The sequence below is a fragment of the Papio anubis genome, chromosome 5 (genome assembly GCF_008728515.1).
Source record: "Papio anubis isolate 15944 chromosome 5, Panubis1.0, whole genome shotgun sequence".
Lineage (NCBI taxonomy): Eukaryota > Metazoa > Chordata > Mammalia > Primates > Cercopithecidae > Papio > Papio anubis.
Window position 1 is genome coordinate 40,735,994 of NC_044980.1, and position 72,089 is coordinate 40,808,082.

Sequence of the window (72,089 nt, forward strand, 5' to 3'; positions counted from 1 at the left end):
GCCAGACGTCACCAAGCTGTCTTCCAGGAGGCAGGAGGAGAGAGCCGACTTTCCATTGGGTCAATCGAGGGGCACGGCTGGCTCCCTATTGGCTTACAGGAGGGGGCGAGAGAGAGGCGTGCCTCAACGTCACACCCGCCCCTAGTCTCCTTGCTGCTCAGGATTATGGGAGGGAAGGATAGTCCAGGAAAAATGACCCGGAACGACCTTTGCCGGCCTGGGCCAGCCCTCTTCCGGAGCTGATGTCTCCTCCCACCAACCAGGAGAGTTCCGCCCTACGCCCCGCCAGTGCTGGAGGATCAGGTGATTGCGGGCAACACGGTCACGTGGCTGGGGCGCGCCCGCCGATTGTGGCCATGGCGGCCGCATTCTGTAGTGTGGTGAGACGAGTGGAAGAACTCGGGGACCTGGCTCAGGCCCACATACAGCAACTTAGCGAAGCTGCCGGTGAAGATGGTGAGGGAGCGGAGGAGAGGGAGGCGGGCGGGGCAGACGGCGCTAAGGTACTGGCGCTCGATGGCTATGAGGGCTAGAGGCTGAGGCCTGTGTTCCTTTGGGTCCTAGGCCGCAAGTAGCCAACCGAGGTCTGTTGTTTCTGATCCTCGCTGCTCCATCGATTGCCCACTCCCCAGAACTCACATTGCCAAGACGTTGTCTTCGGAAACCGCATTTTTCAGAACTCATGGAAAATCTGTCCAGATCCGTGCTGGTGTAAACTGTCTCAGTAGCAATTGGGAAAAGGGCAGAATCTAAACAAAATACAGAAGTTTAAATAAATGGCTGAGGTGAATGATAACACTCAAATTGGTAATGGTCGTTTGCATCCTGTAAAGATAAAAAGGCAGGTATAACAGTTCCACTTTTTCATTGCTGCGTTGTAAATTTGCATCTTACGTTTTGGATTCTAAACAACATTCTGTAGAAGAGCTTTACATTGATGAGTAGACTATTCTGCCTATACATCATGCCAGTTCTCACAAGGGCTCTGCTAAGTATTGGCATAATTGTTTTGGAAAGGTGTAAGCTGTTAGGAAAAACTGGGCTAGGGTATTACCTCAACCTTCTGAATTTAAGTCCAATTCTCTTCATTAGGTCTCACCTGCCTTTAGGTTCTACATTATTCCTTTTCGAGTTTGAGCTATTACTACAGATAGTTTTTAAAATTCTTATGGACTCACTCATATCATTGGACTCATAGGAAAACAGTGGTGGAACATTTTCTTAAGCGATTGAATAGTTGGTGAATTTCTTATTAAATAGGGTCTATGATGAAATGCCTTAGTTTCAGTGAATATTTTTTGCCGGATTATCTTTTCTCAGGAGTGTTTTGTTTTGTTTTGGTTTTAGAGACAGAGTCTCATTCTGTCGCCCAGGCTGGAGCCCCTCTAGTAGTGGGACAACAGGTGCACACCATCACGCCTGGCTAACTTTGGTGTATTTTGTAGAAACCGGGTTCATCATGTTGCCCAGGTTGGTCCTGAACTCCTGGGCTCAAGCATTCCACCCGCCTTGGCTTCCCAAAGTGCTGGGATTACGGGTGTGAGCCACTGTGCCCGTCCAGGAGTGTGTTCTTTAAAGACCTACTACAGACCATCCTGAAGCGGACTTATATTTTGGTCTGTGGATTCACATGAATAATTCATGGGTAGTAGGAGCTATTAAGTTGAAAGTGTATCTAAGTTACCTGTAATTCCCAGATTCACTTGAACCAGTCCAAAGAGACCAAAGAGTGTTTTTTATTCACTTATCACTGAACCAAAAGCCATTCTCATTTCCCTTGGAAGAGTTCTTTAACCTGGAATGAATGAGAGCTGGAAATAAAAGTCATGTGCTATATATGGAATTCTTGTTTAGAGGCTTTATACTTCTGAAAATTTGCTAAAATAAAATGACAATGTTAGTGGTTCATATTATGAGCCATGGTCAGCATGGAAATCAGTTCAATCTTAAAAATATTACAAGATTTATGAACTGTAATTAAAACAAAATTTCATGTACTTGAATTGAATTTGACATTTTTCCATGCAACAAGAATAATATATATTCAAAATTTGTTCTTTAATGTAACGACTATGTATTTATATTAGGGTATAGGGGTTTGATAATTTCCATTGTCTTCTTCAAATTAGATGAGATACAGCCAGATACTATTTCATCTAATAATGCATTTTTTAATTTCTAGCCAATTTTTGTTAATTTATTTCTCATTGTACAAGCACAATCTGTTTACTCTATGGAAGTATGTCATGGGGGAGTTTTTCCAGAGATTATATAAGAATCAGTTTCATCTTTTGCTTTGCCAGTCATTACTTTGACTAAATAGTTCTAGTAAAACTACATTTTATGGGCTTTTCCAAAATGTGAGCTATGCCACCACCACACCCCTGCCACAGTAATTATGTCATCAGTTTATGTGACATACTCTTTCAGCAATGGTTTAATGAGTTCGATGCAAATCTTTACATTGAAAATAATGCTGCAAGTTAAAAAACATATCAACACTCTAAAGAAGCACCTAAGGAGTGTCATGTTCCATATAATTTCAGTTTATAGTAGGCTCTTTTTCTATGTTGTGTGGATGTCACTTCTGGGCTAATGAGAGGTGGGAAGACAGTGCTAAGAAGCAGATTTCAACTCAAGTGAAAGTGGATCTTACAGCAATCAAAATCCAATCTCAGGCTTTACCTGAGAAGACTTAAGGCAGCAGTCACATGATTGCCAACAGACATAACCTGATGGTGCTTTTGCTGCAACAATGAACAGCTTATCTATCTGTGTAACTCCTGAGGCTAGATCAGGTAGGCCTACACCATGTGCTACACTATCTGTTCATTGGCCTGTGAAGAAGAAAGGGATATATTTTAGAATATCAGAGTATGTTTCAGAAGGAAAGCACAGAGAGGCAAACTCAGGGAGTTTAGTGTCTTGATAGTGGGTGTATCTAAATGTGACTACATGAAGTGCTGCAGAAGGGTGGATAGTACCTTGGAGTGGACACATAAGAAAAAGTGAAATAATAGAAGCAACAAAGGGATTATGACATTAGAGAAAGGGAAAAAAAATGAGGAGATGGTGAAGGTGGAGGGAGGGTGAGTTGTGATTAGAAGACTTGTTAGAAGTGTTTAGTTCCTTCCAAGTTTTGAGAAAATGAGGTAATTTGTTTCTAAGTTTTTAAAGGAATTAAATACATAGATGTATTATATAATTTTAATCGTAGTAGATATAAACAATTATAAAATTATAATTGCTCATAATGCTGGCATTTTATAAGGAATGCGATTTTGTCAATCATGGTTTTTTGCATAACATTTGCAACTACATTTATGAAATTGTAAGTTTTCAGTGGAAGACCTTTCTGTAGATTTATGTATATTATTTGTATATTCCAGTAAGTTTTAAATTTAACTATTTTGAGTGCATTATCATCATAAAAGAAGCATAATGAGAATACAGACTGCATTTGAGAAATGGCAAGATTGACTCTAGAAAGTTTTCAGTATTTTGCTTTCTAGAATAAATTTTCATAATAAATTTACTTAATTAGGATTAGGCATTATGAGATATTTCATGTTTTAGATATTATGAGCCATGGTCAGCATAGATATTATTACTATAATGCTGTTTCTGCATATGCCATAATATTATTTCATCTTGTCATTTCATCATTTCATCTTCATACATAATTTGTTTTTTGTTTAAATAACCCTCTGAAACTATGTGATGTAATTCTCATGTTTTTATTTCTTATAGATCACTTTTTAATTCGGGCCTCTGCAGCATTAGAAAAATTGAAACTCCTATGTGGAGAAGAGAAAGAATGTTCAAATCCATCAAATCTTCTAGAACTTTACACACAGGTACTGAAAGCGATGTGGACTCTGGCATTTTATGAGGGCAGGTTGTTTATTTAGATGATTGACTCCAATTTTACGTAAAATGAAATCAGTTTATTCCATATTTCAAGTGTTTAATTTTGTTCAAAAAACTATGAATAAAACACAAAAACTTGAAACTTCGAGGCAGTATGAAAAGAAGTAAGATTGATTAGATGTGTTAATTAGAAAAGTCAGGAAAAAAATCTTACAGATAATAGAATTGTTTTCCTTTAGAGATAATTGAACAGGACACTAGTGTGTGCAATGTCCAATCTCTTGAAAGTTTCAGAGGGAGCAGGGGGGGATATAAGGGCCCTGACTTTTTTTTTTCCCCCTGAAATTTACCTTCCCTAGGTTTCTCAATATTATTCTCCCTGCTAGTGTCATGCATATCTATGCAATTTTTCTGTTCACCCACTTGTTTTTTAACTTTCCTTTCCAAATCAGGCTGCTATGTGGACAATGCCTTTTTTTCTTGGTTTTCTGAAATGCTGCTGAGGCATGCTAACATCAAGAAATGTAATTTTATTACAGTAACTAACATTTATATAGCACTTTGTAGTTGATAGAGTGTTTTCATATGCCCTTTTTGGATTGCTAAGGGATAATAAAACTGAAGTGGTTACAGAAAGTACAGTAAACTTAGGCTTCCCAAGTGCCCATTTATAGCATTTAAATGCCTCGTGCTGTTCTTCCTGTTAGGAAGTTTCTAAAGATAGCTTCTGCCTTCAAACACCATGGCTGAGTAAGCCTAACAGCTACTCACAAACCACAGAGAACTGTTTAAGTTTGGCAGGTATTTTGCTTGGCTTTCTTTCCTTTCAGAAAACTCTGTGCTTGTCTGCATATGTTGTATGTCATCTCATTTTTTTCAAATGAGAGTGTTCCAAACATTTAACTTAGTTACTAGAATAAGGCAAAAGACCTAGACATACAGATTTCAATTTTCCAAATCCTCTTAAAACCTATTTATGGTTCTGAATCAACAGATCACCTTTCACATGATGATGAAATCATATATGATGATCTCTCCTTACTGGCTTAGGCCTTTCACACAATAACACTTACTGCTCCTGTTCACAGAAAGTAAAAGCACTAACTGGGTGCTAGGTAACATTTCTAGTACTTTACATATGTTAATTAATTTTATACTCCAACAAGGAACTTTGAAAAGTATTTTAGTCCAATTTATCATTTAGTCAATTAAGAAGCTGAAGCTCAAAAAAGATAAAACTGACTTGTCTTTGGTTAGTTAAGTGATTAGTGGTAGAACTGACACTAGAACCCAGTTTCCGTAGTCTTAGTTCAATAGATTGAAAAAGGAAAAAGGATTGAGGAGTTTTATATGCTTTAACAGCATCTCTAATATTTAGGAATACTGGGGGCTTAGTGTTTGAGTTGCATATGTTGATGGTATGTTTACTCTATTGGGTAGCAGGATACATATGCCCCTAATACTGGCTCTGTATTTGGGAAAACAAATAAATCCTTTGAAGGTTCAAAACTGGAAGTAGTGACCTTAACTTGATACAGCAGGCATTTAGGAAAATTTCAGGGATTATATAAATAGCAGAATATAATAATTACGTTTTTCATAATTCTATATAATTAAATTCTGTAAATTAAAGTTCTATTTTTTTTGAGAGAAAGAAAGATTATCATTAATTCAGTACTTTAGTAAAATACCTATGAAGTTTTCTTTAAAATCTTTCTCAAATTATATTTACATCTAGACATTTTGCCTACTTCTCAAATTTACATATTGAGCTAGAAGATTTAAATGTGTAATAAAGCACCTATATGTGCAAGGTGAAACTGTAAGAATTGTTGTTTTTCAATTTTAAATCATTGATGAATGCCTTTTTTTTTTTTTTTTTTAAGGCTATTTTGGACATGACATATTTTGAGGAGAACAAGCTAGTAGATGAAGATTTTCCTGAAGACTCTTCTTCACAGAAAGTAAAAGAGCTGATCAGTTTTCTTTCAGAACCAGAAATTTTAGTCAAGGAAAATAATATGCATCCAAAAGTAAGTTTGACGTTCCTGTTAATTATGATGGAATATTGCTGGTACTGTCCTGCTCTTTGGAGTCTATATTTTTTTTCTTCTTCATTGTATCTTTGTTTCTTAAATTAAGATTGGAAGAGGGAGATAAAAGAGCTTAATGCTTCAGACCAATGTTGCAACAAAAGTATCATATTTTACTAAATGTATTTCAGAATATTTGCATAATAGAATTGTAATAGCAGTGCCTACTCATTTTTTTTAACATAGATATTCCCATATCCACCCCGTTTACTTTTGCAGATGCTGTTTTCTTGAAGGTCACTATTAATCTAATTACCACATCTGTTGTCCTTATAGTCCTTAGTCTCTCGAACATTTGCTCCCCTTCTTAACATTGATCACCCCCTCCCACTGAGACCCTACCTGCTCCTTTTCCACTTCTTCATGTCTGAAATGTCTTCTCTTGCTAGCAACTGTCTTGCTTTCCATTCTAGAAGCACAGGTACTAGCCAAGGATGTCTCCTTCATCACTGATAGTCTCTATTCTGTCTTTACTTGACAACCTGTTCACAGGCTTTGTACTGTCATCTCTATTTGAATAATCCTATTATTTTTTATCTCTAGTCCTGGATACTCTTTCAAGCAAATAATTTCTCATCTTTAACTGCCTGCTGACTATCTACCTAGATATTTTTTTTTCTCTGTTTATATATCAGGGGAGGCTGTGGAAACATTATCCCCAAATTTAAATGACAAACCGCTTTAAAAATTTTGATTTATTAGAATTATTTTTGGGTGTAAATTTTCATTATTTTATTCGAGTGATAGTAGAAATAGATATGATCTCACTTCAAGTAATGTATTTGTGAAAAGTTACCTTTTTAATGAAATGATGACTGCTTATGTTGCAAACCTGTTAGGATAATTTGCTAGTAAAAATGTTTTTTAAATTATTTTGTAAAACTACTTGTAAATTGACGTAGTTATTTTAATTTTCATGTATTAATAGGCTTGCATATTTATAATTGATTGAAACTAAGGCTTCCCTGTGTAAGTAGCTAAACAAAGGGCACATTTTGTGATGTGAGAATGTTTTCAATTGCTGAGTTTTTGAAATTTAACTTCAACTTTTACAGACATCCAGTTTCCCTTTTTAGCTATGTCTTTTTGTGTGTGTTTCAGCACTGCAATTTGCTTGGGGATGAGCTACTGGAATGTCTGTCTTGGAGACGAGGAGCCCTGCTGTATATGTATTGTCATTCTCTTACCAAAAGAAGAGAATGGCTCTTAAGAAAATCCAGTTTGCTTAAAAAGGTAAGAAGACATTCCCTACACATTTTTCATTGTTGACTTTTATAGGTTTCAAAAAGCTGTCTATGTTGTACTACTAAGAGTAGTGGATCAAAGGGTCTTTGGTTTGTATTCTATATCTTTTATTTACTAGCTGGGTAATCATAAATAAATTGGGCTTGTTGTGAAGACTAAATCAGATAACATGTGAAAGCAGTTTGTAATCTGTGAAGTTCTTTTTTTTAAGGATTTGTATTATTTTAAATATAAGATAAACTATATTAATTTCTAAACTTTTAAACATATTTTGTCTTGAAAGAAACACTTGTGAGCCTGTCAGCAGATCACTTCTAAGGAACTCACATGACCCTGCTTCTAGAAAATTGTGGCCCTCTGATTCACTTGACCATTATGACTGAATCATTAAATCCAAAATATGAGTCTTGGTATTGTATCACTAAGGATTCTAACTTGGGTTAAATGTACACATAATTTAGGTGGGCTTGGAAATGGGAGGCCACACTTGCAGATATAAAAGTTTGATCATAATATTTCTAAATTATAAGTACATACGTGCTTTTAATACATTGTTGTTGAGCACATCTTTATTGTCTTTATTCTTTTCTTCCTCTGATAACATCTTTAACATATATATTACTGAAATGTGTTTCTGGTTAATGCATTCTTTTTTTTTTTAAGTACTCTTTCTTACTACTAGAGCATTTCAAGGGGTATATTTATATTAGCAGAGTCTTGGGATAGTGGGTCTTTATACCATTGAAATAGAATAGCTGTAAGCTATGTCTATATATTAACCAATTTTCTCTCGAGTGAAGAATGGAAAATATTAATATTTGAAGTTTATATATTTCTGCAGATAATACTTTCAATTCTTTGGCTCTGACTTTTATTTAGTACCTTCTTGATGGAATCAGTTACTTGCTACAGATGCTAAATTATCGATGTCCTATCCAGTTAAATGAAGGAGTTTCTTTCCAAGACCTAGACACAGCTAAATTACTGAGTGCAGGTAATGTGATCTCTCATTAAATTTTCTAAGTGATTTAAAGCTTCTTAAGATTTTAGGAAGTTTATTAGATTTCACTTTGATTTAAATAAATGTCAAGGTAGATTATAGACAAAAAAGTAATAAGTCATAAAAAGGCTTATACAAAATTCAAAGATAAAATCTTTTGATGTGATACAGAAAAATATTTCTAATCCCTTGTGTTAAATAATTTTGGAAGTTATATATTGTGTTCCTTCTGCTCATTTTGCATCCTCACACAGCCGTGTAATTAGTTTGTTTTCACACTGTTATAAAGATACTACCTGAGACTGGGTAATTTATAAACAAAAGAGGTTTAATTGACTTTCAGTTCCACTTGGCTGGGAAGGTGTCAGGAAACTTACAATCATGGTGGAAGGAGAAGCAGGCACGTCTTAAATGGCGGCAGGTGAGACAGAGCATGTGTGAGTGCAAGAAAAACTATTATTTATAAAACCATCAGATCTCATGAGAATTCACTCACTATCATGAGAACAGCATGAGGGAAACCACGTGAATGATCCAGTCCCCTCCCACGAGCTTCCTCCCTCAACACCTGGGGATTATAATTCAAGATGAGATTTGGGTGGGGACACAAAGCTAAACCATGTCAAGCCTCAGTCAGCATTTTATCAGAACTAGATTTGGCTACTTGTAACTAACTGGAAGTAACTTTTAAACAAGGTAGATATTTAGTGATCTTTCACACAGGAAAGGTCCAGAGCTGGTACAGTGGCTCCATCTCATCATGTTCTTACCTTTTTCCTCCATTCATCTTTAAAACAAGACTCTCTCTTCATGGGGAGGCACTTTATTTAGAATATAATACTTTCCAGACTGTGCAGCATGCATCTCGGTTTAGGACATTGCTTTTATTCTCAGTATCCCAAGATGTTCCTGGAGCTCCTTCAGTCTCACCTGTGTTTCAGGCTACAGGCATAGCAAAAGGGAATTTCAGCCAAGTCTGTTCCGTTAGACCGTCCTTCTCAGAAGTTTCTTACAACCTCCATTTCACTGGCCAGAATTTAATCAGATGACTTTACTTAGCTGTAAGGAAACCTGCAAAGTATAGTCCTTAACCTGATACATTGCCATCCCAAATAAAATTAAGGTTGTTTACTAAGAAAGGGGTATTGGGGAGAATGAATACTGGTTGGCAACTATACATTTCTGCCACAAGCATCTGTGTACTTGAAAATTCAAGGAACTGAATATAGAGCATCATCTGGGTTTTAGACTTATGTGTGGGAAGAGAAGAACCATTTACTTTTACCATCTCCTTATAAATGGAAGAACTGAGGTCCAGGTAAACCCAGATGAATTGGTCAAGGTCAAATAGCTGCAAGTAACATTAGATCACATGTGTAAAATTTTTTACTTCATCTGAAGTTTTGATGGGAAAAAAATGAAATATGAAGAATAATTAGAATACCTCTTTGGAAATATTCTAGTATTTTAAGTATGTTTTAATTCTTTCTGTTTCTTTGTTAGCCTCTTCAGGATTGTTCTATTTGAAAGCATTTTATAGGAAAAAAAAAGGTGATTTAAGTGACATGATGTCCAAAAATTATTACTTTCTGCTCATTTAGACAAATATTTCATTCTAAAACAACTTATTGTGAATACAAAAAGCTCCCTCAGTGGGCATGACATTTTGACAAACATGGGGTATTTGATGTATTTATGGCAAGTATATACTAGTTATTAGTTATTTCAGATAACTAGGAACCAATTAGAGGCATTGAAAATGCCTTGTTAAAAATTTCTATTTTCACACATAGACTGATTAAATTGAATTCTTAATGTGGGACACTTTAAAAGAAAAAGGTGGGGGTAGGCACTAAAGCTCATTTAGAACTAAAGGGAGTGGCACAAATCACCTGCTTTCCTAATTCTCCCATTTCTAGTTATAAAGTAAGACACTCTCATAGCCTGGAATTTTTTCTTCAGGGAGCAGGTAATATTGGTGGCATCTCTTTGTCATACTTTGAATTTACTAGCTCCTAGTTTCAGTTGCTTCTTCAACAAGGGAATTAAAAGGGTCAGATAGGGTAGCATTTTCCAGACAAAAAGAAACAGTATAGGCACCACAGCAGTTTTGCTACATACTGTCCTAAGTCCTCTTATGGTGCTGGCTTTTTGTTCTCATCTAAACAAGTTTGCGCTTGAACCCGGGAGATGGAGGTTGCAGTGAACTGAGATCTCGCCACTGCATTCCAGCTTGGGGGATAGAGTGAGACTCCGTCTCAAAAAACAAAAACAAAAACAAAACAAAAAAATGTAAGTTTGCCTCCTTTAGGAGGCCAAGGCAGGATGATCACTAGAGAAAAGCCAGGAGTTCAAGACATAGTGAGACATCATCCATCATCTCTACAAAAACTAAAAAAAAAAAAAAATTATCCAGGCGTGGTGGCGCATGACTGTAGTTCCAGCTACATGGCAGGCTGAGGTGGGAGAATCAGTTGAGCCCAGGAGTTTGAGGCTGCAGTGAGCCCTGATCGCACAGCTGCACTCTAGCCTGGGTAACAGAGTGAGACCTGATCTGAGAAAAAAGAAAAAAAGGTTGCTTTGCCCAAATGTATCTATCTGAACATGATTAGATTAGAAGCCAGGAAACCTACCTTTCATAGGCTGAATTACTCCTAAGTCCCTTTTGGAGAGGCTCAAATTATTTTTTGTTAGTCGATATAAAATACAATTCTGAATAATTCTTAATATTTAGGGAGAAAAGTTCTATATGAGACATCAAATTTTCTGTGGCTAGATCTTGGTGATAATTTACCTAATTTTAGATAAAACTCAAAACTGTGTATGGTTTTTGTTACTTTTTCTAAGGTAAGATAATCATATTATTGTTTAGACATTATCTGTATATCATTAAATTTTATGCAGTAAGCCCTTGTGACTCACCTCTGAGCCTCATTGTTCTGTGAAGTGGGGCCAGAGAATTTTAATCTTTGGACATGGCCTTATCAGATGAAAGTGTTATAAAAATTCCCTTGTCAGAATAAACCTGGAATCACATGGGGGTAAATAAAAAAAACTGTCCAACTTTTATACCCTTTGTTTACACCCTTAATACAACTGAGGACCCTCCCTCCCCTACAAATCAGAGCTGGTATCACAAAAGGTTGTATGAGTGGGAGGGAGGTGATGAAGAGAGGTTGGGTTAATGGGTACAAACATACAGTTAGAAAGAAGGAATAAGTTCTGAAGGCAAAAGTTTGAGAACCACTATTTATTGTATAGCCATTTGTATTAGTCCAGTTTCACGTCGCTGATAAAGACATACCCAAGACTGGGAAGAAAAAAATAGGTTTAATGGACTCATAGTTCCACGTTGCTGGGAGGCCTCATAATCATGGGGGAAAGCAAAAGGCACTTCTTACATGGCGGTGACAAGAGAAAAGGAGAGAGAAATGAAAGCGGAAACCCCTTATAAAACTATTAGATCTCTTGAGACTTATTCACTACCACAAGAACAGTATGGGGGAAACCACCCCCGTGATTCAGTTATCTCCCACTGGGTCCCTCCCACAGCACATGGGAATTATGAGGGTACAATTCAAGATGAGATTTGGATGGGGACACAGAGCCAAACCATATCACCATTCATTCAGCTATTCTGCTGAGCCTGTTGTTTCTCTTGCTACTATTTATAAGCAGAAATTGAGGTGAAGTGAAGGTGAATACTGCAGGAACAAATTTTGATACTTTAAAAAACTTGCAATAGATTCAAAACAGAAACTACCACCGTTCTGAAAGTTGAATTTTTCATATCCAGTGCCATCATAGTCACTTTTGTTGTATCATATTAGGTGAACAACAGACATGATGCTCATTTATTTGAAGTAATCTTTTTTAATCACAGAAGCACATTAGAATACGTCATTTATTTTTTTCTTTAATGGCTTTTAAGAAGTTACATTTTTATTTCATATGTTCTTTAGGAAAATTCCATGAATTAAGTAGGGGATGCAAACTCCTTATTTTTCAGATTTAAAACCTGAGATTCAAAGAGCTTTGGTGACTTGCCCAAAGACACAAAGCCAGTAATTTATACCCAGATCTTTTTCATTCTAGGTTTATTTGTCTTTCTGCCAAATTAATACACTTTATGTACCATAAATGTTTAATTATATAATTGCCTACTGGAAAAACTACCCATAAGAAGAAAGAGTTCAACTTTTGATGAAAATTCTGCAGCATATTCTCTTTTTTTCTGGTAATACAAAGCATCTTGGAAATAACACCTTTAATAATTGTATGGACTCTCAGGCATGATTATGCATGATAATTTCTTAGACTTTTAGAGAAATATAGGATGTCTAGGATACCTGACTTTAGCTATATGAATCATCCTAGAGCATACCCCAAAATAAAGGGTGTGTCCATGGGTGGAATTCAGGGAGTTTATAAGTACTCTGAAATTGACTGCAGAATTTGGGGTGTATATTCTGGGAGAAGTTCTGTTCCTTAAATTAGATTCTTGGAGAAGTTCTAGAGTGGACCCCAAAAAGGTCAAAATCACTTACCTAAATGATTCTCTAAAAAAAATCCTCTGGTACTCTGTTTTTCTTTTTGTAATGGGCCTCCTTTATCAGTAAAATAGATATAAACATGCTTATTAAATGAAGATTGTATTAGTCATATTTTGCTTTTGTGTTACTGTTAAAGTGAGAATAGAAAATGCTTAATAACAAAAGGAACTTTAATTCAAGTTTAGTTAATAACTAGGGTTTCTTTTTAAGCTTTTAATTCTAATCTGTCAACCTAAATGACTTTCCCAGGAATATTTAGTGACATTCATCTGCTGGCTATGATGTACAGTGGAGAAATGTGTTACTGGGGATCGAAGTATTGTGCTGATCAGCAACCAGAAAATCATGAAGTAGATACTAGTGTTTCTGGAGCAGGCTGCACTACACACAAGGAACCCTTGGATTTCCGAGAAGTAGGAGAAAAGATCTTGAAAAAGTATGTATCTGTGTGTGAAGGACCCCTGAAAGAACAAGAATGGAATACAACGAATGCAAAACAAATTTTAAACTTCTTTCATCATCGCTGTAACTAGAAAGTTCATCTAGTCCTTTTCAAATAGAAAAACAACAAAACCCATGAAATGGAAAAGAGAGTTCCAAAAAAGAAGACATGTTGATACTGAATATGAGAACATTACACTGCATAAAGATATCCAACTTTGGTATCCTTTAAACACCATCACCATCTTTTTCATTATATATTCTTAAACCTATGAAGGGATGATTCTTTAATTTCTAAAGTGTTTTTCAAACTCACCTTAAAATACAGATGTTATGTCACTAATAATGAGTAGTAACCCAATTTAGCTTTACAAAGATTTTTTCTGTTACTTTAGATTTTTTTTATTGTGGTATATGTAACACAAGTTTACCATTTTTATCATCTTTAGATTATTTTGTATAATCTCCCTACCTTGAAATTTGCCATGAATCAGAAATTAAAGTCAAGTTATCTCACTACTTTGAATACATACTATGGATATAAATGTAGGCAAAATGAAAGATTATTACTAATATTCAGATTCCATTTTCAGTAAGGTAAATAATGAAAGATCTCACAAAGGAATCATTGTGTTTAATTATTTTGCCATGTATTACTAATTGTATTTAAAATTTCTACTTCCTTTAGGCATTTTATAAAAATTTAAAAATTATTTTTCTATTTTGTTTAAAAGAAAATGCATGGCTTTTCAAGTGAGTAATGAAGATAAAAATCAAGTTAGGTTAGTCTACCATTAGTTCATATGCTTTTATAGCACATCTTTTCATACCGTATTGAAATTTTAATGTTTTCTACCTTTAATAATAGGGGTGAGTGTTAAAGGCCAGAGAGCCTAACTTGATATCTTGCTCATGGTCTTTCTGTCTACCTCAACTCCTGTTGTCATCTTTGGATGATCTTTCTGATACCTTGCTGATATCTTGGACTTCTGCCCAGTGACTTTATCACATTCCAGCAGCTTACTCCCGTGCCACACTTTGAATGTCACCATCTTGAATTTCTCTTTCTGGTAAAATTTCAGTAACTGATAACTGCCCTCTTTTCAGTTTTTTCACTTCCTTATTTTATTGACTTTTCTCTCCTTTATGTTCGTTCCACATTCTTCAGTTCCTTCTTACCCCCATTTCTTGACTGTTCTCCTTCCTCCGAAACTATCAGCCCCTTTCAGGCTTTCTTCCCTATCTACCCTCAGCTTTATGGGACACTATATGAACTGATCTCACCAGTTATTCTTCTTCCTCTGGTCTTTTAGTCTAATCCTTCAGCAAGCCCCCAACCTCAGATTAATCCTATTTATTATCTACCTTTTCTGGGATGCTGAGTTCTTTGTGAAGGGTAGTCCTTCAAAGTAAAATCACTACAAGTATCTCGCTTCAGCCTTAGAAAAGCCCTCAATGTAAACCTTATGTTTGTTACTAGGGTGGCCTCTCTCCCATTTCCCGCTGTGGCTGAGCCAAACTTCATTACTTTCCTTAGGCCCTCTGCCCCTCCCCTAGCATATGACTCTTCCTCCTATTGAACAGAAAATTGGGACTATGAAGAGTTCAACTTGTATTTTCCAACTTCACTCATATTCCCCTGTTTTAGAGGAAAAGAGGTTGCCTGTTTCCTATCAAAGGCTACTCTGTGCTACAGCTTGGTTTCATCTCTGCTGGCTCCCTCATTTCCCCACAAAGTGTTGTCTCACTTTCTGCCTACCTTTTAGGTATTGATCTTCACTAGATTTTCTCTCTCTCTCTTTTTTTACTTTACATATTTTATACAATGTCATTCATAACTATGGCTTCTTTTACCACCTGTAATATCAGACTGAGTCTCAAACATGTAACTTGTATCCTGTCTTCTCTCTTGCTCTCTAAACCTTGTTTCAAATTACCCATCAAATGTCTTCATTAGACATCCCACAGTAATTTTAAACTCAGTGTGTCCAAACATTAAGTCCTCATCTTTTATGTAAAATCCTTTCTGCTTTCTAAGTTTTCTCTTTTTGGGATTTTCCACAGATCAGGGCAACACAGAATGGCTACCTTCCCAGCCATGTCTCTGTAGTCATCCTGTGTAATCATGTTCTAGTCCAGTGTTGCTCAAACAGTTAAAATCCAGGGTGCTTTTGGTAAACATACAAATTCTGATATAGAGCCTTTGTGGCAAAGGGAATCTCAATTCCTGCCCCCAGCCCCCTTGCTTATCCTTACACAGCTAAGATTTTTATTTAACTTAACATTTTAGCAAGTTTTATTATGAAAATACCTTTGTGCTTTCTAAGTATAAAGATTTAAATTATTTTTAATATGGTTTTTAGAACCACAGACTATCCCTCTTTTTAGAGCATCCTGATCAATTGCAAGTACTTCCAGTGCTTCCCCAAATGTGCTTTGTGTTTTCAACCTCAGTAGCCTTGCACACATCATTACTTCTACATCCTTCTTTGTGATCAAGTGAATACCTACCTACCTCTTAGGATTCAGCTTCAGTGATTCTGTTTTCATAGGCTTTTTAAAGCCCTTTTCAGTCAAATTAGATGCTCCTTTGTTCTTGTCCTTTACTCTTCCCCTCCAGTGTTATCACACTGATCACACTGCTTTGTAATTATTTTCTTTATTGTTGGTAAGCTCCATATTTTAAAAATTTACCTGTGTACATAGTGCTTAATGCATGGTAGGCCCTTAGTAATGTTTTTGAATTAATGAGGCATGATTCTAAATGCCAAAGTTGGCACAAAAGGGTTGTTGCTATTGGATTCCAAACTGCCATGCCCTCTATACCAGTGGCTGACAGGGCATATAGGGATATATGTCATCCTGAGAGGAGTAAAGTATTTAGATTCTGAACCTGAGGAAAGAGAACTTTCTCTTAAGAAGTTGGAAACTTCCGTTTTACCTTCATGTCCCTTGTAGACCATTTTGTCTAACTGGTTGGTACAATTATGAGGGTAGTACTGGGTGCTTTTTATACAACTTTCCATCCCCCACACAGTTGGAGAATAATTTGTAGACCATAGCAGTTAAAATGCTTTTTACTCTGGCATATTATAAAATAATGAACACATTTTCTATATATGTTAAAGCCTGCTAAATCATTCACTTAGAATGAAGTAACCGCAAGGTACCAAATACCCCACATAAGGAAAGTACTACACTAAATTCACTCAACTATTGTATGCCTACCATATGCCAGATTTTATCCTAGACACTGAGAATATAGCTTTTTAAAACCCCCTGCTGTTTCAGAGCTTGTATTCTAGTGGAGGAAGTTAGACAAAACATTTTAAGAAATAAATGTATAGAGAGTGTCAAGTGATGAGTACCATCAAGAAGAAAAATGAGGGTAAGGGGCTAGTGTGATAGGGAGAGGGGTGGGATGCTATCATATTTAGGGGTGGTTGGGAACTGTCTACCACTTCAGCATTCGTGTCTTCAAATTTCCCTCCTTTGGTTATATACCTTGCATATTCAGCACATTCATATAGAAGTTCTGATACTGAATTAAGGAATGGGTCACTACTTAAGACTTTATCATTTCAGCTACACATAAAAGGTTTCTCTCCACTGTGGATTTTGCTAATCGTTGAGTGAAATCTGAAGGCCTTGTTGCGTTTTTTTACACTTGGGGTTTCTCTTCAGTTTGAATTCTCTCGTGGTTACCAAAACTCTGTTAAAGGACTTTTCACAGTCCTTAAATTGGTATGGCTGTTTCCCAATATGAATTTTTTTTGTGTTAACTGGACTTTCAGACTTTAGTTAAAGACCTGTGTGTTCTGCTGCATTTATAGGGTTTTGGGCTGCTGAGAATAATTGATGCTCATTAAGGTGCAAATCATGACTAAAGACTTTCTTTCTTCTTTTTCATATAGTAGAGTGAGGCGAGGGTCATGGCTGAAACTCCACAATAACATTACATTCCTAGCTTTACAGTCTTGCTGTGAATTCTCTGGTATTCATTAAAGTGTGAGCTGTGTTAAAAGGCATTCTTAGATTCATTTTAACGGCATTTTAAAAAACTCACAGTTGGGTTAACATGCTGGTTTTAGATTGCTTGTCTCTTCTCTTTCTATCCTACAGGGTTCCTTTTCTAGCTTAAATAAGGGTACTCCATCTGCCATAGAATCCAGGAATCTGTAGTTTTTTAGTTTCACTTCCCTGTATTCTTTTTTTTTTTTAATTTTTTAACAATGAGATGATACCATGTTACAGCAGTATTACATTAAGATACATTTAATATAGCCACAATTAAAGTATGCATTGTGTATTTATGCTGGTGTTCTTTCATGTTTTTTATTTCTTCTAGTGAAAATTTCCAAGTAAACTGTTTTTGAGCATATACATTTAAAAAAAAATAAAACCATACACCCCTACTTGTTGCTTGTTTTCTTTTATATTTGGCTGTTGCATCAGAATTAAAACTTTCATCATCTCAGTTTACTATTTTAACTTCTGAATGTTATTTCTTCTGGTCCTAATAACTTTTAAAGATGGGGTAATATAGTGGTTAGGATTCTGAGCTCTGGAGCCAGAAAGCCTGAGTTTAATTTTAGCCCTGCCATTTATAATACTAGCTGTGTGACTCTCTCTCTAAGTTATTTAATCTTCCTGTGCCGCCTTATTTTTAACGCAGTAGTAGTACCTACCTCAAGGATATCGAAGATAAATAAGTTAATGTTCAGAGTGCTTTAGTTCAGTGCCTAGTACATAAGAGCACAAGAGAATTAGCTATTACTACACTGTTTCCCTTAATGTCTAGTTCTGTATATAGGCATACCTCATTTAGCATGCTGACTCATTAGCCAGACAATTGAATGACAAACTTGTTGGCCAGGAAAGCACTGCCTTTTCCTTGGTTCAAGTCATGCCGGCCTTTCTAGGTGGGAAGCAGATTTCAGAAAAGAAATCAGGACTTGGATAGGCATCTCAAATGTTTTTTGTGGATATGACTGGAAGAAAACATCCAATTAATTTTCAAAACATTTTCAGCCCTCCCTCAAAATATATATAAAATCCACTGTATTCAGATGTACTAGTCATCTAAATATGTTATACATACCCTATTTAAAACTGAATTTTTCAATCAGCCTGATTGCCTTGACTTCTGATACCTTTTGGTCTAATTCTTAACTCACAGGTCAGAGGCATTCAATGAAATATTGGTTATTTAAATTTAAATACCATACTTAAAAATAGATTATTCTAAATCCTAATATAGCCACATGATTGAGTAGTATGTAGCTGTAAAAATCCATGAGGTATATTTCTGTATAACTCTGCAGAGTGGTCTTATTAAGTAAAAAACAAAATGGAGAAGGTAAATATATAATCATATTTAAGAAAGGGGATATAAAACTGTGTGTGTGTGTGTGTGTGGTTTAAAAAAAGAAACAATGGAAAGATAACCAAAACTTTAAAAAGTGGTTACTTATGGTGCTTATGGTGGAGGCAGGAGGAGAGAAACCAGATGGAAAGAACCAGGATGGAAGCTAGATTTCTCTGAATATATCTTGAATTTTCAACATTTGACTTTGGTACATATGTTATTCTAAAAGGAGGTTTAAGTAAAGTTAAGGAAAGCCCTATAAGTCCAAAGCAAAATGAAACAGATGACCTGCATTGCATATCAAGTTGATGGCTTGAATACACAGGTATGTTTCAATTATCTTTAAAGCATAGTAATTTGTGTGTCCATTCTTAATGGGGTATATCCAAGGGCAAAAAGAAATCTGAAAAAATCTTAAACTCTTCAGTAATTAAATTGTTAGTCATAACTATGTTAATATAATTAGAAATGAGGATTTTTAGTGTATGAGAAAAGAGACACACATACAAAATCAAAGAGTAAAAAACATCTATAATCCTAAATTTGAATGGGAAATAACACGAAGTTATGTTTTTTCTATATAAAAGACAGTAGGCCTGGAAACCATGTTCAAATACCGTTCCCATCAAAATAAGCCAGGGTTTTCTGGAAATATAGCTAACTCTGGCTTGAGCAGGACAATCAAATGACTGATGAGGGAAAATTTTTCTTTAATTCAGCTAATAAAAGAAATTATAGAACTAGAATACTAACATTTTATAACTTGTAAGCAAATAATATTCATTGATAAATGCTGTATCTTTGAGGTGAAAAACTTGCAAGAAATTTGAATGGATCAGTCCAGTGAAACCATTGATCACTCCGAACATTAGAAAATGAGAATAACTTACAGCTTTCAGTCTCAGTATATAATACCATTTACGAATGTGTTAAAGACACTGTTGACATGCCATCAAGAGTGTCCAGGCCGGGTACAATAGATCACACCTGTAATCCTAGCACTCTGGAAGGCCACAGCAGGAGGATCACTTGAACCTCGGAGGTCAAGACCAGCCTGGAAAACATGGTGAAACTCCGTCTCTACCAAGGAAAAAAAAAAGAAGAAGAATATAGAAAAAAGAAAGTCCAGAGTGGTCCAGAAAGACCAACCTGGTTTCTTTAACAAATTTCAAGGGAAAATAAAGGAGGGGGAGTTGTACAATGAAACTTAAGCTTTAAGAGTATGTGTAATGTGTGGACCTTGTTGGGCTATGATTCAAACAAATCAAATGTGAAAAATTATTTTCAAAGCAGACGGGGAAGTTAAACACTGACTCGATATTTGGTGATTTTAATGAATTAAAATTGCTTAGGTACAGTGGTCTGTTTCTTAAAATGTGTTTTTTTAGGGACAGATACTGAGATATTTACAGGTGATAGGTCTGGGATTTGTTTCAAAAGAATCCAGAATTGGGGGTGTAGTATTAGGTGAATATAGCAATAGAGCAAGATTAACCAGGGGTTGGTCATTGAATCTTGGATAATGGGCACACAGGAGCATATTACTCACTCTTCTTTTATAAATGTTCAAAATTTTCCATAATAAAAATAAAGTTTTTCTTATTCATTTAACAGATATTTTAATACTTCATACTTGAACTGATTTTTTTTCTTGCTCTAGTTCTAGTTTTTTGCTCTCAAAGTAAATCATGTCCTAGAAAGTGATGAGAAATGCCATATGGTTAATTTGTGGTCCTTGTCCAGATTGCCTCCCAGAAATGAGGCTGCAATTTTATTGGTTATTGGCCCCTACCAACGGCATGCAAATAATATAATGAAACTTAAACTTGTATGTTACAGAGCCTTACAGAACCTTAGTTATCAGGCTTTTTTGGATTCTGTTTAGATCCTCAGAGATTTACTTTTTGAATGTATACATACCCAGTTCTATATAACAGACTGACTTGTAATATGTTCTCTTAAAGCACTTTTAAAGTAAGCCCAAAGTAAGTAGAATGGGCATCTGTTTTGAGAATTAAAAAACTCACTAGCGGGATTTCAACACCACCACATCTGGGTTCTCTTCTGGCCGTTTTTTGCCGCCCTTTTATGAGATACATAGGTTAAGCAAATTTTAAATGTGCTTATATTTTTGCATAGTGGGTCCAGACTTCTCATTTTGGCAAAAGGTTCTTAATAATTGGCCTGCTGACCGCCTCTCTAGTCTGTTTTTGCTGATACTCAAAAAAATAAATGGTAACTTGTTGACTGAGGAAACCACACACACACAAAACACCCCACACGTAGCATGGCAGTGCTGAAAAGGAAGCAAGTGGTTATTAAGTCCAAGATAGTGGCAGAGGGCTATAGAACACGCGGAGTCGCCTAGGACCAGACCTAGTGGAAATGATCCCGGAGACAACATCTTGAATGAAGTCAGGAAGTCAGCGGGTCGGAGGTTGTACAGGGGCTCTGCGGTTGGCGTGGCTGAGGTTGAGGCCACAAGTTACTGAGGAAGTAACTGTTGACAGGAGCTTCGTACTCGGCTCACAACCACGCACACTGGGCTTCCTCCCAATAACCTCCCTTGCCCCTGGGCCTAACCTTGCCCTGGAGGCGGACTCGCGGGAGAGGCGGGAGGCTGAACGCCCGAGGGCGACCGCGGCTGGCGCGGACTGCGCAGAAGGCTGACGCGCTGGCGTGGCTCTGCGACGCGTCACCCGCGCTGCGGGCAAGCCATGGCGGGAAGCGAGCCGCGCAGCGGAACTAGCTCGCCGCCGCCGCCGCCCTTCAGCGACTGGGGCCGCCTGGAGGCGGCCATACTCAGCGGCTGGAAGACCTTCTGGCAGTCAGTGAGCAAGGAGAGGGTGGCGCGTACGGCCTCGCGGGAGGAGGTGGATGAGGCGGCCAGCACCCTGACGCGGCTGCCGGTGAGCGTCGGCCGCAGGCCGCGGAGGACAGTGGGGCCGGCCCGGGCCAGAGGGACCTCCCCTGGAGCCCTGCGGGGCCTGAGGAACTCCGGCGCCCGGGCCTGGGTCTGGCTTCGTCCTTGCAGCCATTCCTGGCAGTGTAGTCACCGAGAAGCTACAGTTGACCAGAAGCGTCTTGGCATTGAACCCGGTGCTCCGCAGGGGGCCCGAACATCTCAGGGAAGCAACTTCACGGGGCCCCTGGCGACCCTCCCTATCGCCCTCAGGTTTTCCACCCCCCAAAACAGGCACATGTGACTAGGACACCCTGAATGTCCGGTTACGAAATGAGACCGTTCCCAACTTGCTGATTAGCTTGGGAAAAGCATTCCAGCCTCCGTGTTCCCAGCATCTTTAATTCCGGATCATAGTACCAAAACACCTGGAGGGCCAAGGTTTTTACCCTCTCAAGAGGACACTGTGCCTGTGGCTGTTATTGTGTATTTGAAGAAACAAAGCTGCCCCTCAGTTGAAAATAAATGACTTAAGTTACAAGTGCCTCAAGTTACATCAAGGCCACGAAAATGATACACATAATTTATTGTTAAACTTTAGGGTAGATAGGTAAATGAAGAGAACAAAAATTATTGAAAATTATTACAATTTTTTGTCTCATTTGGACTATTGACACCTCCCTCCGACGTGTATATCAGCATGAAAACTGCAGGTTTAGAATGCTTCCAAGTTTCTCCTCGCAGAGGTTTTTCATAACATTTTAATAGATTCTGTGCAGGAACCAAAATGACAAATTTACGGCCGGGCGCGGTGGCTCACGCCTGTAATCCCAGCACTTTGGGAGACCGAGGTGGGCGGATCACGAGGTCAGGAGCTCAAGACCATCCTGGCTAACACGGTGAAATCCCGTCTCTACTAAAAATATATAAAATTAGCCGGGCGTGGTGGCGGGCGCCTGTAGTCCCAGCTACTCGGGAGGCTGAGGCAGGAGAATGGCGTGAACCCGGGAGGCGGAGCTTGCAGTGAGCTGAGATCGCGCCACCGCACTCCAGCCTGGGCAACAGAACGAGACTCCGTCTCAAAAAAAAAAAAAACCAAAAAAAAACCCACTTTTTGATTTGGTCTGATGATAAAATCAGATAAAGGTTGATACAGGTTTTATTTTGAAAAACAAATTATTTCCTTAACTAATTTATGTAACGAACTGGTATATCCAAACATCTCTGAGGAAAAATTAAAGGAACTGGTGATTTTACTGGAAAGATAGCAAGACGGTTGGTTTTTCAGGAATGTTTCAATGTTTCAAAAATTAGTTTAACAAATACAAAACTAAAATGTTCAGTTATGATCCTTTGCTGATGGCAGGAAAATAATAGATTTAATTATTAATGGTAGATTTAGTTATTAAAAATACTCACTAGTCAGTTGACCTTTTATTTATTTGTTGATTGTGTGATTTATCACCCAAAAACTATTTTTTTCATTCCTTTTTCTTACCTGCTGCTTTCTTCTGTTTCAGATTGATGTACAGCTATATATTTTGTCCTTTCTTTCACCTCACGATCTGTGTCAGTTGGGAAGTACAAATCATTATTGGAATGAAACTGTAAGAGATCCAATTCTGTGGAGATACTTTTTGTTAAGGGATCTTCCTTCTTGGTCTTCTGTTGACTGGAAGTCTCTTCCAGATCTAGAAATCTTAAAAAAGCCTGTATCTGAAGTCACTGATGGTGCATTTTTTGACTACATGGCAGTGTAAGTATCTAGTTTTATGAATTAAAAAGAAGATATTAAATTTTACTGTATTACTAGTCAATATCCAATTTAGTCCTTACCCTGCTACTGATTTGTTGTGTGGATTTGCGGTCTAATTGTTCTCTTGTCAAAACTGGGAGTTAAATGACTTCCTTCATAGTACCCTTTCAGCTTTAATATTTTATTATTTCCCTGCGGTGCCTAACCAGTATTTGAATAATTATAAGTAGTATAGATGGCAAGTAGTAAAAGACTTCTTAAAATTTTCATGATCTTTAGAACAATTGTCATTTTGTTAAATAAGTAAATACTTTTCTATATCCAGAAAAAGGATGATCAGAGATCCCTGTTGTTTAGTAGGGAAGAAGAAAACCATTCTAAAGGCTGTGAGAAATAAGATTACATTAACACCCAAAAGCACTGACATTTTTCAATATCATGTAAGTGAGATAATTAATGTTACTGAGCAACTGCAGTGTACTGGATTCTACGAGGGATGCTTTATGTATATTTTACTCATTTAATCCTCATGCAACAAGAAGGTGTTATCTTTGTATCACAGATGTGGAATTGAGGTTCATGGAGGTTACGTGATTTGCCTAAAGTCATATAGTTTGTAAGGGACTATTCAGACTGGAACCCCATTATGCTACCTCATAATGTCATTGGATCTGGATATAGCCTGTTTTACTGAGAAACTCAAACTTAATGCATTATTTTAAAATTTTAAAAATATTTATTCTTTAAAAATTGTTTTGTTGTGCTTGACTCAGTAGCAAAATACAGGATTTTTTTTCAAATTTTAAGTTATTCAGAGCGTTTCCCTATTCTAATACAGATGCCATTATGTCAAGTGTTGTGAGACTATTTGATTCAAAGGTGTGTCATCTGTTATACATAATCTCAGCAAGTGCCACTGTATCTCACTTGCTAGGCAATACCTGTACAATGCCCCATAGCTAACCATTGCGTCAAGTGTATGTGAGGCTGTGGGAATTAGATTTTGCCCAGAGAATAGTAATAATAGTAACTACCATTTATGGTCATATAAATTACTTCTAATTTTTACAACCCTGAGTTATTTCTGTTGCTCAAATAATACAGATGAAGAAATTGAAATTCAGACTGTAAATGGCTCATATAACTAAAAGTGGTGAGGCTTGGTCAGGTCTATCCAGCTTCAAAACTGTTTTTTGTTTGTTTTTTCCCCTTCATGAGTTACAAGGTTTCTAATAAAATGATTTTGTTAGGTTATTGATTTTGTTAACCAGCTTGACTTATTTGAAGGATTTTAGGTTTTATTTTGATTTGGGTAACTTTTAATTTTTGATAAAATGCATAATTGGTACTTTAGAGATTTATAGCTATTTCAAGAAACGGAATTTTTTTACATGATTCTTAGTTTGCTAAGTTTGCTGCAAGGATCATTTGAGCCTCCCTCATTTAACTCTTACTAAACTGTTATATTTGAGGCTATTAAGAGAAGCACCCAAGACATTTGAAATTTGGTTATATTGGTAGTGTTAGCAGTTTTTTTGGTTTGTTTGTTTGTTTATTTTTTACCTCTAGGGATATTATGCTAGCTATCTGTGTGTAGGTTATCTTTAGTGCTGAGTTTCTCAATCTTGGCACTATTGACGTTTTGAGTCAAATAATTCTTTGTTCTGGGGCCTGCCCTATGCATTATAGGATTAATGTTTAGCAGCATCCTTGGCTTCTGCTCAGTCCTTCTCCCCTCCCCAGTTGTGACAATACACATGTTGTTCAGACATTGCCAAATGTTCCAGGGGACAGGGGCAAACCTCCTCGGGTTGAGAACCTTTATGTAGTAAAATTTCACCATTCAAATGTTCCATGAGAGAATCTAAATTAAAGATTAGAAAGTAAGTAACCACTTCATGGGGGAAGAGTTTCTTAGCTTCTGGGCCACTCCCACCCCCATGGCACCTTGTGCTTTTCCCTGTCAGAGTGCTCCACATATGTATTATAAAGGTGTCTGTCTACCATTGTCCTCCTGGAGGATTGGGACTGTATAATCATTGTACCCCTTGTGTCTAGCAAGTACTCAATACATTATATATTTTTGAATGAATAACTGGCTAAGTGTTTTCTATGTTAATGTTCTGTGACAATTTTATACAGCTATAGAATGTGCTGTCCATATACAAGAAGAGCTTCAAAATCCAGCCGTCCTATGTATGGAGCTGTCACTTCTTTTTTACACTCCCTGATCATTCAGAATGAACCACGATTTGCTATGTTTGGACCAGGTTTGGAAGAATTGAATACCTCTTTGGTGTTGAGCTTAATGTCTTCAGAGGAACTTTGCCCAACAGCTGGTTTGCCTCAGAGGCAGATTGATGGTAATTTTCATGTTAATCTACAGTTAATTCAAACACTTTGAGCTTGACATTCTTGTTAAAAAGAAAGAAATTGCTTTTAAATTAATTATTTGCTATAATGAAATACAGCACTTTGGTTGTTGGGAGCCCCACCAGGTTCCACTGGACCGACAGAATTAATTTACTTACTATAAGAAAGCTTCCTCTTAATTCCTCAAATTTGTACAATCCAGACTTTTAAGATTATGTGAAAATAAATTATTTGTTGTCAAGATGTTGCATTTGTACAGTGGGATATCATATTTATCATATTTGAAAAAGCAGAAAATATTGAGCATCTGTGTGGAGAGTATTTTGATATGTATTGGAATTCAAAAGAGTTAAATCATCACCTTCCCTTCTTTCTATTAAAAAAAACAACAACAATGTATAAGTATTTGGCAAGGCAGGATAAATATAAGTATAAGTGATAATAAAATTTAGCCTTTGCTTTACTTATTTATTGAGAACCAGCCCCTATTAGTGAGATGATAGGGATGCAGAGATTTAGAACAATGTCTCTGTCTGCCTTCAAGACATGTGTAGGTGTAGGTGAGGACATAGACAAGTGTACAGATAATTAGAATATGATGTAATTAGTTCCTGGGTAGAAAGGTAAGGGTGAAAGAAGGCTCCATATTGAAGATGAGGTTTCATATGAGTCACTAGGGTGAGTAGTTGTAGGCCATCACAAAAAGACAGTAAAGGTGTTCCAGGCAGTGAGAACTACATTTTTTTTTTTTTTTTTAAGACAGACTATCGCTCAGTCGCCCAGGCTGGAGTGCAGTGGCACGATATCGGCTCACTGCAAGCTCCGCCTCCCGGGTTTACGCCATTCTCCTGCCTCAGCTTCCCAAGTAGCTGGGACTACAGGCGCCCGCCACTACGCCCTGCTAATGTTTTTGTATTTTTAGTAGAGACGGGGTTTCACCGTGTTAGCCAGGATGGTCTCGATCACCTGACCTCGTGATCCACCCATCTCTGCCTCCCAAAGTGCTGGGATTACAGGCGTGAGCCACCACGCCCGGCGGAGAACTACATTTCTAAAAGCACAAAGCTCTGGATGTGGAGGACACATTTGAAGTATCACTGTGTATCTAGAAAGAGTGGAGCTATGTGAAAAAACGCGTATGTACCATGCTTAAGCATTTGGGAGCTGTTGGAGGATTTTAAGTAGAGGATTGAGATGATCAAGATTGCATTTTAGAAAGATTACTCAGGCTCTTGAGTGAAGAATTGATTAGAAGGGTCTAAAGATATGGAGACCCGTTAAGAAGCCACTGTCATATTGTGATTAAAATATGAAGAGGATCTGAACTCTAAGTCACTGTTAGTGAAGATGAGAGAAGAGAATGAATAGTAAGGATATAAATTTGACAGAATGAATGTATTAGCAGTAATAAGGATGGCTCCAGGTTTCTGACTTGAGTTTTGTGTTGGATGATAGAGGATTCACTAGGGTAAAAAGTCACTGGAGAAGTAAGAAAAATTTGGAAGGGAGCAGATAACAGTAAGATCTGTATAGGGAGAATGGCAGCTATTCTTTGGAATGTGTTGACTTTGATAACTATGGAAAAGCCAAGTAGAGATACCTACTATAAGCAAATCTGCTAGAATGGAAGCTCCATGAAGGTAAGAATCTTGTCCACTTTATTTTTAGCTGTATCTGTGGTGCCAGGCACATAGCAGGCACTCTCTGTATATTTGGTGAATGAGTGAATGACTTTATGGATTACTATATGCATCCAGCTCTGAAGAGCAAGTTCTGGGCTAGAAATCGAGATTTGGGAGTCATATGGAGTCCACATGGATGTGGAAGTTATTGAGGATGGAGAGGAAGATTGGAGACAGGTGCTGAAATGTTCAGTTTATGTTTGGGGGAAGTGATTATTAAATGGAGATTCATAAATAATAACAACAAAGAAGGAAAGAGTGCTACAGCTGAATGATGTGTTTCTCAAGTAGGATTTTTTTTTCAGAGGGTTGGTGAGTAACATGAATCCCACCTCTTTACCTTCAGTTGTGAGAAAATAAGCATCTTTGCTACTTGAGAGTTCACTGCAGGAGAAGCCTCACCTAGGAGTAGGCCAATTTCAAGTATGGCTATTAGGTTGAAGGAACACCTCAAGAAGAGGTTGAGGAAATGGGGAAGTTTGATGGTTATAAAATGGAGAAGTAATAAAATGGCACTTCCATTTTCTGTAGAGCAGCTGAAGTGATTGTTTTAAAATTTCAGCCTATGACTCACACTCAGCAAGATGAGAGAATATGGCGTTACATAATTGGCAAAGAAGGGCAGAACAGTATGGCGACTATATTGGACTGAAGTTAGACATGTTGAGAGGATAATCTCTGGGAGTGCAGCTGGTTGAAAACAAAGATCAGAAACATGGTAGATTTTGATTCTGTGGTCTCTGTGAAACATGCACCAGACCTGGTGGCTGGAGGACTAGGATCACGTGGGCTGGGATGGTTGCAGTCCTAGTACTTAAGAGCCCTGTACGTGTGTTGCCTAGAATGATGACATGAGATGGTATGGCATAGCTTATTTAAACAAATACATTAGTTATAATGCAGGAATTAAGAATATGAAAGGCTGGAGTTGTCTCTAATGAGGTTAGTAGGGGCCAGATATTAAGGTTTTATTTCTTCATCTGAAGAGCAGTGGCTTTGTAGAGAAGACAGTTAATTAGATACCATTATTAAAAAATTTTTCCAACTGATGTCAGAGGAAAGGATAATAGGAGGCCAGAAGATATAGGAGACGGGTTAGAAGTGATTGCAGAGGCCCGGGTGAGTGATGATGACAGTGTGAACTAAAATGTGGTCGTGGGGATGCAGATAACTGAACAGATCTAAAAGAACATTTATATAACAGGATGAAGTAGAGCCATGGAAGCCCAGAAGGGTCTTTCGAGGAGGCAAAAGGGGAACCAGCCACTTAGTGTTAACACAGCCCAAGGAGGGAAGAGGTTAAGAAAGGACAAATAACAGTGACTAATGACTCAGATATAAAGCAGTAAGAAACTAATATTTAGCACTTGTGATTTACTAGTTAACCTACTAGGAGTTTTACATATATGATCTATTTAATCTTCCCAGTAAACCTGAGAAGAATATATTAGTTCAACTTCTTTTTGGTGTCAAACTAAGGGATACAAATACATGGCTATAAGTGAGAAATTCAGAATTATAATCCAACTCTGTCGAATTCTAAATTTCAGTATCTTCAGTATTTTCTCAATTTACTAATATGCTGTTGGCAACTCCTCATTAATTTATATTATTTGAGACAAGGTCTCTGTTGCCCAGGCTGGAGTACAGTGGCATAATCATGGCTTACTGCAGCCTTGAACTCCCTGGCTCAAGTGATCCTCCTACCTCAGCCTCCCAAGTACCTGGGAAACAGGCATGGGCCACCATGCCTGGCTAATTGCTTTGTATTTTTTGTAGAGATGAGGTTCTCACCATGTTGTCTAAGTTGATCTTGAACTCCTAGCCTCAAGTGATTCTTACACCTCAGCCTCCCAAATTGTTGGGATTACAGATGTGAGCCACTGTGCCTGGCTCCCCATCAATTTAAAAACAGCTTTTCAGAGGGGGAGAAAGGCACTTAGTTGAATGTATACATGGATTATTAGACTAATGAGGAACATAAAAATATGAAAATGAGTCTTAGTCTTGAGGATAAATAGCAGTAGCTGCGATGATGCAGCTGCTACTGATAAGATGATAAAGTTGTTGATGATAGTGATGATGATATAAGGACTGTTATAAGCCTAGCAGTTTTTTTCTTTCTCTGTATTTTTATTGCCATGTGAATGAAAGTTACTTACAGTATCTTTTCTTCAATGTAGACATTTTATTTTATTTCAAATCTATGCATAAGTTGTTATATAATTTTTTTCTTTGCTCTTTTTGCTTTCACTGGGTAATTTTCAGTGTGATCTTTTGCTATTTTTGTTAACGACTTGTTTTGGTAACTGTGATTTTCTTTCTTAGGTATTGGATCAGGAGTCAATTTTCAGTTGAACAACCAACATAAATTCAACATTCTAATCTTATATTCAACTACCAGGTAAGGCTACATACTTGGTGGCTTAACTGAAACATCAGAACTGAAACATTTCAGGTGAGTGGAGCCTGTTTAGTGTCTTTTTATAGTCTGTCTTTACAATTTTTTTTTCTAGAAAGGAAAGAGATAGAGCAAGGGAAGAGCATACAAGTGCAGTTAACAAGATATTCAGTCGACAGAATGAAGGTGATGATCAACAAGGAAGCCGGTACAGTGTGATTCCACAAATTCAAAAAGTGTGTGAAGTTGTAGATGGGTTCATCTATGTTGCAAATGCTGAAGCTCATAAAAGTAAGCACTCACATATATATATTTTTAAGCACATTGTTCTTTTCAAAGCAAATAGAAATTACCTTTTTAGTCTTTACGGTGGCTTCTTAAGAATATGATGGCTTATTTTATCAGTGTGATTTTCCGACCCTTACTATTAATAGTGGTGTGTATTAGGATCACCTGAGGAGCTTGTTAAACATGTTAACAAGCTGATTCCTACCCTGGGGAATTTTATTCTAGATTTGGGTTGTGTGAATCAGATTTGGGCATCTGTTTTTTCCAAGCACCCAGGGAATTCTGATGCATTCCAAAGTTTGGTACTACAGCTATACAATATTTTTTTGTTGTATGCTTCTACAGTTTTTTGATACTGACATTTTGTCTGCTTCTGGCTTTATTCAAATAATCTATGCAAATAACGATGAAAAATTTTACCTTTGTTTTATCCAAATAGTAGAGAGATGTGATGGCAGGGTGTTAAGTAGATTAGTTGAGAACACTGTCCATATATTCTGAATAATTGTCATTCAGAATGCTATTTTTGTGTGAAATCAAAATATCATTGGGCCATGAGCTAGTATTATAATATCTTTCCCAAATCCTTTGTGAACAAGGTAGAATATAAATATATAATATACTGTATATATATTATAGTTCTTTAATACACTGGTTTGAATTTCTATTGAATTTATTTTCCCTGTCATCTATTAGGCATGAACGCAGTTGCAATTACTTTCTGTTATTACAGGGGTATCTGTAAAAAGAAAACTTGGAAGCAAAATAAAAGACAAGTTCATTTAACAAATAGTTTTTTAGTTCCTACAGGCATGTTGCAGTTACAACTGGAAACTAAAACAGATACAGCCCATATTTTATCTAGTTTTCCAATCTGCTCCTATAAAACAAGCAGACAAAAAAAAATTTAAAAAAATTACAAGACACAAAGAGACTATACTCACTTACCAACTTTTTCCCACTGGCCTCTACTAGGTGCTCATGTAAAAGGTTAGTGGTAGGGCAGAAGACCTATGAGTACCCTCCTTGGTGGTGCATGTGTTGACCACCCGGTGCTTGGAGACAGGTATATCCTCCTGCTTTCTATATCCTTTTCTCAATGAAGCCAAAGCTGTTTTCCACAGACAAAAGTTAACTGCTGCTATCTCAAGAGAGATAGAAACAAAAGCTGTCTTGGGGAGGAGCAGGATTTCCACTTGTACCAAGGATCTTGCACTGATACAAATTAAATGTTTGCTGACTCTGGAGGAGAGGCAGGAAATTTGCAGTGGAGACCTTTCTACCAATAAAGGGCAGAATTCAGCAGTTATGCTGGAACACTGAGAAAGCCCATACCACTGAGGCTCTGGGGCACAGGGCCTCTAAGGCCTTAGGCTAGGATGAGAAAACTGAGAAATCTCCATGTCCCTACCACTTAAGAAGCAATAGCAGACTACTGCAGGGATGGGGGAAGGGTGTGGAGAGGCTCTCCTTGCCTCTTCCCTATAACCCCCATGGCACAGTTACAAAGATAGGCTGAAAGCTGAGAACAAGTAGAAACTCTAAGAAACTCTGGCACTCCAGTGCTCTTACTGAGAACAAGATAGCAGCAGCATACTGCTGGAAGAATTTAAAGTCTGTGTGTTACAAAGTTAGCTATAGCAATAAAAGCCAAATCCAGCTCAACTAGACTAGTTTGATTCAGTCTACTGCATTAATACCCTAACCAAAGTATGATGCCTGTTTTTAGGAGTAAATCCTGTTTATCTTAGTCTCTACTGCTCTTCTACATAAAACATCTAACATTAAATCTAAAAATTATGAGGCACACACAAAATCAAAATGAAATGACACATTGTCATGAGATAAGGCAGTCAGTTGAACTGGACCAGAGATGGTCTAGATGTTGGTATTCTCAGAAAGAGACATTAAACTAACTGTGATTAAGAGATCTAGGTCAGGTGCAGTGGCTCTGGGAGGCCAAGGCGGACAGATCGCTTGAGCTCAGAAGTTCAAGACCAGCCTGGGCAACGTGGCGAAATTTCACCTCTACTGAAAATACAGAAAATTAGCCAGGCATGGTGGCATGTGCCTGTAGTCCCAACTACTTGGAAGGCTGAGGTGGGAGAATCGCTTGAGCCTGGGAGGCGGAGGTTGCGTGAGCTGAGATCACATCACTGCACTCCAGCCTAGGTGACAGAGCGAGACCCTGCCCCTTGCCCACAAAAAAATGAGAGATTGCGAGAGACCTAGAGACCTAGTGGAAAAGGTGGACAATATGTGTAAACAGATAGATTTTTCAGCAGAGAAAAGGAAGCTGCTTTGAAAAAGTTAAACAAGAATGCTAGATATGAAAATATGACAACAGATGAACAGTTCTTTCAGTGGGCATATTAGCAAAAGAAAGAATCATTGAAAGTGAAGATAAGTCACTCAGAATTATCCAAATTAAAACACAAAGAGAAAAAAAAAAGTAAGAGCAAGGAACAGAGTGAGAGTTGGGGGAATCTGTCCAGTGATCTAACTTAGGGGTCAGGAAACTTTCTTAAAGGGACAAATAGTAAATATTGTAGGCTTATGAGCCATACAGGTTTTTGTTTGTTTGTTTGTTTTTTAACCATCACTTAGCTCTGCTATTACGGTACAAAAGCAGCAAAGACAACACGTAAACGAAAGGACAGACTCTTTTGCAATAAAAATTTATTTAGAAAAATTGACCCACAGAATGTAGTAGGCTGACCCATGATCTAGCTTATCTGTAATTGGAGTCCCAAAACATGAAGGGAGAGAGAAAAGGGGAAAAGGAATTTTTGAACAGATAATGGCCAGAATTATCTCCAAATTATGGAAAGACAACAAACCACAGATTGAAGATGCTCAGAGAGCACCAAGCATAAATATAAAGAAAAATACATCTAAGCACATCATAGTCAAACTGATAAAAATAAAAGATAAAGAGAACATCTTTAAGGCAGCCAGAGGAAATGAAAACATACATAAAGAAGGCCAAGATGATAGTGACAACAAATTTCCTGACAGAATTGCTGCAGGATAGAAACTAATAAAGAGAAATCTTTATAGTACTACAAGGGGGAAAAAAACATCCTACATCTAGCAAAAATAGTTTTTGAAAATAATGGTAATGTTAAGATGTTTTCAGACAAACAGAAGTTCCATGTCTTAGTTCATTTGTGCCACTATAACAGTATATCCCAGACCTGTATATCAGTGCATTTCTGTTTTTAGATTATGGAGAAATCTGAATGGTACTGTGATTTTTTTTCCCTCTGGCGTCACCTAAATTCCTATTCTCCCAAGACTACTTAGTCTAATTTTATTACAGATCAATAAATGAATTTTTAAAGAACAGAAATTTATTTCTGACAGTTTTGGACACTAGGGAGTCCAAGATTAAGGCACCAGCATCTGGTGTCTGGTGAGTGCCTTTCTTGCTGATTTCTTATTTGGCAGAAGGTAGAAAGGGAAGCTGGAGGCAACATCGCATTTTCACGTGACAGAAGAGGGAAAGACAGGGCTGCAAGCTGATTTTAATGGCAATATTAATCTACTCATGAGAGTAAAGCCCTTATGACCTAAACAACTCCCAAAGACACCCCTTCCCCCAATACTGTTGCCTTGGGGTTTAAATGTCCAACACATGAATTTTGAGAAACACATTTGAACATAGCACTGAGAAAATTGATTGTTAACAGATCTTCACTATAAGAAATCTTAAAGGAGCTCTTTAGGCAGAAGAATATGATAACAGATGGAAATCTGCATCTACCGAAAAAGATGAAGACTCCTGGGATGGAAACAAAGAAGCTATATATACAAAAAAGTTTTTTTTTCTAATTTTAATTAAAAAAAACTAATAGTGTATTATACATGTATGACATTTTAAAGAAAAATATGTGATAATAGAACACATCATGGAAGAGAGAACATTGAAGTATATTATTTTGTAAGTTTCTTCTATATATGAAATCACATATTTAAAGGTAGATTTATAAATTAAAAATGTGTATTATAAATACTTGAACAACTACTAAAAAATGTATAATGAAGTTGTAACTAAGCCAGTAGTGGATATAAAATGGAACCATTAAAAAACTCAGTCCAAAAGAAGGAAGGCAAAGAGAGAAGAAGGAATAAAGAACAGATGATTTAAATGCATCTTGTTGTTAAGTACATTAAATGTTTATTAATTTTCAATTGCTATTAACAAATTACCTCAAATTTAATGGTTTAAAATAACTATATTTTTTAGCTCACAGTTCTCTAGGTCAGAAGTCTGGTCATGGTAGTACTGAGTTCTCTGGACAGGGCCTCTTGGGCTGAAATTTGTGTATCATATTGTTGAATCCTTTTCTGGAGGCTCTGGGAAAGAATTTGCTTCTGAGATCATTCAGGTTATTAGCTGAATTCAGTTCCTTATTGTTGTAGGACTGACCTTCCTGTTTTCTTGCTAGCTGTCAGCTGGGGGCTGCTATCAGCTTCTAGAGGTCACTTATATTCCTTCCTATGTGACTCCCTCCATCTTCTAATCCAGCAATGGAGAATCTCCCCTGTATTGAATCTTTCAACAAGAAGAGCCGCTTTTAAGGGCTCACCCGATTAGGTCAGGCTCAATGAGGATTACCTGTCTTTCTTAAAGTCAGCTGTGTCTTAAAGCCTAATCATGGGAGTGATGCCCCATCTTATTTGTAGGTTCTTCAGACACTAAAGGGGAAAGGGATTATGCAAGGGTTTGGAACATTGAGGTTATCTTAAAATTCTGCCTACCACAAAATGCAAGTGGTCCAAACACTCCAATAGAAGGTTGAGATTGTTGGTATTCATAAAAAAAGCTAAACTCAACTATATGCCTAAATTTTGAAAGTAAGCCCTTTGAATGAAAGGGTAGTGACATCTACAGAATTTGTGAAAGGAAATACCTGTATCAAGCATTTTTGCTTTTAGACTATGGAGATATCTGAAGAGTACTGTGGTTTTTTTCCCCTCAGTTGACGTTTGGATCCTGGTAAATTTTTGTTCCCTTGCTTTGTTAGTTTTTTATTTTATTGTTTTCAAAACTATTAAAAGTAATGCAAATTAAGGGTTTTGACTTACATTCCTTAGGACATGAATGGCAAGATGAATTTTCTCATATTATGGCAATGACAGATCCAGCCTTTGGGTCTTCGGGAAGACCATTGTTGGTTTTATCTTGTATTTCTCAAGGGGATGTAAAAAGAATGCCCTGTTTTTATTTGGCTCATGAGCTGCATCTGAATCTTCTAAATCACCCATGGCTGGTAAGATCATTTATACTCTAGTGACAAATTTTTATTTCGCACTCTATTTTCTATTTTTTTTTTTTAATTCAACTTCTTTGATGAAATAGCATTCTAACATCAATTTTAATAGGTTAATCTATGGAAGCTATTTGATTGATGATAATAAATGTTAGCTGATCAATTATTTCTTACTTGCCTCTTCTCTTACAGAAACAGTGAGATAACAATTGGGGATTTTTTTTCTTTTTTTTTTTGTTTGTTTTTTTGAGACAAGGTCTCACTTTGTTGCTCAAGCTGGAGTGCAGTGGCACGATCACAGCTCACTGCAGCCTCAACCTCTCGGGCTCAGGTGATCCCTCCACCTCAGCCTCCCAGGTACCTGGGACTACAGATGTGTGCCGGCAACCCAGATAATTTTTTGTATTTTTTGTAGAGATGGGGTTTCTCCATGTTGCCCAGGCTGATCTCAAACTCCTAGGCTCAAGCCATCTGCCTGCCTTGGCTTTCCAAAGTGCTGGGATTACAGGTGTGAGCCATCGTGCCGAGCCAGGTTGTTTTTTTTTTTAGATGCTACTATTATGTTTCTTACAACATCAATGTATTATGCTTTATGGATCATCAAAGGTATATGCTCCATCTTATAGTTTATTGCTTTCTAAAAAATATTTTATTTATTTTTTTGAGACAGGGTGTTGCTCTGACCCAGGCTGGAGTACAGTGGTGCAATTTTGGCTCACTCCAACCTCTGCTTCCTGGGTTCAAGTGATTCTCATGCCTCAGCCTCCCAAGTAGCTGGGATTACAGGCATGTGCCACCACACCCGGTTAATTTTTGTTTTTTAGTAGAGATGACATTTCACCATGTTGGCCAGGCTGGTCTTGGACTCCTGGCTTCAAGTGATCCGCTCGCCTCGGCTTCCCAAAGTGCTGGGACTACAGGCATGAGCCACTGTACCCAGCCCTAAAATGTATTTTAATTATGGCATTCTTTCTTCAAACGAATCCTGACATGATAACCCCTGAGTAAAACAGATAAAGAAAAATTAAAGTTGGAAACGCTTTTGCGGAAAAAGTAAGAGGATTTTCTTTGTTCCCCTTCCATCTCTTCCCTGGAGCTCCAAAGACTCTTTGGAATGAAGTTTGAAAACCACTAATAAAGTTTCCCCTTCTGAATGGTGGCAATTTTAGCTTTACCATTAGGAGGAGTGGCAGTCTTAAAGACATATTTTTGTAACATGATGTCACACATATGACGAGCTGGGTCACTAAAAGTGTTTTAGTTTTCAAAGTGGATCCTTTGGAGAATGTTTTTTCCCCTTATATATGGAAGCAAGTCATGGAAATGGTATTTCTTTCCATTTCCAAAGCTGAATTTCAAGGCAAATAAGCTTTATATTGGTAATAGTTAGAAGAGAAATGATCATATTTTTATCTAAGTGCTCTACAAAACAAAACTTGAGCAACTTATCCAAAGTTTATTGGGATTTTTAAAAGTTCTGTTCTCTTTTTAGTGTCTAGAAAAATGTTCCTCCTACTCATAAGATTTTGGACTTAGTTTCTTACTAACAACATTCTCTGTTATGTATTCATAGGTCCAGGACACAGAGGCTGAAACTCTAACTGGTTTTTTGAATGGCATTGAGTGGATTCTTGAAGAAGTAGAATCTAAGCGTGCAAGATGATTCTCCTTTCAGATCTTGGGAACTGAAACCGTTTGAAATTTATTACTAAGGTCATGATGTGAATATTTGCTCAGTTAACCCACCTTGTCCTGCCTTTTTGCAGATGGGCTTTAAATTGGACAGCTATAACTGCTGTGTTTTTGATATTATTTTTACTCTTTACCATAAATCAATTGCAAGAAAAGAGTTTCAATCCTAGTATTTAGCCCCAAAATGAACCTTTAAACATTTTTTTTGGTAATTTTTATATTTTCTGTCTTTTAAAAAATATTAAATTCTAGAAAAAACACATTTGTGCCTCTCATTCCCTGAGTTTCTATTCTTTTGAGTACAAAGATTGCCTTAGTGAGAAATAGCAAATTTGCTAAACTTTCCATTCAGTCTTTTCAAGGGTTTATAAGTGGTTATCAGAAAAGAAATTTTTATCTATTCTTAATAAATACACAGCTTAAAGACTTAAAAATATACTGGAATTGCATTTAATATTATGGCCATACAATCCCTGTTTTATTCTGAAGCAGTAAAAAGCAAGCTTATATGATATTTAATACTGGTTTCATTAAAAATAACTTTTCCTGACAGTTCTTACTATTTTCAGATAACTTCACAAGCCCATAAGATACTAAAGCCAAACTCTATTCCATACTCAGAGTGAAAACTTCCCGGAGACTTGTATGCATCATATTACTTCCTTCCACAAATGGCTTATACTCAGCAGAAGAAATACCCTAATATCTCACTGGAACTCAGGAATTTTAAGATTATAGTAAAAGCTGTAAATATCTATATACAGTTTATATAAGTTCCATATTTAAATGTATTTCTGTTTTGGACAGAAAGTTTGTAACATATATTATACATATAATTGTATTTATTCTCTTTTAGGTCAATGCTATTACTGTTTTGACCTTTTTGTTGAGGGGGCAGAATTTTGCCTAATGGACTATTGGGTTAGGAGACCTTTGAGAAAGACCTGTGTGAACATATGGTTTCACATTTGTCAGAATGTTTACTTAGATATTTGTAGTTTTACTATGATGAGGCATTATTAATATTTCTAATAATTAATAATACAAAGTTATGATAGAAGAGTGATTTGATTTACTCAGTACCACATGGAAGCAGAACAATGCTCTTACATCAGCTATCTTTTTTTTAAATGGCATTTCAGTTCCATAATTAAGATATTATATCTGATGAATGGAGAAAATGAAATAGTTTAGTATCAAATGCTAGGTCATTCACCAGATTTAAACTAGTACCTTATGCTCTTTTCTTCTTATAGCACACTCCAGCATTTATAATCTAGAATTTTGTTAAAGCAAGATACATTCATTTTTCTAGTTTTTAGTTTAATTTTCCACAGAGTCCCAATCAAATCTTTTTTTCCTCCTCTATACACTATGAAATTTGTCTCTCTTATATTAACTCATTTTATATGGTCTTTTCCTAGTCCTAATTATCTTTGGATAGGACTTGTCGCATGTCTTGGGGTTCTTCCCACTCTGACTCTTTGTAGCATGAGATATAATTTATTATATTTGATCCTTGATGACTTTGACAAGTACATGAGCCATTTGCATTTTAGGTGTTTTTCTCCATATAATTATGGGTAATAAAAGAGATTTTTAAAATTACTAATTATGAGGATACTGTAAAATTTACAAAATCTTCAAATATCGAAGCTAAGGCTAAATGCTAGCCTTTATGACGGCTATATCAGGCAATGTGTATAATACTTTGTATACATAAACTTTAAATCTTAGAAAAACCTTATAAGCCCACTAGTATTATCCTCATTTTTTAGGTAAAGAAATTGAGACCCAGAGAAAAGCATTCTATTATAATTCAAGTCCATATCATGGTATACGTAGCAAAGAAGACATTAGACATGAAGTCCGAAAATCCTCTCATCCAAGTTAAAAATACCTACAAGCTATTTTGATATTTAATTAAAAAATTGATTTCCTGGACTCTACTACGGTTCATCATCAGTGCTATATTAGCATTATCCAAGGATGAAGCAAAGCAAAATTGTTATACATACAACCTCTGGAGTTGAGAATGACCTAACACAAATTTCCACTCTGCCAATTTTTATTGACATGGCCACAAGTAAGTTCCTTAAATTCTGAATCTCAATTTTCTGATGTACAAAATGAGAATAACAATACCTACCTTGAACATAAGTTTTGCTTTATCAAAAACTGATGTAAGCATCTGGACAAGTACTTCTCTGTGGGAAGGCCTCAACTTTAGCACTAACATTCTAAGAGTTTTTATGAGTTTTTCAATGTCACTCTCTGAAATGATTATCCTGACATAAAACAACTATTTTATAGGTATGTTTAGATGGTCATATAAAAAGTAAGGGTCAGTGTTTAATCATCCAAACTCTATCACCGCTATTGAAAATTACTTGAAAACTGTGCCTCTATATAGTGTGTGAACTGCATGTGCATATTAGTAACTGTTGATGGATTGAATTTTGTTTCCCCAAATTCATATGTTGCAGTCCTAACTCCCAGTACACCTCAGAATGTGACTGTATTTGGAGATAAGGCCTTCAAAGAGAGAATTAAGGTTAAATGAGGTCAATAGGTGGCCCTAATCCCATAGAAGAGGAAGAGACACAAAGGATGTTTATAGACAGACAAAAGACCACATGAGGACATAGTGAGAAGGTGGCCATCTACAAACCAAGGAGAAAAGCCTCAGGAGAAATCAAACCTATTGACACTTTATTTATTTATTTATTTATTTATTTATTTATTTATTATTATAATACTTTAAGTTCTAGGGTACATGTGCATAACGTGCAGGTTTGTTACATATGTATACTTGTGGCATGTTGGTGTGCTGCACCCATCAACTCGTCAGCACCCATCAACTCGTCATTTACATCAGGCATAAACTTAAACTTCTGGAGTCCAGAATTGTAAGAAAATAAATTTCTGTTGTTTTTTGTTACGATCTCAGGCTGTCCTTCTGTAGAAATCAAATGGAAGTTCTTATTTAACATATTGAAGCATCCAGTTCTACAACTGCAATTAAAATAAGTGTATATTAAAAGAATATTTGTTTTACTTATACCTAGAGAAAGTACAATTCTCCATATTATTGTCAAAATAATTTTTCTAAATCATGACATACGTGTAGTTCCTCTGTTGAGAAACTTTCAGTGGTTCACTATTACGTCTAGGATAAGGCCTAATATTTCTAGCCTGATAGCACTATAGAAAAGAGAAACTTTCTCAGCCCATTTGTTATTTTTAGAGACACAGGAAAACCTAGTGTTTGTGAAATTATGATTGTTTACCATCATGATGAACTACAATGTCAAACATTACTCATAAATTATTCCTAAATAAATCAGATAAAAGAATGAGACTAGATAAATGTTAGAAGTTTTTTCCTTTTACCAAATATTCCATATTTAGCAGTCATAGGAAATGTGAAAATAGTAAAGTTCTATTTTTAGTGCATGCCCACTATATGCCAGGTCTTGTGCAGTTTCAGGATAACTGAAACAAATAACAGCAATTTGGAGCCATTAGCACAAATTGCTTCTTCAGCAATTTGCTCTTTTAGCTAAGGTTAAGATTGTACTCATGCAGTATTTTGCAATGGTACATAAGCTGGTAACTTAAAATGTAGTCCACAACCAAGTAGATACTTCACTTGACAGGAAACTAAAGAAGCAAGGGTCTTAACTTCAATTAGCAAAGTTTCTATTTGAAACATTTAAAATGATAGCAGAAGTGATGAGAGTCTGGGGGAGATCTAAGCTTTCTAGGAAGGACTTGACAAATTGTGTCAAGGGCCTTAGAGCTATTAAATGTTCTAGCCTAATAATTTTATTTCTAAGATCTCATCTTCAGGAAACTGTCATTAACATGCACAAAGCTACAACTAAAAATATAGTCAATGAAGCACAATTTCTAATTTACAGTAGCAACATTGTTTTAAAAAAGTGTGATAGACCAATATGATTAAGAAACTTTTACTACAACTATGTAAAGGAATACCATATGAGCTTTATGAAAGTGACTATTCTATTTTGTTCCTTGCTTAGTATATATCATTAAGAACAGTGGTTGGAACATAGTAGATGGTTGGTAAATATTTTTTAGAATGAATAATGAATAAATGGCTAAATGTGGACATTAGAAATAATGCTTTTAAATACTTAAATACATAAAATATTCACAATCTCTTAAAAAGCAGATTATAGAATTGTGTTTATAATGTGGCCACTGTCATGTCTATTCACCTGTTATTGTGTTCTCCAGATAAAAGGGCATAAATCACAGTTGAAAAAGGCATTTTCCTGTTGAGAATCAACATATTAAAACTTTTGTAGCTGTTTGAATAATATGCATCAGCAGAAATCCTTCAAATATGTCAACAGAAAAAGTAGGACACTCTGCTTTCTGAAAAGCACTTGCCTTGAGTAATTTTCCATTGCAGAAACGATCTATCTGATGACTTTTCAAGACCCCTAGTCAATTAGAAACAAGTAAGCAAGCTAAAACACTTTTACATGCCAGGTGATATCTAAAAATACTCCCCTTGGTTCAACTACCATTATGACAAACAACTTCACGTAGTTTTTGACTAGCTTTCTTTTACTAAAACACAAAAACAAGAAGACAAGCCTTCCCCCAAACATCCCCACCAAGGATTTCTATCCATAGCATTACAATTCAGGAATATTTGTTTTGATCAGAAGGTTCAATAGAAGACCCCACACTGTCTCCTCTGCTCTCTTCATTTACTCTCGAACATTGAAAGGCAAGGGTACAGCAGCATATGGCTTTCTTCAAGATTTCAAATATAGCCACAACAGACCCATAATTTCAATCCCTAAGTACTCAGAATCAGAAGTTTATAGGCAGCATTGCGCACAAGTTTCCAAATAAAGGACCATTTATACTCTGATTTCTTCAGGAGACTTTGGATTCACTGCCTAAGCTCATATTATTGTATTGAATAAATAGGTGATACATAATATATTCCAACAGAACATAAAGAGCCCTAAAAAATTGAAATCTTATTGTATAAGACAAGGGATATTTCCTCCTTAGAGGAGGAAATGATACTAGGGCAGATGAAAGTATCTGGAATATTTGAGGTACAAAGGAAATGAAAAAAGATCATGATGTATGTTCTTAACTACCTTCATCAATTAAGAGATAAAATCACCTACCTGTCAAAGATGAGGAGGCAGGATTGGGTTTAGGCTGAAGGAGGAAGGATTAAAATGAGGCATAGAACAGCTGTTGTGAGAAATACACCAGAATCCAAAGGAGATGAATAGATTGTTGAGTAGGAATGAAGAACCATTTGAATTTGAATAGTGGGAAGATGAGCAGGTTAGCATGGTTTAGAAATTTTTCAGCTAATGTTCAGGAGTCCAGAAGTGGAAGCCAAGAGTGTATTTTGTGGAAGTTAATCAGGCTTTAGCTTTCACAAGAGGAGCCCAGAGGATTGTCAAGGAGGGAAAGACTGGGGAGTAGTGGGAAAATATCATCAGCCTGGTATAGGCTAGAAGTACATTCAAGCATTAATGGGAGGAGGCAGGAAATTGGGAGAACATGGATAGTAACTAAGCTGCCACTTCCGTAAGATAAAATGAGAGAGGTAGTCGTATGTAGGTTGTGGTCAAAGTGAGAAAGCTTATAGTTTAAGTATGGGAGGATGAGAGTTCTGAGTGATGATAGTTTCTACAGTGTAACCATGGGAAGCTGACACTGATATGATCTGTACTTTCCTTGAGGCTCAAGAAGTAGGGATCAGATATCACAAGGGACCCTAACATAAGTGTTGACTCACCCAAGATGGTGATGGGGCAGAGAGAGGCGAGCTACTCAATTAAGTTGGTGCTATTCAATAAAACTCTCTACAACGATAAAAAATTCTATAGCTGCAATGTCCGATCTGATTAGTCTCTAGCTATTAAGATTTTAAAAGTACTTAGTGCAACCGAGGAACTAAATTTTAAATTTTATTTAATTTTAAATGACCTTATTATTAGCCACATGTGGCTAGTGGCTACCGCAAGCTCCACCTCCTGGGTTCACGCCGTTCTTCTGCCTCAGCCTCTGGATTAGCTGGGACTACAGGCACCCGGCACCACGTCTGGCTAATTTTTTGTATTTTTAGTAGAGACGGGGTTTCACCGTGTTAGCCAGGATGGTCTCGATCTCCTGACCTCGTGATCCACCCGCATCGACCTCCCAAAGTGCTGAGATTACAGGCGTGAGCCACCGTGCCCAGCTGCTAGTTGCTACTATCTTAGTGCGACATCCAGGAAATATAATGTATTTCCTTTGTTTATCACAGTCTATCTTATATTAATATTATACTACTTTACATATAATGAATGAACGTTACAGCAGTAGAATTTCCCCTCTCCTCCCTTTGGTGATACTGTTGTCATACAGTTTAATTCTTCATGTATTATAAACACTATGATATATTATTTTGCTTTTATCAGTCAATAATCTTTAAAAGAAATTAAGACAAACAGTCTTTCATATATACTCTTATTTTTGCCATTTTTAGCATTTTATATTTTCTAAGTAGATACAATATTTTTTCTGATGTAATTTCCCTTCAGTAAGAAGAATGCTTCATTTATATTCCTTTTAGTGCAGTTCTGCTGGTAACAAAATCTCTCTGTTTCTGTATGCCTCCAGAAAGCTTATCCACCACCATCAAGTTGGCTTCATCCCGGGGATGCAAGGCTGGTTCAACATAAGCAAATCAATAAATGTAATACATCATATAAACAGAAACAATGACAAAAACCACATGATTTTCTCAATAGAGGCAGAAAAAGCCTTTGACAAAATTCAACAGCTCTTCATGTTAAAAACTCTCAATAAACTAGGTATTGATGGAACATATCTCAAAATAATAAGAGCTATTTATGACAAACCCACAGCCAATATCATACTGAATGGGCAAAAACTGGAAGCATTCCCTTTGAAAACTGGCACAAGACAAGGATGCCCTCTCTCACCACTCCTATTCAACATAGTAGTGGAAGTTCTGGCCAAGGCAATCAGGCAGGAGAAAGAAATAAAGGGTATTCAATTAGGAAAAGAGGAAGTCAAATTGTCTCCATTTGCAGATGACATGATTGTATATTTAGAAAACCTCAGCGTCTCAGCCCAAAATCTCCTTAAGCTGATAAGCAACTTCAGCAAAGTCTCAGGATACAAAATCAATGTGCAAAAATCACAAACATTTCTATACACTAATAATAGGCAGAGAGCCAAATTATGAGTGAACTCCCATTCACAATTGCTACAAAGAGAATAAAGTACCTAGGAATGCAACTTACAAGGAATGTGAAGGACTTGTTCAAGGAAAACTACAAACCACAGCTCAAGGAAATAAAAGAGGACACAAACAAATGGAAAAACATTACTTGCTCATGGATAGGAGGAATCAATATCACGAAAATGGCCATACTGCCCAAAGTAATGTATAGATTCAATGCTATCCCAATCAAGCTACCATTGACTTTCTTCACAGATTTGGAAAAAACTACTTTAAATTTCATATGGATGCCCTCTCTCCACTGGTAAAAGTGAGAGCCCACATAGCCAAGACAATCCTAAGCAAAAAGAACAAAGCTGGAAGCATCATACTACCTGACTTCAAACTATACTACAAGTCTACAGTAACAAAAACAGTATGGTACTGGTATCAAAACAGATATATAGACCAATGGAACAGAACAGAGACCTCAGAAATAATGCCACATATCTACAACCATCTGATCTTTGACAAACCTGACAAAAACAAACAATGGGAAAAGGATTCCCTATTTAATAAATGGTGTTGGGAAAACTGGCAAGCCATATGCAGAAAGCTGAAACTGAACCCCTTCCTTACACCTTATACAAAAATTAAGTCAAGATGGATTAAAGACTTAAACGTAAGACCTAAAACCATAAAAACCCTAGAAGAACACCTAGGCAATACCATTCAGGACATAGGCATGGGTAAAGACTTCATGATGAAAACACCAAAAGCAATAGCAACAAAAGCCAAAATAGACAAATGGGATCTGATTAAACTAAAGAGCTTCTGCACAGGAAAAGAAACTATCATCAGAGTCAACAGGCAACCTACAGAATGGGCAAAAAATTTTGCAATCTATTAATCTGACAAAGGGCTAATATCCAGAATCTACAAAGAACTTTAACAAATTTATGATAAAAAAATAACCCCATCAAAAAGTGGGCAAAGGATGTGATCAGACACTTCTCAGAAGAAGATATTTATGCAGCCAACAAACATGAAGAAAAGCTCATCATCACTGGTCATTAGAGAAATGCAAATCAAAACCACAATGAGATACCATCTCATGCCAGCTAGAACGGCGATCATTACAAAGTCAGGAAACAACAGATGCTAGAGAGGATGTGGAGAAATAGGAATGCATTTACACTGTTGGTGGGAGTGTAAATTAGTTTAACCATTGTGGAAGACAGTGTGGCAATTTCTCAAGGATCTAGAACTAGAAACAGCATGTGACCCAGCAATCCCATTACTGAGTATATACCCAAAGGATTATAAATCATTCTACTATAAAGACACATGCACATGTATATTTATTGTGGCACTGTTCACAATAGCAAAGACTTGGAACCAACCTAAATGCTCATCAATGATAGAATAGATAAAGAAAATGTGCCACATATACACCATGGAATACTCTGCAGCCATAAAAAAGGATGAGTTCATGTCCTTTGCAGGGGCATGGATACAGCTGGAAACCGTCATTCTCAGCAAACTAATGCAAGAACAGAAAACCAAACACCACATGTTCTCACTCATAAGTGGGAGTCGAGCAATGAGAACACATGGACACAGGGAGGGGAACATCACACACTGGGGCCTATTGCGGGGTAGGGGGCTAAGGGAGGGATAGCATTAGGAGAAATACCTAATGTAGATGACTGGTTGATGGGTACAGCAAACCACCATGGCAAGTGTATACCTATGTAAGAAACCTGCACGTTCTGCACATGTACCCCAGAACTTAGAGTATAATGATAAAAATGTTGTAGAAAGAGAGAAACTGATGATATTTTTTCATCAACCTTATTTCCATCTTGCTTAAATGCCTGTGGAAGAACGGCTTTAACACTATTTAGCAATTCTTCCTACCCATTCAGTGGCCTGAGTAGTAGGAGGGCAAACCACCCTTCAGTGGCAGGCTGAGTGTTCCAGTGTTCAGTAGGTGGCTGCTGAATAGGCACAAAGCACAAATGCAACTTGCACACCTTCAGGCCAGTCTGCAACCTCACACTAAGTGGCAGTAAACTCAGGTGCTTAAGAAGTCTCTTCACGCTGAAATTCCTCCTTGGTTACAGCTTTTTCAGCAGCAACGTTCTCTTTCTTTACAATCTTTTCAGGAATTTTGTAGAAGTAGAGATCAGTCATAATCTCCCATGGGTGTTCACAGGAGATGGCGCCAAGCACATGCGTAACTTCTTGGCCACCATCCACCACATCAGGTCCACCGAGTGAGCTGTTGTTGCATGGGATGGAAATGTCCACATAGCACGGAGGAAAACCCGTGTGACCTAGAGCAATGGTAGACAGGTTAGCATAACATGCCTCTATGAGAGGCTTGTGGTCAGCCCTGGAATCAGTAACCACCAGCAATGCAACTCCTGTAAGGCTGCCTGGATCTGGTTAATGAAGTTTCCAGGAGGAAGTGGTCGTCGACAGGAATAGCTCCAATGGCAGCAGTAAACTTCAGCACAGCCTGGTGGCCAGTATTTCTGGAGGATATGACACTGACATCAGCAGGGTTTTCAATTGCAGCAATGACATGAGATGCCAGCAGAAGCCTCTAGGTCCTCTTCAGATTTATGATGCAGATGCTATCACTTTTTCTTTTGTAAAAGTGCTGTTCCATTTGGAAGTCAAGGATGGTGCCACCTGAGTGGGTTCATACTACAAGAAATTTGAGGACATTTTCTGTCCTCCTTCATTTTCAGGACATCAAGGGCTCTGAACATCGTGAAAATTTCCCTTTAAGTTCCCTTTACGTCATGCCACAAATCTAGAACAAGTCCATGTGGATCTCTCCACAGTGCAAAGCTGTGGGAAGGTTTTAAACTGAAAATTTAGTATATTTAATAAAGATAGGACAATTCACATGATATATTGATCTATTTCCTCTTGAGTAAGCATTTGTTGTTTGTGCCTTTCAAATAATGTGTCCATTTATAAAAACTGACCAATTTATATAATATATTGGCATGAAGTTGTAATACCCTTATTACCTTTTAAACAATAATATGACCCAGTGATTAATATATTTATAATTCAGTAGTCAGTACCATTCAGTTATTATATATGTGTAACCATCAACACAGTCAATTTGAGAACATTTACATCACCTCAAAAAGGAACTCTGTGCCTTTTAGCTGTAAATACCCTATCTTCCCATTTCCTGTCCACTCTCTCCTAGCCCTAGGCAACCACTAATATAGTTTCTGTCTCTATAGACTTACCCATTGTGGACATTTACTGTAAATGAAATCATAAAATATGTAGAATTTTATCTGTGTTTTAGTTTAAATATTTTCTGTTGGCCTCTCTTTGAGTTTACTATTCTTTTCTTCTTTGTCTAGTCTTCTTTTATACCTGTCAATTTTAAACAATTTTAGGTGTATTTTTGAGTTCTAAAATTTTCATTTTGTTATTTTTAGTTTCCTTTTTTCTGCTAAAGTTTTTCATCTCATTAGTCATTCTTTCATCTCTATTCTATCATTTTTTTCTTTTTTTATGTCATTTGTGTGTATTCTTTCATTGATTATTTTTTGAATTCATTTGGGGCTGTATTCTTCCTGTTTCTTTACATGTGCCCAATTGTTTAAATTATATATATGAAATTTTAAAAAAAGAATGATATATTCTGAACTAGAAAATATTTTTTAATAATATTCTCCTTTTTTTGTCAGTTGCTGTGAGAGGCTGATTATTCAGATTCCACCATGCATCCAACTCACTTGGAGCTGGACAATGTCTTTATTTCTAGTTCAAATCATACTATAGCTCTAATTTCCTTTTATACTCATCCCAAATAAGCTGTGCTGCTACCAAGGAGTTGATCTCTTTGATCTTAATAGTTCAAAAAGCATTTGGTTGCTTATGCAGTCACTTTCAGACCGTATGCAATTCTAGCAGGGCCCTGAAACCCAAGCATAGAATGAAACAGATATTTTCCTGCTTTTCAGGTTTGTCCTTTCTGTTTCTTACCAGAATTCCTGTGGGGGGGAATTGTTGGGCTAAATTTTTTTTCATTGGAGTTCTTCCATTTGTAATCCACTGCAGCAGCCATATTATCATTAAAAGCTTCAGTAGTACAATTTTTTAGAGATTTATAAGCTAGAAACTTTCTAGCAAAGTCTCCCTGCTTATTCTGAAGACGTGCAATTCAACCCATCAATACCCAGAACAGGTAATTTGTCCCAAGAAAACAGTATAGGACTTTGATCACCAAGAAAAGTGTTTTTCTACTTAGAATTTAGTTTTATTTAGATCTGTTTGCATCTACTGCTATTTGGTGGTTTAAAGTATGAATTTTAGTCTATCCTATGGTTTACCTATTACCCTTTGATGGATTAAAGAAAAGTGTAAACTTCAGTTTATCCTGTGTTTTCTAGTTGCAGGAACAATCTTTTGTGACCTTCTACATTCTATCTGAAAGTAAATCCTTGGTGGCTTTTACATTGTTTCTTAAATACCTTATAATCCCCCAGATTTGCTCATTTATTAAAACACTTCCTAGCATTATGTCTGTACACAGTGGCTGTACTAAACTTATTTAATTATTGATCATAATTATATATTGTGAAAAATTCTGTAGTGTCGTATTCTCCATGATTATCATCATCATTTCATTTTAGTATATAATATGATGACATTTTGCTGTTTTTATTTTTGTGATGGAGCTTCTTGACTTTTGGAATAAGCAAGTTTATGTAACATTTGAGATCTGACTCTTGCTACATCCTCAACAAATTAAATTTCCTATATTTTAATCTTCACATCCTAGCAGGTACTTATTGTTTTCTACACATTTGTATAAGAAGTTTGTAAACTATACTCTATTTGTAGAGTATACAAATAGAAAATTTGTATAATTGTAAGAATTATACAAATTTAGCCCAAAAGTTCTCCCGCACAGGAATTCTGGTAGGAAACAGAATGCACAAACATGAAAAGCAGGAAAACATCTCGATTTTGTTCTATGCTTGAGTTTCAGGGCCCTGGTAGACCTTAAAGCCAAAGTAGTTGGAGTTCAAATCTTAACTTTATCACTGGGTGATCTTAGGCAAGTTTCTTATTCTCCATGTGCCTAAGTTTCCTGAATTGTAAAATGAAGATAAACAGGAATTATACCTTATAGGGTTCTTAACAGGTTTAAATAAATAAATATTTTAAAGTACTTAGGATAGTGGCTGGTATTAAAAAAAAAAGTACTCTAAGCCTAGGCAATATAATGAGACTCCGTCTCTACAAAAAAATAAAAATTATCCAGGTGTAGTGGTATTTGCCTGTGGTCCTCACTACTTGGGAGGCTGAGGTGGAAGGATCTCTTGAGGCCAGGAGTTTAAGTTCATCCTGGGCAACATAGTGAGACTCTGTCTCTACCCACCCACCCCCAAACTAATTAATTAATTTAATGAAGCATTTTAAGAAATACTCTAAGAGAGTCTGTTTAATAAATAAGATGTTTTTGATCTTCAGAGCAATATCATTATCAAAATGAGTTTTTATTCTTAGTCTCATAAAAACCTCACAAGACAAGGATGCCCTCTCTCACTACTCCTGTTCAACACAATATTGGATATCCTGGCTAGGGCAATCAGGCAATACAGAAATAAAAGATATTCAAATAGGAAGGGAGGAAGTAAAATTATCTTTGTTTGCAGATGGCATGATTGTATATCTAGAAAACCCCATCATCTCAGCCCATAAGCTTCTTAAGCTGATAGGCAACTTCAGCAGTCTCAGGATACAAAATCAATGTGCAAAAATTGCTAGCATTCTTATACACCAACAACAGGCAAGCAGAGAACCAAATCATGAATGAGCTCCCATTCACAATTGCTACAAAAAGAATAAAATACCTGAGAATACACCTAACAAGGGAAGTGAAGGACTTCTTCAAGGAGAACTACAAACCACTATTCAGAGAAATCAAAAAGGATACAAACAAGTGGAGAAACATTCTATGTTCATGGATAGGAAGAATCAATATCATGAAAATGGCCACACTGGCCAAAGTAATTTATAGATTCAATGCTATTCTCATTAAACCACCATTGACATTCTTCACAGAATTAGAAAAAACTTTTAAAATTCAAATGGAACCAAAAAAAGAGCCCAAAGGCTAAGTCAATCCTAAGTAAAAAGAACAAAACTGGAGGTATCATACTACCTGACTTCTAACTATACTACAAGGCTACAGTAACCTAAACAGCATGACTTCAACCTATACTACAAAGCTACAGTAACCAAAACAGCATTGGTACATTAACAGACACATAAACCAATGGAACAGAGTAGAGAACTCAGAAATATGACTGAATGTATACAACCATCTGATCTTTGACAAACCTGACAAAAACAAGCATGGGGAAAGGATTCCCTAATTAATAAATGGTGCTGGAAAAACTGGCCAGCCATATGCAGGAAATTGAAACTGGACCCCTTCCTTACACCATATACCAAAATGAACTCACTATGGATTAAAGACTTAAATATAAAACCCAAAACTATAAAAACCCCAGAATAAAATCTAAGCAATACCATCCAGGACATAGGCATGGGCAAAGATTTCATAATGAAGATGTCAGAAGCAATTGCAACAAAAATGAAAATTATCAAATGGGATCTAATTAAACTAAAGAGTTTCTAAACAGCCAAAGAAACAATCATCAGAGTGAACAGACAACCTATAGAATGGGAGAAAATTTTTGCAATCTATCCACCTGACAAAGGTCTAATATCCAAAATCTACAAGGAACTTAAATAAATTTATGAGAAAAAAAACAAACAGCTCCATTGAAAAGCGGGCAAAAGATATGAACAGACACTTCTCAAAGAAGACATACAAGTGACCAACAAACATGAAAAAAAGCTCAACATCACTGATCATTAGAGAAATGCAAATCAAAACCACAATGAGATACTATCTCATGCCAATTGGAATTGCTATTATTAAAAAGTCAAAAAACAAAAGATGCTGTGGAGAAAAGGGAACACTTTAACACTGTTGGTGAGAGTGTAATGTTCAACCATTGCAGAAGACAGTGTAGCGATTATCTCAAAGATCTAGAAGCAGAAATAGCATTTGACCCAGCAATTCCATTACTGGGTATATATCCAAAGGAATATAAATCATGCTCTTATAAAGATACATGCACGGGTTTGTTAGTGTAGCTCTATTTACAATAGCAAAGTCGTGGAATCAACCTACATGCCCATTAATGATAGACTGGCTAAAGAAAATGTGGAACATATACACCATGGAATACTATGTAGCCATAAAAAAGAATTCGATCATGTCCTTCATAGGGACATGGATGTAGTTGGAAGCCATTATCCTCAGCAAACTAAGGCAGGAATAGAAAACCAATCACCACAAGTTCTCACTTATTATTATGTTTTATTTTGAGATGGAGTCTTGCTCTGTCGCCAGGCTAGAGCACAGTGGCACAATCTTGGCTCACTGCAACCTCCGCCTACTGGGTTCAAGTGATTTCCCTGCCTCAGCCTCCCGAGTAGCTGGGACTACAGGCATGCACCACCATGCCCAGCTATTTTTTGTATTTTAGTAGAGATGGGGTTTCACCATGTTGGCCAGGATGGACTCCATCTCCTGACCTCGTGATATGCCACCTTGGCCTCCCAAAGTGCTGGGATTATAGGCATGAGCCACCACACTCGGCCTTGTTCTCACTTTTAAGTGGGAGCTGATTGATGAGAACACATGACATGGGTCGGGGGAACACCACACATTGGGCATCTGTTGGGGGAAGGGAAAGCATCAGGAAGAATCGCTAATGGATGCTGGGCTTAATACCTGGGTGATGGGATGATCTGTGCAGTAAACAACCGTAGCACACATTTACCTATGTAGCAAACCTGCATATCCTGCGCCTGTACCTCTGAACCCAAAAGCAAAGTTGAAAAAAAAAAAAAAAAAAAGGAAAAAGGAAATCTACTAGAGATATGAAGGTGGCAGTGCCAGGGAACCGGTGGTGGGAACTGCCTGACCAGACCAAGCAGCATGTAGGCCATGGTGGGACACCCGAGGGAGAATGCTACACAGATGAGGTTTATCAGAACCAGATCTTGTGGAACTACACTTCAAAGTGCGAGGAACCCACAAACTACACAGTATCACATGAATGCCCTCTGCAAGGGTGAAGGGCCTGGTAGGATGGAAGGATGGAGGCAAGGCCAGAGAGGAGAGATTCCTCTCTGGAAAAAAGAAGAGCCCTAGGGACTGTGGAATGAGGGGTGTGGGTACCAGTGAAGGTAAAAATGCCTTCTCACACCCCACCTCCTTTCATAGACTTTGGGAGCGATGTCTTTGGAGAGGGCCTTGCCCATATCACATTAGATGTATTAAATATATTAAAATGCATCCACATCACTATGAAACATTTTCATTATAGAAATAAGAGGTTGAATAGCTTTTTCTAATTTTGCTTCTGAAATATAACTATTTTGCAGGAAAAAAATAGAAAACCACGATGTATTTATTTAAGAAGGGATATACAAATCTATCAGTATGTCTGATAAAGTCATTCAGGCGGACTATCAGGGATCTTACTTTTCGTAAAGATATAGTAAATTTTAATTAAAAATAGAAATTTGTCAGAATATTATTTAAGTTTTCTGCTTGCCATGAGTAGCTCTGTCAGTTTTACACAAAACTACATTGTAGGTCATCTTCTAAACTCTATCTTCTTCGTACTGCTTTTCTGTATCTTATTTAAGGACAATGCAAGAGTGAGAGAGAAAATAAGTTGTCTATTTGACTAATTTAATAAGCACAGTCCCATGATTTTGCTCTCTAAAATATTTTTTAAAATTTTTATACCAATACATTTGCCAATAGTTACATTGTTCCTATGCTATTTGTTTCTAGAAAATATATATTAACGATGGCAAAAGGTCAGGGTTTTTTATTTGTTTTGTCTTGTTTTGATTTAAGAGAATGTAGAAACACAAAGGCCTAGCTCATTTGTCAAATGATGCCATAATTAATGAAGACTATTCTTAAATTCTGAAAAATATGATAGTGCTATCTTTAGATTTCCAGAAGGTGGTACTATTGCCACATACAAGAAGACAGAATGTATGACCTGAAAAACAGTTATTTTAACTTATATATATATATTTTTTATCAGATTTGACTTTCAGTAGCATTTTCTAAAGTATATTCTAAAGCATAGGGACTTTCTTGAATACTAAATCAAAACAATAATTCTTAGTGAGTTAAACAAAGTTAAGACAGCTTACACAAGACTTCTTAGAACCTTTAATATGCTGATATGGAATGTGAATTGAAGATTTGGTGTGAGGCATTTCTCATAATTATTTTACCCTGGAATTCCCTTTTTACAGAATGTATTTAAGGATTTGTTTTTAATGGAATGAAGTTAAGGAAATCTTTTTAGAGGAATTCAAACCCAATAGAATATGTCATGACAATCCACAGAATGGGAGAATTTTTTTGCAAATGATATCAGTAATAAGATAATTGTATCTAACTATATCAAGAACTATTATATATCAAAAATAAAACACAAATAATCCAATTAAAAATGGGTAAATAATATGAACAAGCATTTCTTCAAAGAAGATATACAAATGGCCAATAAGCATGTAGAAAGATTCAACATCATTAGTCATTAAACAAAGCAAATCAAAACCACAACGAGATACCATTTTGCACCCACTGGAATGACTATAATAAATAGAAGATAGTAACACATGTTAGTAAAGATGTGCTGCTGGAAGTGTAATTGATGCAGTCACTTTGAAGAACAGTTTAGCAGTTCCTCAAAATGTTAAACATAGGGTTACCATATGACCCAGCAATTCCACTTCTAGCTAAATACCTAAGAGAAATGAAAACATATATTCATATAAAAATTTGTATATGAATGTTCATAGCAGCATTATTCATAATAGCTAAAAAGGAAACAACCCACATTCCATCATCTGATAAATGGATAAATACAACTATTGTATATTTATTCACTGGAATATTATTTGGCAAAAAAAAAAAAAAAAAAGACTACTGACATATGCTACAACATGGAAAACTCTTGAAAATTTTATGCTAAGAAGCCAGTCACAAAGGACCACATACTATTTAGTTTTACATAGGAAATGTCCAGTACAGGCAAGTTGATAGGAATAGGAAGTAGATCATTGGTTGTCTAGGGTGTGGGTGGGTGGTAATAAGATTTCAAACACCTATCTAGACATTTGGATCTCTCCTTGAAGAGTTAAACTATGTATTTCTGAGTCTCAGTAGCCAATCCTGGGGCATGTGTGCTTTTCCCTTTTCCCTTTTGTGTGAAAACTATATATATATATATGTATTATACTTTAAGTTCTGGGATACATGTAGAGAACTTGCAGGTTTGTTACATAGATATACACGTGCCATGGTGTTTTGCTGCACCCATCAACCCGTCATCTACGTTAGATATATTTCTTCTAATGCTATCCCTCCCCTACCCCTACCCCCTTACAGGCCCTGGTGTGTGATGTTCCCCTCCCTGTGTCCCTATGTTTCATTGTTCAACTCCCACTTATAAGTGAGAATATGTGGTGTCTGGTTTTCCGTTCCTGTGTTATTTACTGAGATTGATGGTTTCCAGCTTCATCCATGTGCCTGCAAAGGACATGACCTCATCCTTTTTTATGGCTGCATAGTATTTCATTGTATATATGTGGCACATTTTCTTTATCCATTCTATCATTGATGAGCATTTGGGTTGGTTCCAAGTCTTTGCTATTGTGAATCGTGCCTCAATAAACATAAGCATGCATGTGTCTTTATAGTAGAATGATTTATATATTATTAAATTAGAAATCAATCTATTTACTAAAAAAGGTAGAAAGTAGTCATTAGTAATAAGTTGATAGATTGTAACTGTGTAGACTAGTATTTTTGTTTTCTTGATCTTTGAATTAGAGTGAAGTATTAAGTACCTAATTGCTAGTAATATTTCTATTTCTTATTGTGCTTTCTGTAGCTTATGCTTTATTAAGATACTTTACTATTTGGTGAATATGTATTCAAAATTATCTTCCTTTTTTGAGTTGCAAGTTCCTTCCTTATGATTTCCACATATCAGTACTAATTGTGTCTTTTGAGACAACATAGAGTAAATCACATTTGTCTTCTATGTTCTAACAAAAGCTGATTCCAAGCCATATAATCTTTTCTTTGGAAGAATTATCCATAGATTCTTTAACCATTACTCATATGATGAAGCTTTGGGTTACATCTTTCTCCACATCATTACTGTTTTTATCAAAGATGCTAACTCATCAGGTACGTTGTTTTCCATAATGTATTTACCAGCATAATCTAAGGACATTATTGCCATTGAAATAAGTTAAAAACAGCAATTCAAAAGTTCACTCTTAGAACAATTACTTTTCTTTGTCTGAATATAATGACTTACATTTAAAAAAAAGAAAAATTGAAGATGGTACAAAACATATTTTTATATTTTGCTTTCAACAAAGGACAATCATCAGTTGGCTTATCCACAAAGAGCGAGTATTTGTTCTGACTGGAAAAACAGCTAATGTAGCTTAATGTTTCTAATCAAACATAGCAAATAATTGTAGAATAGCTTGAATGAATATGAAAGTTTATAACTCTCTTAATTTGAAGTCTAGTGCCACAAAATGAATGCTAATAGAGCAAAATAGTACTTCTTTTCTTGTCCTCATTTATGTGGCAATAACAGGGTTATGCCTTTTCATATAATGAAGGAAGCAAACCCTAAGGTGGCTAAAAACCTTCAACATTGGGCACAATATGCTTAGGGGGTTTAAGTAGGAAGATGATAGGAGAATGTGGGGAAATTGGGCAAGACAGTGGAAGTTGAGAAGGTAAAGTGAATATAAGGTTGATAAGCATGTGTCTTCTAACTTTGGTGGTGGCTATTGGTATAAAACAAAAATGGGACTTAATGAAGCTAAATGATGCATTTTCCTTATGTGACTTTCCCCACCCTCACTTCCATATGGTCTCATATTTTTATTGAAGAGCAAAGAAACCAACCTGTAGCTTTGGTACAGAAAGATATAGAAACTTAAGCCCAGACAATAAAGTGAAAAGTTTAAAAGTCCACTAATTTACTAGTTTGAAGCCATGGGAACATTCAGTGACAAAAATATATAAGTATCACTAGTACTTCCTTCACAAATGGGGTAATAATATAGAAACTCATTTATATTTGTGCATAATTTTCTAGTTTACCCATTTCCTATATTATCTCATTAAATCTTCAGAGCAACTGTATACACAACATGTGACGTGTCCATAGACACACAGGTAGTGGCAGAGCCAGTGCTCAAACTGATGTATTCTATTGCTGCTGGAACACAGCACGTTAGGAAAATACAATTTAACACATCATTCACTTCAATACTCAAATACTTCTAGACCTCAGACTTATGGTTTTGTAGTAGTAAGGCAAGGCTAATTAAATATTTAAGTATGTGCAACACACACACACACACTTACATATACGGCCATTCACACATACTCATGTGTGTATGGATATGCACATTTCCATACCTATGCACACACAAACTGAATAAGTATTTCTTAACTATGTTGCTCCTACTAAAATATAAGCTTCCAGAGGGTAAGGATGTTAGTTCTTTTACTCATTGCTGTATCTCAAACACCTGAAGGAATTACTGGTACATAACAGGTGGTCAAGAAACATTTTTAAAATAAAAGTACCAGTGAGGTGTTAATAATTATGGTTATTTTGCAAATGATGTTTATGTATATTTTCTGTATTATTTAATAATAATCTTTCTTAGACAAAACTAAGTAGAGAGAGTAAGCATGTAGTTAGTGAGACAGGCATAGATAAAACCAGTGGTAGAAGCACGTAAGCACTCAACATTCATGAGGCATAAAATATTCAAGACAGTTATGATGTTCTTAAATAGGCTATTCGTTGTTGACATTCATTCCGACCCCATGTGTCTTTGGCTAAAGCTGCTCAGGAGGTTATTAGCAAGCTAGTGGCTCATAATACTTGCTCCTTTATGGAATATAGTCCGCATGTGTTGGCTCCAGGTACCTTCCATCTGCTTAGTCCTCTTTCTCACCTCCAACCCTAGTCCTTGTAACCACACTGTAAGCAGGAGAGATTGATGTGTCAGAGAGTGAACTCAAGCAAGAGTAAGAGAAAAAGTGAACAAATGAACATTATGTAACACAGAACATGTATCATGCCACCCTTATCCTGCTTGAATTCCAGATTAGGTATATTAAACTACCACATTTCTTTCCTCTTGCTCTTGCAGTATTTTATTTTTTAATTGATTTAATGAACTGCAATTATCTTCTGTTCTAATTACCTCTGGGACAGCCTGCTTTGCATATGAATACTTAGAGACTGCCATACATCAAGTTATTTCCTACCACTGTGATGATTTATTTTAAATAAGTTGGAGAAAGATTAAGTTTAATTTCATGATGAAGTCACTTTATTTCACTTGCCTGTCAATTGGAATCATAGCTGGCAAGCCTAGATAATGCGGATGCCTTGTCTTACATGTTACATTTCATGTGTCAAAGCTGAAGAAAAGTTTGAAATCTCTGAATAAGTAAACTAGCATTCTGGATTCAAGGCTATTAAATTTGAATCTGAAACATTTACTGACAGACCAGTTGGCCCTTCAAAGTGTTGAGATTAATTACAGAATATGGCTAAAAAGAAAATAAAGCATAGAATTTCAGAGTCGTAACATTCCATCAGGTTCTTCAATATAAAAGTCAAATATTTTTCAGTTCCTACAATTTTTTTTTGAATGCTACAGAGGAAGAAATGCCTAAATTTACCACATAGTCTTCTCATTTGAATAAAAAATATTTAAGGAAATATTTAAAACTTATATTATTATTTTTACTTTGAAAGTAAATGGCAAACTTGAAATATTTTAAAGAGTAAAAGCTTTATGAGATGCTCCTATTAATATTTGTTGTTTATAGTAAGTGATAGAAACAATAAAAATTCTATTAGGAATGTTATGCAATTCTCCTTTTTCTACTTCATTGTTATGCAATTTGAAATATGAATTTTCAATTAAGTTGCTTTGCCATCAGAGCTGTATAACCAGTCTCCTCAAAGCAGCACCCCTGACTATAGCACTGAATTATATAGTCATAATGCATCATCTACAGCTGGCCAATCCCTCCATTCTGAATTTATAGTAAAATAACTTACAGCTATTTGAACACCAGCTAGTGATCTGGCTTCAAATTCGCAAACAGAAATATTTGTAAATTACTCGTGTTGCCTTTTGTTACCTATTTTTTCAGTGTGCTTTTCAGGAAAACAAGATATTACTTTTTATTTAAATCTCTTCAAATTGTTGATTGTGACATACACGTTTGGCTGAAGTGAAGGGGGGATATCAAAAAGGGAGACATCAGAAATTAATTACAGTTGTTAATTAAATTCTTAACATTTTCTGCTGAAAGCTAAAACACAGACACTAGCTTAATATGAAACTGATAGACAATGTGTGTTTCTGTTTCTTCACTTCTAGAGGAATTCTAGAGAAAGTAGGTAAGGCTACAGTATTTAGAAAAACTATAATTCAAAAATTTGCAAAATATTTGGCATCTAAAAGAGTTTTTAGTTGCTCTATGTCACTCCCTTTCCAGAGTAAAAGGTGATCACAGGGAATGCAGGAATGTCTGATCCTAAAGGAAAGTAGTGTCAGAGAAGAATTTTAAAAAGGGCTAAAGAAAGTACGTAAATGGATGAGTACATTTGTACAGTCAATGTTCTTTCACACATCTCTAAGCTTCTGCTTATAGTTTTGCCTATTCACAAAGTTCATACTTTTTATTTATATTATATTCTAAATTTGATATCATATAGAATCTGGAAAGATATTGGAACTGGTCTAAAAGGAAACATCAGGATTTCAATCATTATGTATAGATTACATAGATTTAGTATATTTAAAAAAGGAAGATACAAAGATTTCTGTTTCCAGTGAAGACGAAGGGTAAATTTGGAGGGATCAGATTTACCTTCCATATAAAAACAAAAAACTGAACAATATTTATGAAATGATTTTCAGGACTTCAAACATCAAGTAATAAAAGATAGTGATTCCTTAAGAGATGTGAAACATGTGATGAGACCTGTGATTACCCCAGAGTTTCTAGGTCATAGCAAAAGGAGATAAAACCCAGACAAAGCCTGGCAGTCTCTCTAAAGTTGAGAAGATAAAACTAGGGGTCTGAGGAGGCCACAGGATTTAGAGTTCATAGGGCAGAGTAGACAGAGTGTCGCAAAAGAGAGTGCTGCATAGAGAGTGAGTCAGTTCTGGAGATCTTCAGAGTCTCCCTTGAGTTTTCAGCTGACTGCTGATCAATGCATGAGTGGGAGAAAACTACCCAAGGATGAAGAAAGAACCACCAGAAAGAATTAGAGGAAATAATACCTGGGGCTTACACATGGTGCCAACCAGCATGGGAAATTTCATAATTCATGTAGAAAGTTCTCAGAAGTGGTTTGCCTCGGTAGTAGCAAAATCAACTCTAGACTCAATACTGCTCTGGTTCTTCCTAATGATACCTACAAGGAAGACCAGAATGGGTGAAAGTTTTTCTAATTAACTTACTATCCCAGGTCAAAGTTTAACAAGATAAAATTCATAGTGTGATTCATTCAGTTAAAAATCACTGTCATACAAAGAAAGATTATAATCTATAAGCAGGTGAAAACCTATCAATAATAAAAACCAATCCAGATGTAATACAGAAGATAAAATTATAAGACAAGGACTATAACTGTACACTCTATGTTCAAGAAGCTGGAGTAAGGATTGGACACATTAAATAGAAACATAGAAGACAGCAAAATGGCCCAAATTGGGCTTCTGGACATATAAATTACAATGCTTGAAATGAAAAATACACTGGATGTGATTAATGACAGATTAGAGGCTGTAGAAAGAAATGATTGTTGAACTTGAAGATGCAACAAATATATTTTATATCCAAAGAAACACAGAGAGAAAATGACTGAAAAAAATTAAAGAGCATTAGTGAGTGTTTGATATTTCTTATAGTGCAGGTCTGCTGGAGATGAAGTAAATTCTTTCAGTTTTCATCTGCTTCCAAAATGCCTTTATTTTGACTTCATTTTACCAGATTTTTTTGGCTGGATATAGATTTACAGACTAACAGTTTTCCCCCAGCAATTTAAAGATGATATTTCATTGTTTTGTATGGAATATTTCTTCTTCTTCTCCTTCTTCTCCTTCTCCTTCTCCTTCTCCTCCTTCTCCTTCTCCTTCTTCTTCTTCTTTCTTCTTCTTCTTCTTTCTTCTTTCTTCTTCTTTCTTCTTCTTTCCTCTTCCTCTTCTTCTCTTCCTCTTCTTCCCCTTCTTCCCCTTCTTCTTCTTCTTCCCCTTCTTCTTCTTCTTCCCCTTCCTCCTCTTCTTCTTCTCCTTCTTCTTCTCCTTCTTCTTCTTCTTTCTTCTTCTTCTTTCTTCTTTCTTCTTCTTTCTTCTTCTTTCCTCTTCCTCTTCCTCTTCTTCTCTTCCTCTTCTTCCCCTTCTTCCCCTTCTTCCCCTTCTTCCTCTTCTTCCCCTTCTTCTTCTTCTTCCCTTCCTCCTCCTCCTCCTCCTCTTCTTCTTCTTCTTCTTCTTCTTCTTCTTCTTCTTCTTCTTCTTCTTCTTCTTCTTCTTCTTCTTCTTCTTCTCCTTCTCCTCCTTCTCCTCCTCCTCCTCCTCCTCCTCCTCCTCCCTCCTCCCTCCTTCCTTTCTTTCATTCCAGGCTTCATTCTTAAGATCTCAGCCCCTTCCACCTTTCTGGTCCAAGTGATTCTCCTGTCTCAGCCTCCCAAGTTGCTGGGATTACAATGCACCACCACAAATGACTACTTTCTGTATTTTTAGTAGAGACTGGGTTTCACCATATTGGCCAGGCTGGTCTCGAACTCCTGACCTCAGGTGATCTGCCTTCCTCAGCCTCCCAAAGTACTGGGATTACAAGTGTAAGCCCCCCTGCCTGGCCCTTTCTTCTTTGATTTCAATATTTTCTAATGATTTTTATATCGTAGGGTTCTCACCATGACGTAGTGAGGTATGGTTTTCTTTGTATTTTACTATTACTAGATTTCATTAACTTCTAAGATCTGTGGTTGATGTCTTTCATCAGTTTTGGAAAATTGCCATCAATTATTTCTTTCAATATTTTTTCTGGTCTGTTCTATTTTCTTGTTCTGGGACTCCAACTACACATATGATAACTTACTTGATAATCTATAACAGTTTGGATGTCTTTACTCTTTTCCTTTATAGTTTTTTTCTATTTGTGTTTTAGTCTGAATTATTTATGTTTTCTACAAATTCATTGATTCCTTCCTCTGATTATTAGCATGCTGAATAATTATAATTATTTAATTATGATTATAACAATATATTATACTTACATAATATGATTTCTATAATTATATAAGTATAATTATATTATAATTATATTAACTATATTAATAGTAATTATAATAATCCTTGCTCTGATTATTAGTATGCTGAATATTTACCATAATGATTCCATCAGCATAATTTTGTGCTTATTATTTCATTTTTCATTTCTAGGATCTTCATCTGGTTCTTTTTCATTGTTTTCAATTCTATGATAAAATTCCCTATGTGTACACCTTTTCTACTAGATCCTTTAATATATTTATCATATTTTAAAGTCCCTCTTTGATAATTTTAACACGAGGGCCATCTTTGGGTTAAGATTTGTTGACTTTTTCCTCTCCTGACAATGGGTCACATTTTCTTCTTTCTTTCATACCTCATTTTTATATTGGAAATTTGATATTGTATATAATAGAACAATACACTAAAGCAAATATATTTACACTCAGAAAAGGCCCATCATTTCTTTTTCAGACGACTAACATGGAGATATGAGTTAATCTACTCCATAATTTAGTTGGATCTGGGCTTGTTTCTTCTTAAAATTTTATGTACTTTTAAATCGATGAGTAAAATTATGTATGTTTATGGGGCACAGTAAGATGTTTTAATATATGTATGCATTGTAGAATGGCTAAATCAAGCTATTTAACGTATACATTATCTCATATACTTATTTTTTATGTTAAGAATTCTTAAATTTAGTCTGTTAGCAATTTTTTTTTTCTTTTTTTTTGAGACGGAGTCTCGCTCTGTCACCCAGGCTGGAGTGCAGCCGTGTGGTGCGATCTCGGCTCACTGCAAACTCTGCCTCCTGGGTTCACGCCAATCTCCTGCTTCAGCCTGCCGAGTACTGGGACTACAGGTGCCTGCCACCATGCCCGGCTAATTTTTTGTACTTTTAGTAGAGACGGGATTTCACCGTAGCCAGGATGGTCTCGATCTCCTGACCTCGAGATCCGCCCGCCTTGGCCTCCCGAAGTGCTTGGATTACCGGTGTGAGCCACCGCGCCCAGCCAACAATTTTTATGTATAAAATAAGTTGTTATTAATTGTAGTAAACATGAGTACAATAGAGCTCTTGAACTCATTCCTCTTGTCTAACTGAAATTTTGTGTCCTTTGACCAACATCTCCCCAATCCCATCATCTTCTGGTAACCACCATTTTATTCTTTGTTTTTATAAATTTGACTTTTTTAGATTCCACATGTAAGTGAGATCATGCAGTATTTGTCTTTCTGTATTTGGCTTATTTCACTTAATATAATGTACTCCAGGTTCATCCACGTTATCACAAATAATAAGATTTCCTTCTTTTTAAAGAATGGAATAATATTCCATTGTATATACATATAGAATTTTTAAAAATTCATTTGTCTGTTGATGGACACTTAGGATGATTTCACATCTTGGCTGTTGTAAATAATCCTGCAATAAATAAGGGAGTACAAATATCTCTTGGACATACTGATTTCATATCCTTTGGATACAGATCCAGTAGCAGGATTCCTGGATCATACGGTAGTTCTATTTTTATATTTTTAAGGAAACTCCATACTATTTTTCATAATGACTGTGCTAATTTACATTCCAACCAACAACATACAAAACAACATCTTTTCTCTCCATCCTCACCTGCATTTGTTATGTTTTGTCTTTTTGATAGTAGCCATTCTAACAGGTGTGAGGTGATCCCTCACTGTGGTTCTATTTGCATTTCTCTGATTAGTGGTGTTGAGCATTTTTTTATACACCCCATTAGCCATCTGTATGTCTTCTTTTGAGAAATTCAGTTTTTTTTGCTCAGTTTCAAGTCAGGTTATTTGTTTTCTTACTATTGAATTGTTTGAGTTTCTTATATCTTTTGGATATTAACTCCTTATGAGATCTACGGTGTTCAGATATTTTCTCCCATCCCATAGGTTGTCTCTTTACTCTGTTGACTTTCTTTGTTTTGCAAAAGTTTTTCACTTGGTGAAACTGGTGGAATTCTATTTATCTTCTTGCTGCCTGTGCTTTTGGGGCCATATTTTAAAAAGTCCTTGCCTAGATAAATGCCTTGGAGCTTTCCCTCCTTTTTTTTCCTGGTAGTGTTATAGTTTTTGGTATTACATTTGTCTTTAATCCATTTTAGATAAATTTTTGTTTATTTTATATATTTGTTTATTTATTTATTTATTTATTTATTTGAGATGGAGTCTCGCTCTGTTGTCCAGGCTGGAGTGCAGTGGCCGGATCTCAGCTCACTGCAAGCTCCACCTCCCGGGTTTATGCCATTCTCCTGCCTCAGTCTCCCAAGTAGCTGGGACTACAGACACCCGCCACCTCACCCAGCTAGTTTTTTGTATTTTTTAGTAGAGACAGGCTTTCACCGTCTTAGCCAGGATGATTTCGATCTCCTGACCTCGTGATCCGTCCATCTCGGCCTCCCAAAGTGCTGGGATTACAGGCTTGAGCTACGGTGCCCGGCCTAGATCAATTTTTGTATGTGCTTTGAGATGATGGTCTACTTTCATTTTTCTGCATGTGGAAATTCACTCTTTATTGAAGAAACTCTTCCCCATTGTGAGTTCTTGACATCTTTGCCAAAAATTGACAATAAATATGCGGATTTATTCCCAGGCTCTCTATTCTGCTTCATTGGTCAAGGTGTCTATTTTTATGCCAGTACCATGCTGTTTTAATTACTATATTTCTGTAGTAGATTTTGAAATAAGGTAGTGTGATGCCTCCTGCTTTGTTCTTTTTGCTCAATATTGCTTTGGCTATTCAGTCTTTTGTGGTTTCATATAAATTTTAGGATTTTTTTTTCTATTTCTATGAAAAATGTCATTGGAATTTGTATAGGGTTTTTTTGAATCTGTAGATCACTTTGGGTAGAATGGGCATTTAAAAAACATTAATTCTTCCAATCCATTAACATGGGATATCTTTTTATTTATTTGTGCATTGTTCAATTTTCTTCATTAGTGTTTTATAGTTTTCTGTGTACAGATCTTTCACCTTCACCTTCTTAGGTGAATATATCCCTAAGTATTTTATTTATTTGGTGGCTATAATTAATGGAATTGTTTTTTTGATTTTTTTATTTACAACTTTTTGTTAATGTATGGAAGCATTACTGATTTCTGTATGTTGATTTTGTATTCTGCAACTTTACTGAATTTATTAGTTTTAACAGTTTTTTTGGTGGAGTCTTTAGGGTTTTCTATATATAATGTAATCTATAAACAGAAATAATTTAACTTTTTTCTTTCTGACTTGGATGCCTTTATTTTTTTCTTTTGTCTAGCTTGTTTGGTCTATAAATTCTGGTACTATATGGAACAGAAGTGTCAATAATGGACATTCTTGCCTTATTTCTGATCTTAGAGGAAAAACTTTCAATTTTTCACCATTGAGTATGATATCAGCTGTGGGCATCTCATATATGGTCTTTATTGTGTTGAGGTACATTTCTTCTATATATCTCATTTGTTGGGAGTTTTATGATGACAGGATGTTGAATTCTGTTTGTGCCTCTTCTGCACTTATTGAGATAATCATATGGTTTTTGTCTTTTATTCTGTTAATGTGTAATATCACATTTATTGTTTGATCATGATGAATTATTCTGGTGTTGATGTTATCCATTGCATGTTTCATTTCATTCATTGTGATGTTCGGCTTCAGAATTTCTTTTCGTTTTGTTTTACAATTTCAATCTCTGATAGATTTTTCATTTTGGTCTTTCTTTTTTTTTAAGTTTTATTGTATTATTTCTCTGTATTTTCCTGAAGTTTATGGAATTTCCTTAAAATAACAGTTTTGAATTATTTGTTAGACAAGTTTGAATATCTACATTTGGAGTTCATATATCTTCATTGGGGCAATTACTTAAAAATTGTGTTCTTTTGATGGTGTTATGTCTCCTTGGTTGTTTTGGTTCTTCTTGCCTTCTATTGATGTCTGCAGATTTGGTGGAGTATTTCCCTCTTCCTGACTTTATGTGCTATTTTTTCTGTGGAAAGATCTCTCCCTATAGGGGGATCTGAGGCCATTTCTGGGTGGGGTGCAGTGGTTTGTCACCAATGAGATCAAAACTGTGTATTCACCTCAACACACCTGTCTGCTGAGGTCAATATTGATGAAGGTTACAGGCATCTTCAGCGGCCAATAGTGTGGATATCCATAGCAGCAGTGAAAGTCATTGCAGTGTTTGATGGTGATGGCTGCTAACGTACTCCCAATCTTTTTTTTCTCTCACTGGGGAAGTAGTGGCTGAAGAGATCCCTCTTGACACTGGGTCTACTTTGCAGTCCCACTCAAGTTGGCAGTGGCACTGGTGTCTGATCATGGTGCTCATGGAGTAGCCATGAAGTTGAGGCCTGAAGCATGAGCATGCCTGGAGGGACTATGGTTCTGGAATCCAGAATGATAATGGCACAGGTATCTAAGGCTCAGGGACCCCTGCTCCCCTGTCAGTAACAGCATGTGATGTGCGGGTGCTTGTGCAGCAGTCATAGAGTTAAGCAAGGGAGCACAGGCTTATGCAGCGTTAAAGTGGCTCTGAAGTCAAGGTAGAGACAAGATCTCTGTGGTATCTAAGCCAGTACCTGGAATGAAACTATGGGCAGAAACAGTTTGACTCTGGGTCCCAGAGTGCTAACTAGCTCAATATGACTTATGGGCAGGGCACTTGTATGGTTGGGAGAGGTTTCAGCTTCTCGGGTCGTAGAGAAGTGTGTAGACACATCTCCCTTTCTGGGGTTCCTGGACAAAAACGGCTGTTTGTTGCCTCATTAGCAAAAGTAGCCAGTGTCCCCTATGGAGCAGACTGTTAGGAAACTCAATGGTTCCTGCCATGCAGCTGATAGCAACAACCTTTGTCTTTCTTATTTGTTCCTTGCTCTCTCCTGACATCTCAAGTATGCTAATTTCACCAGCAATCTTTTCTATGTGCATATTCCCAATATTTTTGCTCCACTCTGTTGCTGCAGACTCTTTAGTGAGCCTTTCAGACTTCTCTGGGATGTTTTGGTTTGTAGCTAGCTGTCTGTATTTGTTACTTTGTAGGTGAATGAAGGCTGGTACCACCTACTCTGCCATTTTGATTGATGTTTTGATAAATGCATATGAAAGTTTCTTTAATTAGATTTATTTTACCACAGGCTGCAAATAATTTGAGAATTGGATCTGTGCCTTTGTTTTAGCTAGATTTGGGACCTCAGCATCTGAAGGATTTGTTTCTATTTTTTTGTTTTGCCTTTAGTCTTTCTCAATCCCTGCTTGTCTGCATCTCAGAGGGATACTTATTACCTATCCTGCCTTAGTCGCCACCAAAAATAACCATTGCATCAGTGGGGGCCCTGAGTACCTAGAGAATTTCTTTCAGGATTTTGTGTTGCCTGAAGACTCCAGCAATCCCCCTACACTTGCATCTCATAGGAGAGTTTATCTTAGCTTTCCTGCTCTTCTCTTAGCAACAGGTCATCACAGTCTCTTACTCAGTGTAAAGCCCAGAGGGTTTATCTTCGTTCTTATGCCTTGCCCTTAGATTTCATGAGGTCCTGCACACTGTGTCTCAGTGCAGCAAGTCTCTTCCAGTATTCCTGACCCTCTTCCACCAAAGGTAACTGCCTGCTACCTTGTACTGGGTGTGAAGTTCAAACACTTGAAGATTTCTCTTAACATTCCTACCCCGGTCCAATATTTCTCATGAGTACTCTGTGAATGCCTCTGAAAAAGTGTTGGCAAGTGGCATACTCTCTGTTCTGGGGACTCCAAATCATCATGCCATCCCACACTTGGTCAATAAAAATTCCTTAAACATTCATAAATTTTCTCATTTCCCATTTTTCTGACAGCTTTCTCCCTTTTCCACTGATTCACCAAAAATGACAGAAACTGTTAGATTTCTTCACTCCAAAGAGAGGTGTATAACTTTTTTGGATTTTAAGTCATTAGGTTTAATCCCTCGTTCTTAGCACTCTGATAAATTTGTTTCAAACCGTGACTTTACATATTGTCTGGCTGGTTACTGTTGTTAGGATGGGAATGACATTTTCTTGTGACTTTTTACATTCTAAGCAGAAGGTAATACCTGATAGTTTACATATAAATGATAATTTTTCTCTTTCAACATATGTGTGTATATATATGTACTATATATACACACACTACACATAATATATACGCTATACATGTTGATTAAAAATATTTTTGAAATTATTCTTTTAGAATGTATTGGAGGTATTCATCTTTTCTTTTTTAATACCTTCGGTGGTAGGAAATCTTTCACTAATTCCAAAATTACATCTGCTCTAAAATTAGAGTGACATTCAAAACAAAGTTTATAAATAATGGTGGTGATTAATTATGTTTTTTGTACAGTTGACTCTTGAACAACAAGAGGGTTAGGGCTGATCCCCTACATTGTTAAAAATATTTCCCAAAACTTAGCTACTAATAACCTACTTTGACTAGAAGTCTTATTGATAATGTAAAGTCAATTAACATGTATTTTGTATATGTATTTTGTTTTGTATTTTTATAATTAAAAAACTAGAGAAAATAAAATGTTATTAAGAAAATCACAAGAAAGGGAAAATATATTTACTATCCATTAAGTGGAAGTGAATCATCATAAAATTCTTCATCTTCATTGTCTTCATATTGAGTATGCTAAGGAGGAACAGGAAGAGGAAGGGTTGGTCTTGAAGTCTTGGGGTAGCAGAGATGGAAGAAAGTCCATGTGTAAGTGGACCTGTGCAGTTTAAACCTACATGGTTCACAAGTCAACTGTAATGAAATAATTGGGATGATTTTTTTAAAGGCTAGTCAAGGGAAGCAGTGGTTGTGGAAAAAGAACAAATAAATCTGTAACTGGTTGTGATCGGTTAGTTGTAAACACCATTGCACCCAGACCAGCCCGGATGATTTTTTATGCTTCTTCTAGATACCTTTTGAAGGCAATTCAAAATTGATTTTAAGTGATGGCAGCATCATTGGAATAAGGAAATTCTTCTGATGATGACTGTTTAATTATGAGTAGTAAACAAAAAGCAAATATCTAGAATGCTGTAATTTTAAAATATATTTTCATTGCTTATGTATACAGTCTTGAACATTTGTTGTTAAAATTACTTTAAAATATTTCAGATTTTAGTCTTTCTTGTACTCTGAATAATCCAATGCCAATTGATAATATATGGTTTGCCATTTTATTGCTTTCTTTGTAAATGCAAAAAGAGGTTGATTTTTTTTAGTTTACTTGAAAGTATATCATAGGCATCTTCACCTTATTAACAACTTACAGTGATTTCTCTTTTTTTCATGCCACAGCAGACAGATGTGTTTTAATAAAAAAGAAAAAAGAACCTTTAATCAGAAAGTCTGATTAAATTCAATATTAACTCAAACTCTTAAAAATATTTTGGAAAAGTCAACAGGATACATCACAGAAAAGCAGGCAGCTGCTAAAACTTCTTTGGTGGAAAAGTAACTTGCATACTTATCCAAGCTGCTGAAATGATTATGAAAACGAGTTTTTTTTTCTTTTTCCAAAAACAGATTTTAAGATACACCAAAGAAGCTGTACAGATATTCCCTAACAATACAAAACTTTAACAATGAAGTTAAACTATATAGCAAAAGCCAAGTATGACAATACACATGAATAATTTATAAAATAAGCCTTTAAATCCTAGAAAACTAAAGTGGGGAGATCTTACTGAATGGTAACATACATAAAATGAGAACTAAAAGCAGGGAACAATCCTTAACATTTTCCCAATGACTGACTAAACCTCAAAAAGATAACTTAGGAAAATGATTAACGTGCAGTTTTTATTTTTTTCCTAGCCAATTCAGTTCTACTTAGATAGATCTGGTTACCAGTCATACATATATAGATTAGTTCTTTTTTTTTTCTACTTAGTTACTACCATTTTTCAATTTTTCATCTTTTCCCTAATTTTTCCTTTGGTTTGATGAGTTGAACTCAAAAGGTTTGCTACCTAAAATGATTATCAACGCTTATGGGAATAGCACTCGAGAAGTGCAATCCTAGAAAAGGCAAATTTTTAACAGAGGTGGCTTGACAAAGTTAAGCATTCATTCTCAATATAACAATGTCTCCCATGTTAGTCACATGGTTAATGGCTTGCTCTTGGCTAGATCACATGACCCTGCATGATACTGGAATGCTTCCTGGTGCGGTACTGCAGAGCTACATGCATATACACCCATGAAAGCTTTCAATAAATGCAAAGCATTATTTTAAACCATTTCAGTAGAATAAATAAAAACATCGCATTTCTCTTGGCTTGCTTTTCTTCCTGAGCTGACTTGGAGTGCTGTTGGTGATACAGAAGTCACAACAGTTAGTTAGTGGCTACTCCAAGCTCTTTAGACTTCAGCACTTTCCGTTCTTCAAGCCTCAGCACTTTTCTTTGGCAGCAGTTATGGTATTCTTCATTAGCATTGCCACTATCATAGGGCCAACACCTCCAGAAACTGGAGTGATATAACTGGCTTTTTGCCTAACTCCTTTAAAATCCACATTTTCAACCAACTTAGGTTTAGCGTTACAGGATCTTGAGCTGTATTTATTCCCACATCAATGACTATTGCTCCTTCCGTGGTCATATTTGCTGTGATCAGATTTGGAATGACTGCAACAGATATTACAATATCTGCAAGAATTGTATGTTTCCTCAACTGCTCTTTGGGGGTATATCAATGAGATATTACAACAGTGGGATCACCTCCGTGACGTTCATGCACCCCACCTGTGTGCAGTGACATTGCAATGGGCAGTTCAAGATTTTTTGACCTTCCAGCCAAACCACATTCTTCCCTAGAGTTGGAATGCCAGTTTGCTTAATTATTTCCCACACACCGCACAGAGTAGCTGGTACATGGAATACTGGTCCAGATATATTCGCCCTACATTTATTACATGAAAGCCATCAACATGCTTATCTGGAAAAACAGCATTGCAGATCTTTCTCTCATCAATGTGCCCTGGAAGAGACAGGTGAAGAAGGAGGCCATCTACATTACCATCATTATTCAATTTATTGATTAAATTAAACAATTCTTCCTCTGAAATTGAAGCTGGTTTCACAATTGTCTCACTGTTGATTCCCACATCTGAAGCTGCCCTGGTTTTGTTGAGGATATAGGAGTGACTTGCAGGATTTTTGCTGACCAGAGTCAAGCATAGGCATGGCCATTTTTTGCCAGAGGCCAGCTACTCCTCCACCTCCTGCCACATTTTCTGCTTGATCCACCTGGCCAGTTTCCTGAGAAAAGCTTCATTTAGTTGGCAATAGGCTCGTCCTAAGAGCCCCACTGCTTCATCCAAAGCTGACAGACCAAGAGTGAGTATATGAGGGCAAAGGCAACAATTTTTAGGTTGGCCAGCTGTTCAGTTGGTGCAAAAGCTTAGCTCATAAGAGCAGTGAGAGTTATTGGAACCAGTAAGAGCTCTTCCCTGAGGAAGTTCAAAGGAACTGCCACGAGGTGAAAAGGGCGAGGACAGAGGCGGCAGCTCTGAGCAGGCTGGATCAGCGGGCAGCCAACGCTGACATGAGGAAAGTCACAGCCAGAGCCCTGCGCCTGTGCCCGCGCTGGGCTGACACTGATTTTAAACTTTTTTGCCTTTGCGTCCCAGCCTAGTCAAAGTTCTGAAAAACATCCATTTTAAACTAAATTTCAACTAGTTATGAAATAATTAAACAAGTTTTTAAAAAATTTTGACTTGGTGCCCAAGTATTTGATTTTTATTTTCTGTTACATATCAAAATTTAAGAATATGTAATAATAGTCAATTATTAAAAAGTTACTACCCTCTATGTAAAATTTTTTTTTAATTGTTGAAAATGATTTCTTTTGAATTTCATTGACATCCTCATGTTTTGAAAATTGCAGGATTTGTTGCACAAAGCCACAGTTCACGGTGTTCTTACATTTTATGATTTTATGAATGCCCATTCTGTTCCCATGGAAACTTTCAGTTTTTATTTTCTAGATATTTTTAAAGCTTGTTATTTATATTGAAGGTTTTTTTAATCCATAAAGTTCCAATCCAACAAATGTATCATTTTTCTAAGTGCAAGCTCCTTTGCAAATGGTTTTGTTCCTGTCTTACATTAGGTACCCTTCTTTTTATATTCTACAGTTGTCATATATTTGTTGACATATGGTCAGATAGAACAGCCAAGGGTTGGTGCCCCTTAGCAACATCCTGCAATCCTGTCTCCTTTATTAATACCTAAGCTTACTTTTTCCACTCACTTTTTCCTTGTCTTACTCTGAAACATATACATTTTCAGAAGAGTTTGTGAAAATATATTTGTAGTTGAATGAGTGCTTATAAAACAAACACTTGTGTAATCTAAGTCAAA

The 72,089-nt window shown here is 36.4% G+C and overlaps 2 protein-coding genes and 1 pseudogene across 4 annotated transcripts; 2 read left to right on the plus strand and 1 right to left on the minus strand.

The window, feature by feature from the left end:
• The first annotated feature begins 207 nt into the window (after positions 1 to 207).
• Positions 208 to 17,617, plus strand: C5H5orf51 (chromosome 5 C5orf51 homolog). The gene is made up of 6 exons (XM_009208339.4): positions 208 to 456; positions 3,751 to 3,857; positions 5,757 to 5,903; positions 7,065 to 7,196; positions 8,088 to 8,202; positions 13,011 to 17,617. Exons 1-6 carry the CDS (start codon positions 243 to 245, stop codon positions 13,292 to 13,294), a joined length of 999 nt encoding a protein of 332 aa, XP_009206603.2. The 5' UTR covers positions 208 to 242; the 3' UTR covers positions 13,295 to 17,617.
• A 3,132-nt stretch (positions 17,618 to 20,749) lies between these two features.
• FBXO4 (F-box protein 4) lies at positions 20,750 to 37,200 on the plus strand. 3 transcript variants are annotated; one of them, XM_021939337.2, is made up of 7 exons: positions 20,876 to 21,401; positions 22,993 to 23,228; positions 25,371 to 25,591; positions 29,612 to 29,687; positions 29,800 to 29,975; positions 35,073 to 35,248; positions 36,822 to 37,200. In XM_021939337.2, the coding sequence occupies exons 1-7, from the start codon at positions 21,288 to 21,290 to the stop codon at positions 36,909 to 36,911; spliced, it is 1,089 nt and encodes a 362-aa protein (XP_021795029.2). In that variant the 5' UTR covers positions 20,876 to 21,287; the 3' UTR covers positions 36,912 to 37,200. The 3 variants fall into 3 exon arrangements, with proteins under 3 accessions (XP_021795030.2, XP_021795029.2, XP_009206604.3); XM_009208340.4 differs by having other exon boundaries at positions 20,889 to 21,479; XM_021939338.2 differs by lacking the exon at positions 35,073 to 35,248 and having other exon boundaries at positions 20,750 to 21,479.
• Positions 37,201 to 70,061: 32,861 nt separating this feature from the next.
• LOC101021026 overlaps positions 70,062 to 72,089 on the minus strand; it is a 23,745-nt pseudogene continuing 21,717 nt past the window's right edge.

Bases quoted from the DNA above. Each gene is read 5' to 3' on its own strand.
- C5H5orf51 (XM_009208339.4), top strand. From the start codon at position 243: ATGTCTCCTCCCACCAACCAGGAGAGTTCCGCCCTACGCCCCGCCAGT. The intron at 5,904-7,064 runs GTAAGTTTGACG...TGTGTGTTTCAG, and splicing joins AAAATAATATGCATCCAAAA to CACTGCAATTTGCTTGGGGA. The intron at 8,203-13,010 runs GTAATGTGATCT...TGACTTTCCCAG, and splicing joins AGCTAAATTACTGAGTGCAG to GAATATTTAGTGACATTCAT.
- FBXO4 (XM_009208340.4), top strand. From the start codon at position 21,288: ATGGCGGGAAGCGAGCCGCGCAGCGGAACTAGCTCGCCGCCGCCGCCG. The intron at 25,592-29,611 runs GTAATTTTCATG...TTTCTTTCTTAG, and splicing joins GCCTCAGAGGCAGATTGATG to GTATTGGATCAGGAGTCAAT. The intron at 29,688-29,799 runs GTAAGGCTACAT...TTTTTTTTCTAG, and splicing joins ATCTTATATTCAACTACCAG to AAAGGAAAGAGATAGAGCAA.